The sequence below is a fragment of the Dromaius novaehollandiae genome, chromosome 2, assembly GCF_036370855.1.
Source record: "Dromaius novaehollandiae isolate bDroNov1 chromosome 2, bDroNov1.hap1, whole genome shotgun sequence".
NCBI lineage: Eukaryota > Metazoa > Chordata > Aves > Casuariiformes > Dromaiidae > Dromaius > Dromaius novaehollandiae.
The window spans coordinates 150,115,177-150,187,265 of record NC_088099.1 but is presented as its reverse complement, the minus strand read 5'-3'; the positions used below and the strand labels follow the sequence as shown (position 1 = coordinate 150,187,265).

The 72,089-nt window shown below is 40.5% G+C and overlaps 1 protein-coding gene and 1 long non-coding RNA gene across 2 annotated transcripts in view; one reads left to right on the top strand and one right to left on the bottom strand.

Moving 5' to 3' along the window:
• The first annotated feature begins 26,811 nt into the window (after positions 1-26,811).
• Positions 26,812-44,864, top strand: CA2 (carbonic anhydrase 2). Its single transcript, XM_026099783.2, has 7 exons — positions 26,812-26,968; positions 27,542-27,739; positions 38,014-38,132; positions 39,669-39,761; positions 40,530-40,592; positions 41,608-41,763; positions 44,010-44,864. Exons 1-7 carry the CDS (start codon positions 26,935-26,937, stop codon positions 44,127-44,129), a joined length of 783 nt encoding a protein of 260 aa, XP_025955568.1. The 5' UTR covers positions 26,812-26,934; the 3' UTR covers positions 44,130-44,864.
• Positions 44,865-63,911: 19,047 nt separating this feature from the next.
• Positions 63,912-72,089, bottom strand: part of LOC135327632 (uncharacterized) — a 20,674-nt gene continuing 12,496 nt past the window's right edge. Inside the window, exon 3 of the long non-coding RNA XR_010388038.1 lies at positions 63,912-67,562. This is a non-coding gene — a long non-coding RNA (uncharacterized LOC135327632). The remainder of the gene's footprint in view (positions 67,563-72,089) is intronic.

The window sequence follows — 72,089 nt, the reverse complement described above, 5'->3', positions numbered from 1 at the left end:
CTCACAATAGATGGTTATGAAATTTATGAGGTTAGGCTGTTTGCATTTCAAGTCCTCTGTCCATACATTAGAGAGGGAGAAGAGAGACGGATGTGCCTTGTTCACTTTTTTACTAGGACACCTGAAAGTGTGCCCAGCAGGGTAATGTTTCACTTCCATCAGTTTGATTCTGATCCTTCCTTTTTCCTTCTAAAAATTATGGCAGGATTTCAGAGAACCACAAAAGATAAAGCACAAATACAAGACCATGGTTATCTGTGGACTAGAGCCCTCACTTCATTCACAGGAAGTGGGCTGGAGCTGTGCTGCAGCAGAAGGGGTTTTACCTCTAGAGGACTGAACCTGTCCTAAAAGATGTGCTTAATATATATGGGATAAATCCACCCCTTATCACATGCTTGTCTTTCATTGCTAGCTATTGAACAAAACTAGATGAGTAATTTTGATTAGACACTGAATGTTTAGGCAGGTAGAGGTAGGGGACAGGAATCCTATCTTTTGCAACCCAGTTGCTGCCAAATGTCATTAACTCCCATCACTGCCCCATGCTCCATGCTTGAAGAACAGTGTCTGAGGACTGCTTGGGTACTATGCTGTACATATTGCATGTTGCAAATATATCTTGAATGAGTTGTTATCTTGCTTTCAGTTTTGCTTGTCTTTGAGGTCCAAGATTGCATGGTGAGTTTGAACCCCTCCTTTGCTCTGATGCTAACCCTTTAAACACACACACACACACACACACACACACTCACTCACTCACTCACTCACCCACCCACCCCTGAGTTCACTAGGGGCAAACTCTGCCCATGCTCCACAGCTCTAGGACACTCCAGATGCAACAGGAGGAACGACTTCTTGCATTGCACAAGGATGAGGAATGGAAGCGAATAATGGCAGGGAGCCAAGTCCTCTAGGCTTCACAGAACCCAACTGGTTTTGAAAGGGAAGGAGATGTTTCTCCAGCCGTTGGGAAGCTGATCAGAGCCTATGTACAATATGGCACTCCTGGCCTTGGAACGAATGGAATATCTGGTGGCAGTGGTATGTAGGTGCCAGTTCCAGTGCCAAATCTCTACAGAGAGGGGGAGAAGTGTTATGTGTGCTGCCCTGCTGCCAATTTTATGCTTGGCATCATGGCAGGTGCTGCAAAGCTGCAAGTCGACTGCAGCTTAGCCCTTCAACTTGGCTCTGGAGCATGCTCTGCATGGGCAGGAGCTGCAAAGTGGCTGCCCCTACTGAACTGTGATTTCCCCACATTGTTTTTGCAAACAGTTCAGTGCATGGCTGAAATGTGAAACAGAAATACTTAGCAGCTGCAGTTATAAAGTACTGAAAACCAGGATCTTAGTGTGGTCTGTTCTGGGTAGCCATAAGTGAAAGGTATTGCTGTTGGTTCCTCACGTTAGACATATGACTAGACCTTGAAAAAGGGTTGACATCTCTGTGGTTTAGCAGAGGAAGAAAGTCCAGCTGAGTGTCACTAATGCATTTGCAATATAGAATATCAGTGTCTTTCTACTTTTTTTTCCTGTATCTATGCCACTTAATTCCTGTGGACTGTTCTGCCCTCTAGTGACTGCCATGTTGTCTCAATGTGTGTCTCCCTCTCTCTCACTAAAATGATGCTGACTGTGGCTCTGAGCAGAGACAAGAAGCTGGAAACTTCAGAGACCTCACAGTAACGCCCTGGGCACAAAGCCCACCATCATGAAGCACTGCCTGCATGCCTGGGGATGGTGAGTGCCTGGAGACAGTGAGAAGAGCAGAAAAAGTAGATTCAGAGGAGCAGGCTGTGAAAAGTAGATTTGGAAGAGCGTGCGCTAGGTTTAGGGCTGAAAGAGGGACAAAGTGTAGAGCTGCCATTGGAGTAGGGCTCCAAAGCAGCTGCCAACAGAAGAGGTAGGCTGCAAAAAGATTTCTCCCTGGAGAACCTGTTCTTATGGCTATGGCTGGGATCTCGCTGTAAGGCTCAAAATCTTACAAGGCCGAGGCCTAGGGTTAGGGTTTCTTTCCTTACTTAGCAGCCTCTTTGCGGCCCCACTCCAACGGGAGCTTTGTGCTTCATCTCTCTCCCAGCCCTGACCCTAACTTGGCCATAGGCCTTAGCTTCAGCTTAGACTTTGGCCCCCACTGGTGTACAGGAACCTGGGAAGCAGTTCTTGGAGAAGAAATCTTTTGCAGTTTACAGCTTCCATTGGCAACTTCCTAAGTTTCCTGAGCAACTCCACTCCAACAGGAGCTTTAGACTTAGCCTATATTCTAAACCTATCCCCTGCCCTAACCCTAGATCTTGGCCATGGCTGAGCTTTGGCTCAGACTGCTGTACATGGCCGTGGGGAGAAAGCTCTCTGGGGAGAAATCTTTCTCTGACCTACCCTTTCCTGTTGCAGCCCACTGTGCAGCCCCACTTCAATGAAATAGGTTGCTACACAACCTATTTCCCAACACTAACCCTAACCCTAAACATAGTCTTTGGCCTGAGCTGAGCCTTAGACCAAGAGCCCAGAGGAAGAAAGTTTTCTGGGGAGAAAACGTTTTACTGCCTATCCATTCCACTGGCAGGAAGGTTAAGGTTAGGATTTGCATTGGGGTTAATTTCAGGTTTGACAGAGAGACAAAGACTATAGCTCCTACTGAAGTGGGAGCTCTCTGTTCATTGCTCTTTCTAATCACAGCTAAATTTGTCATCACCTATGAAAAATAATCTGCATCATTCCATTTGTCTGAAAAATTTTATAAGCATCATTTGTATATGTGTGGATATTTCTGAGTTTGTGTGCATGTATGTATATTCTTTCAGAGGCCCCTTCTGGCCTTGGACTTCATGTATCTGAGGAATGTGTCCTTTTTTTTTGTCCTAATAGGTATGGGTTACCTGGTTTTCTCTTGAGCTCTGTACTGAGATCATAACTAAGACCAAGATTTTCAGTCGAAGAACTTAGCATTTTGGCTTTGGGGGCTAGAAGAATTTTTTTTTAATTCAGGGCACAAATGACAAGGTGGTTCAGTGCCAGCAGGTCTAGGGACCAAATTGCAGTTCCAGTATCTCCCTCATGGGCTACAACTGAAGGCTTTGTAGAAAGCCTTCAGCCTCATCTCTCTACCCCTATGTAGAGGCGGTAGCAGCATCTCCCAGCTAGGTGTGAGAGGTCTTTAAGGGAACAGTCATTCTTTTTTCTCCAGAAAGAGGCAACAGATCAGGTGGATACATCCTGTAGACCAGATTAATTGGATCTCGCTGACTGGAGGTGGTATCTTTGCCTTTTTTTTTCCTCACATATCAAAAATTGGGCAAAGCTGGAGATGTGACAAGAGAGATACTGAGCCAGTGCTCTGGTGAGACACATGCAATTTCCAGTTTAGTCTCTTGATGACTTCAGCCCGAAGTATTTGGAATCTGTGTTCAATGTTAAGAACCCATGAAATACAGATAATTTAATGTTCCCTTAATCATTATAAAGCTGTAAAACTACAAGAACCAATATAACACCAAATTTTGTAATAAAAGGTTTTGGTGTTTTATAGCCAAGCAAATCTTAAGCATAGGTCACAAAGTCACAGGTACGCCTTTATTGCATCTGTTTGAAAACGACATGGGAGCTCATGAAGAGTGAGTAAACACATATGTGAAACAATGACTGATCACACAAATAATCTGTATTGTTGTTTGCACTTACTATCAACAGTCAAATTTATACCTAACTAGTCCTTTCTATCATTTTCTTGCATGTGATCGGTGGCAAAAATTTAATCCATTACCACAATATCAGGTACTCATTTCAATGGCAAGGAAGCATGGTATGATCCTTATTCCTGCTTTGGTTAATTATGATCCCAGTGCTGCTAAGGCCATATTGAACAAGGGAAGGCCTGCATAATTGTATTTGGTATCTCCTTTGACATTTTGAGTTACTTTTGTTTTATTTTTACTAACTAATTTTTATAATATCTTTGGGAGACAAAGTGCCCCCTAGACATTCATTATTACAACATGATCATGGTGAAACAAATGCTTATTCATTTCTAGATTTTAATTGTGCCTAACTTTTTTAAACTCTGCAGCTCCTTTTTCACATTGAAAGGAGCAGTGCAAAGACAACATTTTATATGTTGAAGAACCATGCTGCTTTAGTTTAATTTGTGGGCTACCACCTCAGTCTGTAGAGCTAGTACCTGCTGGAAGTTTTAACACCTATTTGCAAGGACAGGCATGGCTTTTCATGTCTATGTCTAACATACTTCTACCTCTGCCAAACACTCGGTGAGGAAATCTGCACAAAGGAATCTTGTCTTTGTTGTTTCACTTTGATTATTCCTGCTTTTGGAAAAACTTTCTTCTACCCTAAATATCTCTCCTCCAGATGCTCAGAGAGCAACATCATAATGGTAGGCCCATCCAGAAGTCTAGAAGCTATATTAGCTTTATTTTTGTTGGAGTTCCTTGCAGATCATGATACTGATCACATTGTGGCTGGACTGAACTACAGCAGAAGTATGGCTTGATTTTGCAAATTAACAGATGGTCCAAAGTGAAATTTCATTATTGTGCAATCAACAAAACTGCTAATCTCATTATACAACTATTTGTTTGTATCTCTGTTGGTCTATGTAAAGTTCTATGAATCTACATAACTTTTGGAACTTACTATCACAGGATTTTGTGGTAGGAGACAGTATCAGGAGGTTCAGATAGACAAATTCATGGACTGCAAGATCATAAACAGACAATAAAAGGACTAGGCAGGGATGTTTCCTGTAAAATTACTTATGCAATAATTTTGGATGCTAGGGAATATGAGGTCAACAGAAAATAGAAGGTGGCCAGGTCACATAAAATTCCCAAATAACATTTGCTTTGCCGTAGTCTGAGAAAAAAGGGTTTGTGAAGACAGGATGCTTTTAACTTGATATGATCACATACCATATTTTAGGGACAGGATGTGAGAGCAATGGTAAGGGAGAACCAAGGTTTGGAGGGTTAGGGATGAGCAAGGAGAGGGGCTAGAGCCTGGACTCCTGCTAGATCATCCCAGGGACAGTGGTGATGTTCTTTTGAGACTTAGGAACACACAAAGGCTTGGGTACAGTAGCGCTCACCATGCCCAGGAGGAGTAAGGGTTCAGAGTCTCATTTAAGTTTAGCATGGAAGGAAAGACAAAGGCTAGAGTGCAGGTTTTTATTGGACCATGGAGGGTTAGGAAAGGCAGGGTGAGGGATGCTTTACTTTGAGCTGAGCACTTTTACCATATCTCAGAGACCAAAGTTGTGGGCAAGTCAGGAGGCATCAGGAGTGGGGATCAGGATTAGGGTTAGGCAAGGGATTGGGTTGGATTTTTGCTCAGTCATCCACAGTAGGGGGAGCTGAGGAGATGGCTGAAGTTCCCCCTAAAAGATTCCATCCTAAATTCAATGCCCATTTTATTAGATAAAATACTATATATACATTTGAAAATCATCTTGAGCAAATTCTCACCAAAGCAGCGCTTCTGGGCAACTTCCACTCTGCCCGTCATGGCAGTCTTACAACAGAAACATGCCTTGTTAGTGTTTAAAAATTTCTACAATTGGTACACATACATGGAAAATTCATAAAACATAGCTTCAATCTAGAGAGCATTAACTGGACTGTCCTTTAGGATGATGCAGACCACTTTATGGTAAAGTTCTCTTCTGATTTACTCTGAAGGGATGCTGTCTCTCTCCACACACTATTAAAGGACTATAACCTACAGAGAATAGCGCGCCCCCCCTCCCCCCCAGTTGGCTAAAATCAGCCATTGTATCTTTCACTCACAGGGATAACTGCCTCATTTGCTATATCAGAATTTACAGCAGCAGGTCTAAGAAAAAAGAAAGCAAGAGATTAAATTCACAAAGGGAATATAAGCTCATTTTTGCTGAATTTAATGCCTACATTCAAGATGTCGTGCTTGTAGCTGAATTCATAACTCAGATTCCTGCATTCCTTCCTCTGCTGTCCTGGAGGGATTTAAACACTCCAGAGTGGTATTCACAATAGCCAGCCCATGAAAGAGGAGACACCTGAGCTGGCGATCAGAAAGTGCTGTGGGCCTTGATCCTGCCCCTGCTGATGAGTCAGGTGTTGTCTAACTGGCTGCTGGGAGACACCTTTCTCCACTCCAGATCTGCAAATTTGAACACTTCTGTTAGAACTAGGTATTTATCCATACCTTCTTGCAAAAAAAGGATGATCTATTCCACTAAGAAGGCAGAAAGGCAGTTGTGAGTGGGAGACCAGATTTGTCCAGTCTCTTCTTGTGCGAGGAACTAAAATTGCTCTTCTGACCTCCCATGAGAATGTCCTAAGCACCAAATTATATTGTGTCCTAGGGCTGGTCCCTACTACTCCTCTGGAGGGTGGTGTAGTGTATATAGCATTGATACATGTTTATTTTACTATAGAAAGAGTAAATGTACTCTAGAGTGATGTTTAGAATGTGAATCTGTTTTTTGAGAGATATGTGAATTGGTACCAAGGAGTGTTTACATATGTTATAAAAGTTGAACGGTTTCAATAGGAGAGAGTTGGAGCTCTTCATCATATAGTTTGTTGGTTCAAATACTCTGTTTGCAGATGGAGAATGTGGTTTCGAATGCTGAAATCCTCCTTGGAAAAAGTACTGTCTCTTTTACTTTCCAGAAGATGACTGAAATCCCGGACTACTGGATAAAAGTAAACACTTCTCTCCATTTAGTGTGGAGACAGACATTTTGAACAGACCTACCCCATAAGGCATCTACTTTGTGAATTTTATAGAGGCATGGGAATGCGCATAATCATAGCACCATGGAATAATTTCTATTGGAAGTGACCTGTGGAGGTCTCTAGTCACACTACCTGCTCAAAGCAGGGATAACTTCAAAGTTAGAGCATGCTAATAAGGTATAGCATAAAGGTATGCCTCTAACATACATATTCAGCCTCAAAAAAAAGTGTGATGTGGGATTTTTCTATGAAAAATGTAGACACCAAGAAACAAGAGATGCTTTGTGAACGCTAACAGAGTTTTAAGGTTGCATTTATTAACACAATAGTTGGACACCAAACTCCTGACTACTGATCAAGCCCACAATTCCTAATAACTAGGAAATTCATTTCCCATTACCATGATACTCTTTAGCATTGACCTGTTCCCATAGATGTTTCTAACTAACAGAAATAATATGCTGATTTAGCTTGAAAGGATGGATATTCCTAGTTGTGCTAGTATTATTCAATACTGATACCACTGTACCACTATAATTACTGATGGAATCAGTAATATCATGCTGGGATAATTGAGTGGAGGGTGAGTTTCTTTGTATTCATACAAAGAAAAGACAAAATCTCTAAATTCGCATTGTTAAAAATGTAAACTTTTTAGCAAACTTACCTGTGCAATGTTAGTTTGAAGACAGAAATCACATTTTGGTTAAAATAAGAGCAAAGAATCATGGAAAAAGGAGTCATCTTACAGTAAAAACTGACTTGGTCAGGTACTAGATCCAATGTCATTTATATGCTAGATGACATTAAATCACATGCACTTTTAGAAACTTGAGTTTTTCTTTATTTTTCTGAATCTATCAGGCTGCTTAATGGACAAATATTGCTAGTTTCCACAAAGTCCTTAAGCAATATATGAGTTATATAACCTCCTTTCTTTTTACTCATTTTCTCATATGTGTTAAGGCCAAATTCCATCCCTGTTCTCATGTGCAAATGATCCTTGTGTAAATGAGATTTGAGTACCGGTAGCCAAGACCAGAATTTGATTCTTTCTATGTAAAAAGAAATAGATGTGGAGGTTCTCTTCTCTTTTCATTAAACTTAGAGCAGCAACAGCAATAAACTATGACTTCATTTTGAGTAGCAGTAGTCCCATCTTAAAAGAGTAAATTCTAATAAATATAATTATGTAAGGCATTCTGTCTCACTTTACTTCCAGTGTTGCACATGCAAGATATAGTAAGACTCAAACCAACCGAAGGGCTTGTTAGCATCTTCCATATACCATGATCTCCTCCCATACAACTTGCTCGGAGATAGCTGAACATTACTGTACCAATCTAATGCAGCTATTATTTTCTATTGCAAGATAATGTCAAAATTACCATTATTCAGATGATCGGTGCCCCAGAGTTGGGGTGCAGCCACTCCTACACCTGTATCACAGCACCGTCATTTACTATCTTCATATCTAGTCTTAGTTAAGTGTCACTCCAGTGTTGCAAACCCTAACCCCAGATTTGTTTTGTTTAGCAAGTCATGAATTCCACTGGGGTATAATGTTCAACATGTTCACAGCTTTCCAATGTGGAAAATATCACACTGGCAGGAAAGAGCATTGGGGTATTCTGTTCTCAAGGTTATGGCAATCCTCAAGCTCAAACTATTAAAACACTTCCAGTGTGCAACATTTCGGTGTTAATTATATTTTTAGAACTTAAGCATTGGAATCATTAGGCAACCCTGCTATCTGATCAAGCAATAGTCATACCTGAGCCTGCTCATTTGCATTTCCAAAATAGAACTGGAAAGGCCACAATGGGAAAGTCAAATTCCGTTCTGACTGCTCAGGCCTCAAGGGATAAAGGCAAGCAGGAAGATCTCCAAGTTTGGATATTCTTAGGTAAATGCAACCTGATTTGGTAGAGCTATTTAGGAACTGGATTTTCAGCCAGGAGGCTGTGGGTGTTTAACATCCTGCCAGGTAGGCTATATAGGCTAAGAGGGACATCTGTAATATGGTCTAAGTCATACAGAGATATAGGCATGGCTTACTTTTCACATTTGCCCACCTTCATCTTTATTTTGCATATTTTTTATTGTATAAATAGATATATCTGTTTGCTTTTTTTTCCTGAACCTGCCTGGAATTAAGATGATGGCAAAGTAAGGGGTTAACATTGAGGTATTCTGTTCCCAAGGTTATGGAGATCCTCAACTCCAAACTATTAGACTACTCTTTCAGTGTGCAACATTTCAGTACTCTTCTTCAGATGACCCAGAAAGTTACAGTATGCTCCTTCAGTGCTTCACGGGCCACTTTGGGAGATGGTTTTATGTAGCAGTATCTTTTCATGACTTATTTTATTTTACTTCCCAGCCTTGGGAAAGAGCAGGGTGCTGAAAGAAAGCACCTGATCTCCAGAGATATCCAGTGTTGTTGCGATGTGAAAGAAACAGTATCTTAAGCATCCGTTCAGAGAAACTTGCCTCCTCACTGATGTCATTTGATGGCCTCTGTTTCTAAGAAAAATCTAAATCAGAATGTCATTTTCTCATAGCTTGTACATGCTTTTTGGTGCTTCCAGCCTTAATATATTCAGACATACACTGCTTGAATTTCTCTGAAACTGATCTGGTTCATCTCTAAGTTAAACATGAGCTTCATTTTTCATGAAAGACAGCACATACCACTAGTAGATTTACTTTCCCTATGCAGCTCACAGCACAATATCTTGATCTTTTTTCAGATTGGGAATACTGACTTTATTACTCTGAAGGCATGGAAACCTGTAATAAAAATGTTACTCTGACCACAGTTAATTCATGGTTTTGGGGGGGTAGTCTAAAGTCTTGCTTTACAATGTCTTACAAGTCTAGAGTATACCCTGCAATGATATGCATATAATAATTGGCTGTAAGATCCCTAATCATACAGCATGGAGAAGAACTCAGGAGTGCCAAGTGACATGCTAACACAGAAAGAAAAGACAGACCCTGCTCCAAACAGCCAATAATGAGATCTGTAAAGAAAATAAGCAGTTAACTCGATCATGTAACCATGGAAGTCTGTCTTTCTATTGATCTATTTCTCCAGGTTTATCTTCGGTTACTAAGATGTGAGCTCTAATTGGGTCATTAATACATCTCTTTTCCATGCATGTTCTCTAGGACCTCAAAAGGACTGACCTCACATTGTATTTTTTTCCCTTAGCTGTGGGACTAGTAAATACTCTCCTCTACCACAAACTATGAATTTCTTAGGTAGATGGGATTGGAATTGGTCCCCCGGGTCATACATTACTGGAGTGAAAAAGAGAGATGCACACACGAGGACTGATTGCATAAGTTTTCTACATGAAATGAAGAATTCACAGGCTTTCTTTCTGAATAAATCCAAGTGGAAACCAAAAAACTCATGGTAAGGTACCAAAATTTTATGAGGTAGTATTGGTTCAAATACCGTCCAAAGCAACAGACTTTGCACATCAGCTGTTTAACCACTGTCAAATTCTTTTTATGCACCATAGCAAAGCTGAAGTTTGTGAAGGGATCTGAAAAAGAGCAATGAAACTGCTTTGCAGAGGTTTTCATGGAACCCCTTCCAAATGTAGGACAAAATATATGAGAAAAGAGGGAAGTGTTTGTGTGTGAAAGTGATGCAGGCCTGTACTATAACCTGATGGCATGCAGGAGCTGATGCTAAATGATGGATATAAGATGACAAGAAGCCCAGGAGACAGATGTAATGGCTTTTGAATGTATAGACCAGTGGTTTATAGATGGTGAAATCGAATAAAGTGGATAAAAGTAGAAATGATGTTGTCAATGTGATTAAACCAGAAAAATGATCTTTGCAAGAGCATTCAGCATACAGATAAGTGTGGTCATGGTCAGAGACCTGTCCACTGGTATGGCAATCCTAATACTAAATATCACTTTTTAAAGAGACATAGCTTTCATTTTTTTCAGAAGAAAATATTTTATGAAGTGTGTCCAAGATTATGCATTTTTCAGAGTTTAACATCCTAGAGAAAAAACACAATCTTTTCCTTATACAGATCAGTAGAAGAGGATATCTTGCCTATGAACTGTCATGGGGATGAGTGCTGTATGGTTCATGGCAGCTCCTTCATCATATATCCAAAATGCCTGTATTGTCAGGATTGTCAGGACCTTTTTTAATCCCATGATTTCATCTGTCATATAAATGCCATTAGTCTTTGTCATTGATTAATAAATGGCCTGAAAGAACGGGAAAATAATTGCTCATTTTCAGTTGCATAGTGATTTTTTTTTAATTTTGATAAATGCAGCACAGTAATTTATTCTCATAAACTGGCATCTGTTCATAAACACACGTAACGGAAGCCCTTGAAACACACTGACCTGCAGGTATTTTCCCTGGCTTCTGGAAGAGATTATTCGCTAGCACATAAGATGCAGAATTAGATCCCTGAGCCCTACATTAGTGGACTGTGGCTTCATTTCTTGTGGCAAAATCGTGTTCCTTGCACTGAGGCCTTGTGTGCCGTGTTTGAGGTTAGACTGCATTTCCCAGGATGAGCTTCAAACTCCCAGCGCTGACGTGACCAAGTACTGTACTGCAGGTTGGAAAGAGAGGATTTATACATGAACATCCTCTTTCATGTATAATCTGATTCCAAGAAACAGCAACAGAGAGTCTCTTGGATCTAGCTGATGGAGTGATTTTGAAGAGGAGTTATTTTGATAAGTGTAGATATACTCCTTTGGTAACAGAGCCTGTTGCTTTTTCAAAAAAAAAAAAAAAAAAAAGTCCTCTCTGGCTGAAAATGGCTGCCTATCCCACACAGACAAATATGAGTTTTGATCGTGTTCTTTTATTCTTAACCAAGTTCACTCCAATCTTTTTCTATTGTTTATGTACCTACATTTTAAATTTCAGAAATATACAACTGCCTTGGTCTTTTTGAGGGCTAGAATTTGCTACAGATTCAGCCAGAAGCAAAGTTATAAATTACACTATTAAGAAAAGAGCTGGGGGGCCAGCAATTCCCACAGAAAGAGATAAATGTTGTATTTAAGAGAAGCCCCCGGTCACGCTCTGTTTCATGTTTGTGCTGTATGCACGCCAGAACAGGCTGTGAAAACCTCCCGGGAGCTGCCCTCAGGCCGCGACCGCCCGCAGGAGGCTGGGGGGCAGGAAACCTCCGGGGCACCGCCGGGCCCGGCGCTACCGGCCCGCGCCGCCCGCCAGGGGGCAGCAGCGCCCCAGGAGTCGTGCACCGCCCCAACGGCCGCCTCAACGGCCGCCTCAACGGCCGCCCCAACGGCCACCCCAACCGCCGCCCCAACGGCCGCGCACCGCCCCCGCCCGCCGCCGCGCGTCGCTTGTGCCGCCGAGGCGGGCTGTGAGGCCGACTTGACATCCCCCCTCACGCACACGCAGCAATAACTTCGGAACTACAGTAAAGCCATCAGTTAGTCTGCCTTGCCTGTGACAGCACTCTTGAAAATCTGTAAGCAGCAACACTTTTCCGTTATTACAGTGTTTTCTAGTTTTCCGTTATTATGGTATAATTTATATGGAGAAATGAATGCACCTGTTAGAAGAATCGTGTAGAAACACACTTCATATACCACATTTTTATCGATTTCTCTCGTATCCTGTGGGTTGCCTGATGGCAAATTGTGCAGTTTCGTATCAGCTGCAGCAGTGAACAAGCAGGCACGTCTAAATGCTGGCCTTTGCTGAGGTATGCGCTCTGCCATCTCACAGCCAGCCTGGGTGGAAGCCGGGGCTCAGCGTGAGCCCGTGGCAAACTGCACAGTGCCCGCTGGCTGCGCAATGTGGGACACGCGGAAATGTAAATTGCACTGTGAGCTGAAAGCAGATTAAGGGGGATTTGAAATCACTAACGAAGGGCAGGGGATGTGTACAGGCTTTTACAGTGTGTTTATGTTTGATACAATCTTTCCTCCTCCCTCTGTACACAGGTCGGTTTTAATTACACAAATGTACTCATTTGCCTTCTCCTGTCAGAGAAACTTCTCATAACTACACTGAGATTTCATCATTGCTACAGCTCCATACAGTCCAGGACTCAACATAAACCTCTTTTATATGGACCTCTGTACTGTAGTAACAGTGCAGCCAGTGCGCAGGCAAATGAGGCTGAGCTTCTGCCTTCTGAACATGCCGTGGTTTCAAGCTCTGTTGTTTTGGGGGTCTTTTTAGGATTGGCACTATTAGACATTTCCCTGTAGTCTTTCAGATGCACTCTGATAACCTGTGTGTATGCTGTGCACATGCCTCCAAGCAATTAAATTTATTTGGTGAAACAAGCCCACAAATGTTATACACTGTGTCAGAGGCAGGAGTGAGACTCGTTAGATGGCAGGGATTAAAATGTAAAGCCTTAGTCAGTAGAACCGCTGTCAAGTCTTTTCTAGTAAAGATTAAAGGACAAAAAGTCATGGACTTTCAGTGGTGCCTAAAATCAAACTGTACGTGTAGCAATGTCAGACATCCAGAGGTGGCTTTCTGGGATGATAGCATGTTCTGCTGTGTTTCAGATAGCATCCAACAGACAGCTGTATCTGTCAGATTGATCCCAATCTTTTCATTTGTGGGGGCCTAAAGAGGGAAAAAGGAATCAAGATGAGTCCCAAAATATTGGAGGCACTATTCTAAATCAGATTTTATATAGCCTCTGGAATAATTCCGACTCACCATCTACCTTGCATAATATTGATTGGTTTAAATTTGATCTAAATAGAAGAATGTCCCTGGTAAAGATATAAGAAGAGTTGTACTCCAGTTGCTCATTTGGGAGGCTCCAGCATCAGTAGCAGGGTCATTACAGAATCTGTCCTCATGTTGCCTTTATACAGCCAGTGGAGAAATGTTCAACTGTTACTTCATTTTATGAGGTCTCTAAGGCAGGCAGAGGAAAGAAGAGAGAGCTAGACTGCAGCCTGGGGCTGTTCGAGTGACTGTGTTTTTTTATATCATCAAGAGCAAACGTTAATATTCTATAAAATTTAAGAGTTGGGGCTGTATACACTTTTTCTAATGTTGTATTTAATGACCATTTTTTATATGACAATCACTGTTTTTCCTTTCCTTGCCTCTGAGCAGAGAAACTGCTATGTTATTTGGGGGGATCTGATCATGTAGGGTCTTTACGCCAATAGTTTTCCAGGATGTACCCATGATAGACCATAGCATATGCAAGTGCATATGTTTGTAGTGAATGTCTGATGCACTATTTTAGCTGTATGTTGCTTAATTTTCAAGTTATGTACGAAGCCTAGAAAATGGAATTGCTGTAGCCATGACTGGGTATTTCCATTTGTATGGCAAATGGCTTTCCTCTTTGTTTTATATATCTGTATATTGCTTTTTTCTTTTACAATCAATTTGTGTTAAATTCTCTTATGGACTTTGTGTAATGGAGGTACCTCTAAATTTATATTCCAAGGCATTGATGTTTCCTTAAATTTTCATGAAGGTCTTTTGCGTAAGTATGGATATTTATTTCTTTGTAAGCTCAAAACCATACAGGAGAGTAAAAAATATTAAATAAATATAGCAAAATTAACCAGTGGAATAATACAGGCAGATCTGAGCCTATTAGAAATTTCAGAATGTAATTTCAGATGGAAACAGTTAACCCTAAGCTCATGAAATGTGAGGTTCAACACAGAAAATAAACAAAACCTTGCAGGCAACCTGTCAAAAGGCAATTATGCAATAGAAATAATTTGATGTCTGTCTGCAAAGCCTCTGCTTTTTTGGCCCCTAGTATGGGTAGCACACCTTGTGTAGAGCAGTAGGGGATTGAGCACATGGACTCATTGTTTTGTCGTTTGCACCTTCCTTCCCCAAATTCCTGGAATTTGTGGTTACCCAAGCAACCCCAAGAGCTCCAAAATCCTGCCCTTTTCCATGTGTGATGATGTCTGCATGGTCTGGAGTCTGGAGTGGTCTTAGCCCTGAAGAGTCATGGTGCTTGGACCTGCAAAAAAGACAGAAAGACAGTAAGGACTGAAACTTGGGGACTTTAATACTAGGATTTCATGAAATCAGATCACAAGGAACATTTCAGCCATGGTAATTTATGGAGTACAAGTTTGGAACCACTTTAACAATGCTATCCTGCTTCTACTCATCCTGTACGCCTGAACGTTTTCTATTGAACTAAAGACTGTGTTGCCGGATAACTGTAGCACTAAAAACTGTGGCACATTAAACAGACCTACACATCTGAGGCTGAGCTTTTACACGAAGGTATAAATGAGCAGCTGCACCCACTTGCTCTCACCACTTTTAGAAAATGATCGTCTTTACTTGTGAGGTGCTTATTCTTGTAAAATTGTAACAGTGGTTGTATAATGCAGGAAGGGCTTGGTTGCTGAAATTTATTCTACTTTCTGGTAGGAATGCATGTAGCTTAGGGAGGATCAGCAGGGTAGGGAAAGGAAAACAAGCACAGGAAATCACTTACCTGTTTTCTTCTCTTAGCTAAGACTAACTGTACGATACAGAAAATAATATCCTTCATGAAAATATTGATTAACTCTCTCACCCCTTTTTGCATCAAAACTTTTTGTACAGAAATAACAAGCAGCTTATGTGAAAGCAGGAAACTTGACTCTATCATGTTGAAGGTACTTTCCCATTCCTATACTTCATCCTCCTCTGGGTCCAAGGAAATCCAAGGAAAAGCTATGGCCTAAAGGCAGATCCTTGAGCAGTTCTTTTAATCAGATTTTTTTCTTCTTTGTTGATCTTTTGCACTTAAAAGTAGTTATATTATTCAAGTCATGTAAGGCAAATCTTATATTTGAAATCCAAGAAGACGCTGATGCAGTCAAAGTGCAAGCCACTTTGTAGATTTCAGCAAAAATACCATCTGGACCATATGCTTTGCTGTTTTTCACAGTTGCTATTGCATCATCAGATATGGCTGAGAGTTCCTCCAAGGTAGCAGTAGTATCCTAGCGAGATTTAATCCAATATGTCTTTGTTGACAACTATGTTGACACTAATCAGATCTTGAAAGTGTGTGACCTAGTACAGGGAAGTTATGATTTCCCAGTCTCAGATACATTTCCACCTCTGCTTGTAACTGGTACTGTCATATCCTTTGTTGTCCTATAAACTGCCTTCAGAGAAGCCTAAAATAAGTGTGTGGTATTGGTACATATGAATGCAATGACACTGGTGCACTCCTCTAGATCTTTCATCTCATACAACTTCATCTGGATTCATTGGCAAATTGACTTTAATTCAGACTGTCATCAGGTAAGGCTAGCCAAGACAACACAGTCTGAGGAGTGCTCTTTTCCCCTTTGAGCAGAAGCCGACTGGCCTTACTACTGCTTCCAAATCATCCAGGATGCTTCCATTTCATACAGTAAAACCAACCCCAGTTAAATGACAATGCTCAGCTGAGCACCTTCTTCAAAGAAGGTACATCCTGCATGACTTGGCACAATCATCCTCACTAGCTAGCTTTATTCAGTGCAGCTATGGCAGTTCCCCTTCAGTGTTACTTTTCATTCTGAAAGGTTGTTTCCTAAATTTTTTCCTCTATGTATAGAAATTCCAAATGGTAACCATAATTGACTGCCATAATGCTGTTTTTTGACCGCATGAAGGAGGAGACACAGCATGTGGTGTGTTGTAGGAAAGCAATTTTTAATTCTTTCCCTTTTTGGAGGTTTGCTCAGTAGTCCTAAGTGACAATACTAAGTTTTTTGAAAGGTCACAAAACAGCTGCTGTCTTTCTGGTGAGTACCCTGTATTCTGGGCTGCCTGTATGCAGCTTTATCCTCCCCTTATCACCCTTCTCCCCCTCCACTCATCCATTTCTACAAGATTTCTCCCCAACATTGGCAATTGCAGCACATCAGTGCCACTGAAAGAATTATGATGGCATATGCAACACCGTCGTGGACCTTTTTGTGGGTCTGTACACCATTGTGCTAAGTGCCTCAGGTGCTGTGAACTTGCATAGATTTTTTCACCATTTTCATAATCAACAATTTGCCTGCTAAAGTCACACTTACTCAAAAATGTGTCAGCTGGGTGTTCTAATGAAGCCACCCACGTAGTTTAACTGGTCAGCCAAGTCTGTTTCCCAGGAAGTTGCTGACACACAAAATCATGACTATTAGAAGTCATGTACTAGATAGTGAAATGAAATGTGGAAATCAGCTTTGGTAAGCCACAAGACAAGGAAGATGAAACTGTTCTCAGTGCTGGTAATCTATTTCCCAGAAGCGTCCCTGATTTATTTCAGGTGACCAGGACTGTTTCTTCTCTGAATTCTGAGAATGGGGTGCAATTAAAAATCGTGTGGTCTGAACTCAATATGAGTTCCATTCTTTGAAGAATATTCATGTCAAAACAAAGGTGTGAAAGAGCTTATATCTTCCTGCCAGTCCAATATAGAAAGAGGCTTAGAATTTAAAGGCAAAGTAGCCTATGGGAAGTTTTGATATTAAATAGGCTGTAGATGCATATCATTTACTTGCAGTTGGCATCTGCAGACAATCTGCTGACAACAGCAGACAATTTTGTACACATTGTACTGTTATTTGTACATTTTGAAAGACTTTACAGTGAGCTGTGTTCTCAGACCAGTTCTGTGTAGTATATCAATGCTGGGAGAATACTAATCCGATCAGAATCTTTAAGAGGATTGAGTAATGCGAATGCCTACTGAATAGAAATTCTCAGAGCTGCATGTGTGAGAAATACCATAAAACACAAGGTGAAATATGAAAATAATAGATCCTTACTGAACTTTGATTTCTGAATTGAAAGGTCCATTTTGTGAGATATATATCTTAAAAATTCAAAATACAATTTCAGGCTGGAAACCAGAAGTAAATTCTATAGTCATTCTTCAGTTTCCTCCATTTTCTACTTCTTCTAAAAAAGTGTATGGCTTGTATAGATATGAAGAAGAATAAACGAAGTTATGGCAACATCACAGAAGCAGTTTACTCCCCCGACTTTGTAGAGGGTCTGAAACATAACTGACATTAAACTTTTCATTTTTTTTAATGCATATTTACTCGGATGCCCAAAGAGAACATTTTAAAATGCTAAAAACATGAAAAGCCAGGAGCAATGATCCTTTTCTGCATTTGCTTATTCTGATTGAAAATGTTGCCACCCCGCTGCTTGTACTTGGAGTTTATTAGCACTTTCTTCTGATGGCAGAAGCTAGCCCACTTCACTTTGCCTAAAGCTGTCTTTTCCACAGAAAAGGCTGTTGCAAAAGTAAGCTCTGTCACAGGTGTGTTTTCGTATTTTTCAGGGAGCGTGGTAGGATGACACTCTAATATCTTTAGTTAGCCTGGCTGTCTGCAACGCAACTGCAAACAAAGTAATATTCATCCTGAGTAAGTAGATGTGATATCACTGTGAAAATCTGCATCATTGATTTCCAGAATATAAGGGCATATAGAAGATTTTCATAGAAAGGAATAGAGTGGCGTGCAGACAGTATATATTTCAATACAAGGCCTTCCACATGGTAGGTTTAGCCAGCGATGTTCTTCACTCGGGGGACTGAGTTTTTCAATAACTTCCTGACAGCTGTTAGAGAAGTGACTGAGAAAAGTGGTCAGCCAGCTCTGAACTGCTTTCCCTTTGCACAGCACCTCAGCCCCAATCTGCTGAGGACCTTCTGCAGCATGCCTTGACCTGAGCAGGAGATGAAGCGCCACCCAAATTGAACTGTTTGAGAGATACCATACCTGAAGTAGTGATACTGGTAGCTTGTGTCAATGGGTGAGGCATTGCATCAGCAACTCCATGGATCAAAACATCAGAAAAGTGATATGAAAGCATCTTTGCTTTTCTTTTTCACAGTCCATACTGAAAACAGTTTGGCTAGATCTATAGGTCTGGTCTTACAGTTTACTTTGAGTCTATATGCCAGTGAAAAAGTTGAACTGCTCTGAACTTCATGGGATGGCTAGCAGCTGTTATTGCAAGCTATTTAAAAGCTTTTGCGCTCCTGACTGTAGTTAGTTAAGAGAACACCATCAGCAAAGAGAAACCACTAATTTAGACTTAAACATTGGCTGAGTAAATACAGTCTTAACCATACATGGTACCCATAAATGAGCTTTCCTTTTTGAATTTCAGTGAATGTAATTTATTTTTAAATCACCAATATTTCACTGCCAGGTTTTCCAATACCAGATTTTCCAATACCGGATTTTCCAATACTGGATTTTCCATTGCCAGTTAGTGAAGCATCTTACTAAGAAAAGAGAACTAAAGAATGAAGCAGGTGAGTTTATTTTCATTTTTCCATGAATGAAGTCACTGTTGACTACTGATGAATGCAACATGCCCCTTCCCTCCCTAAAACAGAGCAAAATAACATTGGATTCAAACAAACAACCTGAAAAGTTAAGTGTGTGTGTGTGTGCGTGCGCGCATGTGAGAGAGAACGCGCACGAGAGAGAGAGACCCTGTTATATGTTTCTGGGATAAGAAAAAGAAGAATGAAGTGGATGACAGGAAATGTAGATGAAACCAAACTATGATGACATTCTTATTTCCAATTGGTTTTTGCAGCCTTTAAAATCCAAAAATCAGTATGTAAATGGAAGAACAGGAAAAGCTCCAAAACATTCTCTCTGAAGTCAGTAACTTGTTTTCTTATACGTGAGTAAGACACCTAATACCATACTGACAAAAGTAAGGTAGCAATGTTAATACGTTACCCAAGAAGGAGAGAATGAGTGAGCAGATAATAGTGTAAGGACAGAAAGATTAGTTCTGAGACAGAGATTTGAGATCACTTTACTATTTATTGTTGTTTGTTGTCCAGACATATTTTACCCTTAAAAATCTGAAGGTCCGTTGCCCAGTAACTCAGCCTCTTGTCCCTTTCCTGGGAATGTGGAAGCTGTCATTTGGTGGCAGCTTGAAATAGAAATATATAACAAAATAGATTTCACACTTACTTACTATTAGTTACTCCTAGACATGAATTTAAACAAACCAATGAAAATTTTGTCAGAACAAAGCCTAATTATTTTCCCAGTACATTAAAAAAACTATTTTGAGGTTATTTCATTGATTTATGAAATATTTGCAAACCCTGACAGGTTTCAGTATTACTTTGAAACTACATCCAATTCTGCGAAAGGTTTACAGATCTGCTAGGATCACCCAGTCCAATTTGCAATTTTTCATGAGAATTAGAGAGAGGGCTCAGCTGTAAACTTTGGATCCGAGATTAGGGTTCATATACATCATTCTTGTTTACACCAATCAGTGGCAAAAATGACAGATTTGTGTAAATAGTTTTCTATAGCTTTAAGATAAAGCTAGATGAAGGTCCGTTGTTTTTAGGAAAAAGTTTTACTCTGCAATTTAATGCTTATTTGAATGTGAAAATTTAACAGGAGAATCTGACAAAATCAACTGAGTATTTATTACCTTGTGACATGGCACTTAGCAGGTCTGAACAGTCCAGTCATTTGTGTTCAGCCTCAGTCCATCTCTGTGCAGAACACGAGGTGTTTCTGGGTGGTGAACTATGGCTTTCAATCCTAGCTCTTGTCCTGTGGGCAGCCCACAGAGCTCCTGTGCTACCTCTCCTTGGTCACTGCTCAACATGTAGCAGTCCCTTTGCACGTCCTGAATTATTCTTCCGAATCCATGAACTTATTTGTGAAATCTTGTTTATAACTGCGGTAGACAGTTCTTCCACTGAGGAAAAGAGGAGCTGATCTCCTTCTTTGCTTACACTCCCTCTCCTGAGAAGCAACATTCATGTTAAAATACAGAGCTTAGTGTTGGCCTAATATAAAATAAAACTTAGAAAGTCCCTTACAGGATATCTGGTTGAACGTAATCTTCAGTTTCTTCACTTTATGCATTCAGCAAACAAAAATATGTCACTGTATGTAATAATAAAAACAAAATACCTCACATGGCATTTTTTTGGCTGGAAAGAAAGGCGGGGAGTTGCCACACTCTGTGTTACATTTTTACCTACAGTGAAAGTGAAAGGGATGTGCTTGGTTTTATTAAGTGCTAGTGATTTGGTTGATTTACATTTAGCATGCAGATGGCATCAATAAACTCTTCAGAGAACCCAGTGGAATTACTCACATACATAAAATATCTCAAGTGTATGAACATTTGCACGATTACAGTTAATACCATGGTATACACTACACTTTCTCACAAACCGTATTTTCTAAAATGTCGTTTGGCTGTGCTTAGAGCTAAGGCTGGATCCTCTTTTTTACCACAGTTATCACTTAACATTTGTTCTTAGGTACTCCTTTCTTTTTGTTACTGTTTCTCTACTCTGTAGTTCAATTTCATAGACTGATTTCCCACCTTTGTTGTTGGAAGTTTCTCTCTTTGAGAACTCTCTGCCTCTGAGAATTCTTTTCTAATTCATGCTGCACTTACTGTAGAGTTCCTATAGTAGAAGTACTTGGTCAGCCCAGATTATGTGTATTTATGTGCTGCTTGAAACATTGCTGACTAGAGGAAAGAGCCTACCTGTTTTCATCTGGACCAGCGCTTATTCAGTGTACCAATATGGTAAAAATGTGTTGTGTTCTAACAAGATGTAACTTTTAAATCCAGATATCCATTGAAAAATTCACAGCTTGCTTTGTTTTTTTTTTTTCATTTTTTATATAGGTGATGATCTGTTGACATTTTTACTGTGATATATATATTGTCTACCTAAATCCTCTCTTACATTTAGGATCTGATCTTTATTACATGCAGTGTAAGCATACTTTCCCAGTTCTGGGTAATGTATGTAATTTAGCTTTTGGCTACATGAACAGGTTTATATGAAGTTGGAAATGTTGCATTAAGTCTGGATATAACAGTTTGATGCAAGTGCATGCAAAAAGCCACTTGTTATTTCAACACAATTCATTATTTCCATATAATAGGTTTTGCTGTTTAATACCCAAACAACAGACATCTCACAGTCTTGTGTGGGGCAGTCTTATCCTAGAAACTGTGGGGCAATTGCCACACTGTGGTTGGTGTTTGGACTGGGAGGCATCTAATATTGCTCACATGTAGGACAGGCATTATCTGTTATATCACAGTTTAGGAACACAAGGAGTCTCTAAAAAGATGAGAGAAAAGAAGCCTAAGATGAACCTATCCAGAATATGATCCAAGAGATATTACTGCTGAGGCACCTTTACTTTGTAGATTACTATTTTGGCGCTGGAGAAAAGCTATGCAGGTCTGAGATTCCCACACTGCAGCAGTTACTGGCAAAACCCTCCCTTTCTCTGCCTGAACCAAGTCATGGCATCTCCTCTGTGTAAAAATCCCACCTGACCACGTGTCAGGTATCTTATCAGCTCTGCAGCTTGGGTATAGAGAATGACATGAAGCTAAAATTTTCAGGATCTGTTCTGCCAGAAAGCTAACTGATTGCTGCGTTCTGCACAGCTTCCTCAAGGCAGGGGCTGTGCATTGGGCCAAGTGAAGTCATCGAGGCAAACAACAGAATTTCTGTCTATTGCAAACTTCTTTAGAGGAGAAATCTCTACCCTTCTGACCATGGCTTCATGCAGATTATCTCCTGTATCTTCCAAAAAGTGCTGGTCTTTTGCTAAGATTTAGTCCCCAGAGGAATAGGAAGCAATTTGCCTAATGACCAACTCGTTAGTGACTTTGATTAGCTTACAAGCCACTTTTAAATCCTTTGCTTGGGCAGTGCTGTACTGAGCCATGCTGGTGACCAGCTGCCACTTCCTTGCAATATTCTTAAATACTTCTTGGTAATAAAGACTTGCAGTGAGATTTGATACAAGTTCACCACATTGTGCAATGTCAATTGCAGAAATCATGAGAAAGTAGTTTGTAAGACTGATGGAGAGTATTTGCAAAAAGGTACAAAGATGAGAAGTCAGGATGACAACACAGACTAGCACATAAGCAGGGAAATAACATCTGGAGCTGTGAAGACCAGACAAGTAAACAGAAGGTAATGGGGCCTTTAGAACATCATGGAGTACAGCTGGTGAGCCAGTACATTAGACTGGAATGAGAAGGCATGTACACAAATATTTCCCTAAAGTTGCTGGACTTAACTATGAGCAAAAATAAAATGCCCTTATTGACATCAGATTTCCATTGCGTGGCGCTTTAGCATGTGGATGTAATTTTTTTGAATCATGACAGATAGCTTTAATCTGGAAACTAAGCTTATTTATGTAGTCAAGCCCATTCATTTTTGCATAGCAGGTTACTTAAATACTGTGTATTTCAAAGTGTATCAAAATGTGTATTTCAGTGTCAGCAATAGCCAGAAATCAGCAGACATGCAGGCAGTCTTTTTCTACTGCACTGACAGGTCACGAAGTTTGCATTGTTGTTACTTGTATTATTCACTCATTAGAAATGAGTGGCAAATGATCAGTTCTGTAATACAATGAAGGGCTCTAGCCTCACCTCACTGAAGGACCAAGTGTTATTTTCATTTAACTTTCACAGAATAGCTGAAGTGAATCAGAATGACGCGCAGTTCTTCTGGGTCTTGTTCAGTACTGAGTGGGGACAGAAACAAGTATGTCAAAAATGACTGCAAGTAGATTTTCAGACAGAGCTGAAAATCTGACATCAAAATTAAAAGGTTGATTTACAAGATAATCATTGTATCTACTTCTGATGTAACCATTCTATCTCGGTTGGTGAATGTCTTTCATGCACTACTTCTTCAGCCAGAATATTAATAGAATTTGGCAATTAACTACAAAGGAGAAGAAAGTCTTGATAGGGAAGGATATGTGCCATTTTTCCTTCTGTGTTGACATTTGTGGTGCTTCAGTAATAATAATAATAATAATAATAATAAATTTGAGCAAACATCATAAGCCATAGACAAACAGGATGCATTTCTTCCTGTGCACAGAGTCAACAGTGTGCTGTGACACATAAGCTTTCAAAGCAGGATTCAGACGTGTGATATATAGGCTTTGCACTGTCCTTTGCCCAGGAATGAGTATCAAAAACTGTGTAGAGATACCTGAATGAACGGTTTACACTTATTGAAATTACTGACTGTTCTTTTTTCAGCTTGCATTTGTGTTTACTAATATGATTCAAAAGTACCATCAAATCTAGAAACACATATTTGTCTGCCATATTCAGGTATATTCAAACAAAAGAAACAGAGGACAGCTGAATAAAAAATTTTTTTTTTAGTTTCTAAAAGCCTTCCCAGGAATATGTGGGGATTGCTTTAATCAGAAGAACAGATACACTCAATAATTGTTGACAATGGTACCAGTAATGACAGAAATGGGAGACAAGATTATACTGACGTCTTTTCTACCCTATATGTTAATGTCAGAGTCATGAGTAATCAAATGGCTACATTAACTATCTAATCTGTTCCCTGTATTTGTATTGCCTGAAATGTATTTATAATGCCTCAATTGCCACAGGATCTGTGAACATTTGCTTTAGGAACTGCTCCTACACATTCTGTATGTGCAAGCAGGCCTTACTGGTATGCGTCACTCCACTGATTTCAGCAGAACTGTAGCAGAGAGGGGCAGGTTTATGCAGCAGTGTGACTCTGTGTGAGATGTTGGAGCTTGTCCAGGGACTGAGTGTATACTATGCCTTTTACTGTTGCTAGTATACCTCACTTTTTTGGACTGCTAAGTAGCCTCAGCAGTGTGCAGTATTATCTTGACTATGTATTTCCAGTGTCCAGCTTCTTCACTCAAAGCCAGCCTATGGCTTTCTTCAAGGCATTCCATTATGTCACGAAGCCATATTCACGGAGAGGAATCTGAGCTTGATGCAGGCAGGAGACAGAAGAAAAAGAGGATGGGATCTACCAGCCCAAGTCAATGCCAAGCTCTCAAGAGCAGCTTCTTGGCATGGTCTCAATCCTGCAAGTGCTAGCTGTGCTGAAGGATCCAAGAAAATGGATATTTAAAAACTGTGGACCTTCTATTTGTGGCTGAATGTCTGTGTGTGCTCATGCAGGTACTGCAGGCACAGTGATAGAAGTAATGTGATAAAAGGAAGAATCAGATAGTTAAAATCCCAGTCCCTTGGTGTGCTGCTGACTGACTTCATTTCCCTGGTGAGAACCCCAAGCAGATCTTTGAGGAAGCCTACCACGCCAAACATTGTGTTGCGTTTCATCTTGTACTTGTTCTTTATGTGGTGCTCCCTTTGACGTCAGTGGAAACTTGACATACGAGAGTACAGAGGAATTGGGCTCAATTGATTTTTTTATAACAGGATTAAATGGAAGGAAGCCTTCTGAAGGGTACAGAAATCTTATTCCTTCCTCTCACAGGGAATGACAACATAAATGGATACTTTCTGATTTATTCCTCAAGGATGCCTAAATATATGGATTCTTACTTGTTTTTGTTTATGAGAGATTGTCAATACACTTGGAAAGCACAATGAGAAGGTACAAAATGATAGGCAAAAAGGGTCTGTAATGAGCAAACAAGGAATTCCTGATGAATTTCTAACATGTTTCCAGTCGCTGTTCTATGTCACATACACAAGAGCCACTTCTAAATAACTTCTATGTGTACGGTTTTGCTTTCACATTTCCATTTCATGGTTGCTAAATCAGTTTGAATAGAAGCATGTAAATGTGAGAGGACACACACTGTGTTAATCAGTAATAAGCTTTAAATATATTCTGCTTATACTTGAGGAAGTCTGAGAAATACCTTCAATTTTTATATGCAGTTTCTCAGATGGTTCCTTTTGCTGTTAGCAATAGTAACCACATTGTATGAATAGCCTTTTTTCCTCTTAACAAGTAAAAACAGATGACATACATTTCACAATGCTGAATGTAAATGATGGAGTCATTCTGGTGGTGTTATTCTAGATTTACAGTGACCTCACTGACAACAGAATTTGGACCCATGTGGTTTATTCTGAAAAGAATAAAATTGGAACCATGTTTGGATAAACTGTCCCAACAAGAAAATGGGATAAAATAATATTATATTTACAATGCCATTCCCTTGAGAAATTGCCCAGAGCAAGAGGACACAGAAAAGCATTCATGAAGGATGATAAAGGGTTCCTGCAAAGCCACTCGCGTACGAGTTGCCTCCCGCGTGCGCCCAGACTCACTGCAGTGCAGGAGCAGTGAGACTCAGCGTATGTCTATTCAGTCACTTGTGAACGGGTTGTCAGGGTCTGATCCTTCCTGTCCTGCAGTAAAAAAATCCTTCCTGTCCTGAAGTAAAAAAAAGTAAAGGAGTGTTGAGCAATATAAAAATATTTAAAATACGTATTGCTCAATTTTATTCTCACAAGTCCATCCTTAGGGTGGTAGTTTAATCACTCTCAAGGAATGTGTTTCGTAAACGCCAGAAAGTGAATATAAGCATAGCTCGGGCTGTTTCCTTCTCCGAGTGTGATCAGAAAAATACAGGGGGAAGTAATAATAATGTCCTCTTTCCTCCTAAACCTGGCCACAGATCCCCTCCGTGCAGTGGGCTGATCCCCGCCTCCAAATCCCCGTTAATCCCTGTCAAGGGGCGGCCCCTCTCCGGAACGGGAGGCACGGCCGGCCCAGCGGGCGCCCCCTCCCCCGCGCGGCGCCGTCCCTCTCCGCCGGGACCTGCCCTGGCTGCGGACCCTTCCCCGCGCCGCCCGGCAGGGAGCAGCAGGGCACCGCGCCGCACCGCTGCCGCACGCACACGGACGCGCGCACCCCGCAGCGCCGCCAGACACCGGCTCCGGGCCGCGGGCAGCCGCGCTCCCCCCGCTCCCTCCCGCCTCGTCCCCAAGGTCGCGGCGCTACGCGGGCAGCCGCGTAACAAGCGGGCGCGCCGCAGGTGCCAGCGGCGCGGGGCGCAATGCGGGCACCGCCGACGCCGCCGCCGCCGCCGCTCGGGCCCGCCGGCTCCCGCGCGCCCCGGACCGGCCGCTCCGCAGCTCCGCGGCCGCGGAGGAGCGCTGGCGCCGCCAGGATGGCGCGTTATAAGGGGACCGCTCTCTCCGCCCCCGAGCGGAGTCTCCCTCCTCCCCCGGCCGCGCTCCCACCCCTTTCCTCCGGCCGCGGAGAAGGGCATGGAGTTGGCGGGAGCCTATAAAAGCCCCTGAGCGCCGGCCGCGGCCACGACGCTGCGGCAGCCAGCCAGAGACTCCCGGGCGCCCGGTGCCGCCGCCGGGGCAGAAGACCATGTCCCATCACTGGGGCTATGACAGCCACAATGGTGAGTGCCGCGGCGGCCCCCGGCGGGCAGCCCCCGGGTCGCGGCTGCTCCGGGCGGGCGCCGGGCTCCCCGGACGTGCCGCGGCGCGGGGCGTGCGGCGCCGCGCACAGCCCTTCCCCGGCTGAGAGCTGGCTCCGGGGCTGCTTGTTTTTTTTTTAACCTTGAGCTGGCACCTGCGTTCAAGCACCGAAGCAAGCACGCCGCACAATCTGCCTGAAGCATCTCCTGCTGTCATTCCTTTACTTCTGTAACAACACGGGGACGAGGGGAGGACAGGGCTCTACTCCGGCAGGATGGCATGGGCTGTAGAAGGATGCCCCGGCAGTTCACCAGCCTGAACCCCGAATGCCCCGGGCCTCGTGGGTGCCTGCCTTAGCCCCTGAGCAGGATTTCCCCTCATCTGTGTTGCCTGCTCTGAGAGCCCGTACAGACAGTGTGTTATCAAACACGGATGCTAGTGTTAAATCTTCACTCATGCTTTTAAAGCGTTAAGGTTTCTAGAGTGAGGGCTATCATTTATATCCCCTAAGCTTTGCATCTTTTCCTACTGAGCTGCTCTGTGCTGCCTTGCAGGACCTGCTCACTGGCACGAGAACTTCCCCATCGCCAATGGAGAGCGCCAGTCCCCCATTGATATTAAGAGCAAGTCGGCCAAGTACGACTCCTCTCTGAAGCCTCTCAGCTTCAGTTACGATCCCTCCACAGCTAGAAGCATTGTCAACAATGGGCACTCATTCAACGTGGAGTTTGACGATTCTTCCGACAAGTCAGGTGAGACCTCGTCTTTGTGTCTTCCCTTTGGTGCTAGATTTCACATTGCAGGGTAGGGGCGGGAAAAACTGCTACTAGTATACTAATGCTGCTACTAATATACTGTACAAAATATCTAGTGAAGCTTTTGGACTTTATTGAAGATAGTGGTGTTTTGGCTTCAGTAAGGTTAGGCAGGATTCAGCCCCTGGGGAATCAGGATCACACACTGCTCCTGCTCAGAAAACCGAGCTTCTCTTAGAAGAAAACAGCCAATCTGGACAGTTTTGAGCTACCCAGCTCCAAAAGCCAGAGAAGCAAATTGGTTTCTTTTGGTTTAAATCAGAGGGATTTGGATCAGTGCTCAGATGTGCAGGAAAAAACGTAACATAATTTGATGAGAATGGCTTTAGGCATTGTAAAATATTCTAACTCACCGTAAGCTATATGCCAAATGGTTAAAATTAGAGACAAAATACATTATAGGAATTGGCCTTAGAACAGCAAAGGATTAAACTTAACTTGAAATGGAAATAGTTTGGAAATAGTTTCTTTGGTTATCAAAAATTATTTCATATTTCTGATGCCCACAAGGCTCAAAATGTGACATGTTTCCAGCTTTAGTACAGGAAAAGAGGGATGATTGGAAAATACTACTTTGCTCTTAGGTAACTTAAAGAAGCATAATCCCTGACATTTCTTGACTCTGAGCTTTCTCGATAAAGAGAGGACTGTACCTGACACATTCCAACAAAGTTTGCTAATAGACATCCATTCTACAGTGTCTTACTGTTGATTGTACTCTACAGTCAAATTCAGTAGCAAATGCTGCAAAGCTCTTAATAAACCTTACTGAGGGGAATGGTTGCACTAATGGGACAAATGATGTGAGTCAAGGCCACAGTCAGAACAAGGGTTTTGTAGGCTCAGTCTTTAATTGTAGTTTCTCAGCTGGCTAAATTTGCAAAAATCATCGCCCTGCTACAATGAATGTGCCTCTATTTTTAATTTAGAAAGCAAAAACAATCCCATTGTAGAGACAGTCGCTGCCTTCTCTAGACACGGCCTGATTTAACTTGCTTGAGCAAGTGCCCTATTTTTCCTGAGCTTTTCCTTGGCAATGTCATTTAAGGGATGGTGCTGAAAGCAAATTAACCATGCCTACAAAAATCTTGTTCTTTTTGAAAATACAAATAATATAACAGCAGCATATTCAGCATCACAGTAAGAATTTGATATTGTATTTTAGTGATGACCTTTATTGACAATGACCTTATGACTGAACAGTATTAAATGGTCAGCTAAGTGGTTCACAGTTATATAGATGCACATAGGTCTGTACATACAATTTACAGAGAGCATCCACATAACTAGCTGTATAGATAGAAAAAAAGGTAAAAGGTATTCTTATTTCATAGTGTTTATTTATCTGAAGCACTGAGGAGCTGAAGTTAAAGTATGTGAATTTTAATAGTGTCATGAGGAATAAGGTAAATGATTCGAAGTACAGAAGAAATGATTTGTTTTCACGGGATATATGCTAATCAGCTCTCACTGAACCCAAAGGAAACAGGTTCAGGTCCTTACAGTATAACAAAACTATTGCAGGCTCTGGTCCTTGGTCTTGATTTGTAATGGTGTTACGTACAATTTTTGTTTTCATGGCAGCAAAGCTGTTCAGCCCATATGAAAATCAGGACCCACTTTATACATGCATATGTTTGGAAAGACGTATCTGGTAACTTGGGAGGAAAAAAACCCTGCAGTAACATATAATAATCTAAAGAAATGTCTGGAGGAAGAATGCTCCTTATGAGAAAAGTCAGTGCAGAACTAGAACATCTGTGACAGGGATCCTCTGACAGCTACACAGAGACACAGCTCTCAGAGTGGGAGGATAGGCGATGCAAGTAGAAACATTCACAGTAGCTCTATTAGTGCATCAGAAACAGTTGAGTATTAAATGAAAAAAAAAAAGAATTAGAGATCTCTGAGTACACCTAAGGATGGGTTCTTCAGTATATTACTCCCTATTGAAAATCACAGTGCATAAAATCTACCTGGCAGCACACTTAATAGCTTCATTTGTCTGCATTTAACTAGGTAACCTACTTTCATTGCATGAAATAAAGCTGTCCTTGACGTGACTGTGCTTGATTCACTTCCTATTTACAGAATTGTGATACTAACAATATAATGTATCTACCAAAGTCTTGGTTAGACATCATGCAGCAGTCACAGGGAGAAACTATATGAATTTATGTGATAATATGTATTACAGAAAACAAACAAAATCCAGTAAATACTTCCCTCAGGCAAGCACAATACTTGCTCCTATGAGCTGTCCCATATACAGAAATGAATTATCTGTGGTAGTAGGCACAAAATGAAGTAATAAGATCATTGTTCGTGAATAATCTTGAACACATGAGTAATTCTACACGAAGGAGTAGATCCATTCATTAAGAATCTTCAGGCACATGTGTAATGACCCTGAAGTCGATTGGACTACAGCTCTGAGTATTAATGTCTGTTTGAAGACTCCTGCTCTTAGCAGGTTATAAAATGAGTTCTTGTAATAAAAATTACAGGTAGTAATAGTATAGTAAAAATAAATACAAAAGCTAAAATACATGATTGGATAAAACTCTCTGAAAGTCATTGTTGCTTATTTCTTTGATTCAGAAAATAATGTGAATACCATTGATCAAAAGTAACAATAAGTGGATATCAGAATATTCAGAATTTTGAGATAAAATATTTCCCCTCCCAAATTAAGGAGTATGTATTATATTATGTGTGTGTGCACAAGAATATGTGGTCTTTAACTTCTGCTTGTATCAGTGAGAAACTTTTAATAATAGTGAAAATGTAAGTATTTATAAACATTAGTGTTTAAAAAGTCTATATTTTTTAATAAGGACAAAAAGTCTGTATGATAGAAGTGTCACTCAGAATAAAACTACAAATGCGAGTTTATCCGTTCTTGTATCCTGAGACCTGACTCTTCCACGTGTGAGTGAAGCAAATGGTGCATTCAGAAATAACCACAGAACTATGATAAATGCACCTTATTTTAGCAACTTTATAGTAAAGGAGAGAGTTGTACCTATCTCATTAAGGGTAAATACTTAGTCATGTTAGACATTTTATATTGAAGTCTGCCACAAGGAAGTATTCATACTTTCACTCACTTTAAAAGATAGAAGTAAACAGCAACTTATCAGAGCTGCAAAACCACAGGAAGTGACTTAGCTCAGGAAAGCCTAAACTGCACAAAAGAAGATTGTAATGTGTATGGTTTGTTCTCTATGCAAGTTCCCCAGAAAACTTTTCATGATTAGCATAAAACCTGAAATTCAACTGGGAAGTGCTCACAGCAGTAAGCACTGTATTCTGTGTTTTCTGATCATGTATTTACTGAGCTTATAAAAAGAAAAAGTAAATCAGCAATTCATTTTAAAACAAGAATATTAAAATATCATATTTTAGCTGTAGACTAACAAGTGAATTGCAACTTATGATGTAAGCCTCTGAAGCTGTCACTAAATAAATATACTAGTAATTCCTCCTCGTGGCTGAGTCTCTTAATTGTTTCCTTTTCCTCCATGCTGCTGAGCTAGAGGTAATATTGAAATCCAAGCTAGAGTTTAAAGTAAATCTGACATTAGTGGAACATTAAAATTATGAGTAGACATTGGAAAATCAAAATACTGGATTGGCACTAGCACGAGTTAGGAGACTTTCAGTAATTGTAATCAAACATTTTTTTCACCTGATTCTTCCTGCAATGGTAAATATTAATGGAAGGACACTATTCAAACATCCTTCTTTAAGTATGACTCACTGTAAACACATCAATGTATTTTGTTATATTGGTTATCCAACAGTTAGTGCGTTAGCACTGCTTGGTTTGCAGTGAGTTGCAGTGACATTTGTGCTGCTGTTGCTCTACTACAGTTCCACCGCAGTGGTTCAACTGAGGAAGAAACATGCAGATCTGCTGTCTTTAAGGCAGAACTTTTAATCAAAGTCACTGCCACAGGAGGTCTATTTTTAGGCTTCCCAGCTTTCAAAATGTAACATTAGCTATGCCAGAGTAATACTGTGCTTTGGTAAGAGCTTGAAGCTCCACAGTACTGTATGGCCTAAGCAATGTTCTAACCCTTCTGAACTATAAATCAGGGAACTGTTTATAGCTTTAGGGGACTTCATTCAGTCACCTGCTTATATATCACAAGTACTTTTCTCCACTGATTGACTAGAAAGTCAGAGGTCCCAGAAAGTGTGTGATCACATTCAGTCATTTCTTTGTTGAGCTAATATCACTAGAAACTGCAAAGCCTAAGTGGGTAGGGGACTTTAGTGTAGCTCTAGTGCTTCAAAGAACTGAGAAGGAAGACAGCAGAGCTTGAGATTAGTCCTGCATGATTCAGGTCTTCATTTCTTCACATAGCTCAAAGGACACAACCTTCACTTTCAGCAGCAGCTTTTTTTTTTTCCCCCCAACATATGATTTCCAAGCAGATATTTGACTTGGACTGTGCATACAGAAAGCATGTCGACTTCTAGCCTTTCATTCAAGTTCCTATTCTAGGGACACTAGTACAAAACCAGGAGAAAGTAGTCAACAGTTATCAGCTAAGTTAAGGGCCATTTAAGTTCAGGAAAAGTTTATTTTTAAAATGTAATGAAGTTATGTGCCAGGCATCACCGTGACTACTCTGTTTGACATTTTTTCCTAACTGATACATTTTTTCATTTACAAGCATGAGGGACTCATGTACTTAAAGGTATTTCCCATACCTTACTTGAGTTTGCACATCCTCTATTAGATCTCAAAGTAATATGAACACCATGTCCACTACAATTTCCAATGCTCTGAGCAGTCATTGCGATTAACACCACTGAGAGTGAAGCCAATGACATATTGCTACAATTAAAAGAATTGTAATGCTTCCAGCTTGGTACTTACCAAGTCATTGATGGCTCATATAGGGTGAAACGTGTCAGGATTGAAGGCTGATCAGGGACTCCTACAGCATCTTATAACCCAGAGAAATCTCCCGTTAAGAGACTACATGAGAATAAAATTGCGCTGGTATCAGGGAGTAATGGATTTCATTGTGGTTGATTGAAATGAACACTGAATAGTTCCCTTTCTGTATTAGAAGAAATACTTCCCAGCCTACATCATTGTATGAACAAACTGCTTATAACTTAATGTGTTTGTCATGTTTGTTTAATATTAATAAGCTGCATCTGTAAATAGTTTAAGAATAAAAGGCACTCTGCTCTTCATATGCAAAGAGCAACTTCACTTGCCATTACTTCTTAATACACTGTAAGTGGTCAGTGGATGCTTACATTCATACAAGTACATACACACAAACATTTAGATGCCTACAAACACACATTTACACTCAGATGTGCCACAAACATTCCCACACGTATACCTGTGTGAATCACAGGTGTACAGTGGACTTTACATATGCTGTGAAGGACTGAGGAGGAAGGTCAAGAACCTAAATAATTTTGTGTCCTTAAGCAAGTCAGTCTCTCTGGCTGGTACCCAGTCTGTATCAAATAGTTCAGGTGCGGTAAGCCAGAATCACAGACCAGCTGCCAAAGCACACGTATGCGGGCCTGGTACCTTTTGACAGATGTTTCATTCTGGTCTATCTCTCTGGAACATCCTTGGTGCCTTATCAGGCTAACCCTCTAGCAAGGTCAGAGTAGGTTTTTTTCTTAAGAGATACCAATTATGTAGTTTTTCTCTTGGTGAACCCCGTCACAGATGTTTTCTACAAGTATGATCCCTACAGTCAGACGCTTAGGTCCTGTCTTACTCTCCTGCTTATCATGATACAGTGTCCTCAGAGGAATGTTTGAAAGAGATAACATAAGGAAGGAAACATCTCCCAAAACATGACGTTCTCTTCTCTATGCTTCACAGAAATGACAGCTCACCCTGGCTGAACTCTCCAATCTGTCAGATGGGGAAACCTGTCCTTGCATAAGAACACAAGGCTAATTCCTGAGCATCCCCATAAGAGCCCTTCCTGTGCCATTAATAGTGCATGGTGCTCAAGATATTTTTTTTTCAAGTAATGCTTATTTACTTTATCTCCTCAAAGCCTGTTTTCTGTCATGTAAATGTCTGTATAAGCAGATGCCTGCACAACATTAAGACTAATGTATGTACTGTGCATATATATGCATAAGCAGAGTGTGTGCAAAAGGACTGTCCTCAACGGTAGACACCAGAATTGTTCTGCTGTTAGCTTTTGTTTAGAGGTCTCTGAATTAGAACTAATTTCGTAATTTTTGAACTATGGACATTTGTCATGCTGTAGTGGATGCCTTGTTTCACCTATTAGAAGGAGCTCTATTGTCAATGATTTCCATTTGAAGAACATTTTCTCAATCTGTATTTTCTCAGAATGACAGACATTATCATTTTTCTTATCACACTAGTTTTTATTACGGGGAGTAATTCATTCTAACTCGTGAAACAATCTTGTAGTTTAGCCATGTGGATTATTCCTTGGACAAGTTTATTGCCTTGATGAATACATTAGTCTCCTGCTTTGTACAGAGGGAACATCCCATAAGAGGTACCTATAATAATAGTAATTCCACAGTATTCCTGCAAAACTTCACACATGCAGATGCTGCCACCTGCTAAAAATAATACAAAGTGATCAACAGTATCTTTTTCAAAGCTGTTTCTGTTCTACAAGGGAAAGGTAACTGCGCAGTGACTTGCCTTTTAATAGAACAGTGAAGTGGTGTGCCTCAGTAAACAGCTATCCCGATGCAACAAAATGTCCTTTTGATTTCTGTCCATTGCCAAATATGCTAAGAAAGCGTAATGGAGACAAATATAGTTCACCTTCTTTATCCAAGAAATCCCACAGACATTAATGGAACAGTTCATGTGATCATTTGACTTTCCAAGTTAGCTCTGCTAATACCGATGTTCACCTAATTTAGAAAATGTTTTGAGATCATAACAGTGCAATATAATTGCTGGATGTTAGTAATATAATTACTTCAGTAAATGATAGAAGACTGAAAACCCAGTGGCCATCTTTAAATGTAAGCAAAGTAGCCCCAAATTTATCTCATTGTAACATTGCACATAACTATCAAATAGAAGGAAGGTTGCATTTTTGAACTGTCACCGCTTGGACTGTTACACCCCTATGAAGATCAGGTTGCTGATACAGGTTTTTGTTGAAAAAAGAGGAATCTGTTGAAGAGGAAGAATCATAAAAAAATAATGTGTTTTCCACATTGGCTGGTGCTGTCTTTGCTCTGCACGCAGCTAGCTGCGGTAGATGAGCTCGTGCTGTGGTGCCGTGGGGGCTGCAGGCTCCTGTGCGATGGGGAGGCAGTGCCCCTGTGCAAAACTGCCTTGCCGTCTCAGGAGGCTTTCTGCAACTGTTCTAAGTAACAGGAGGAAGCACAGCTACTAGTGCATTTCCAAGGTGGTTTTTAGTAATACTAGTTCCAAAAGGAAGGGAGCCAATTCTGAAATGCTCAAATATGGATCAGAATTTCCTCATCCCTCCAAAACGGGATGGAAAGGCTAGACTTTCATCTTGAATGGAGGCTGAATTGATGTGCAGGTGACATGGATGGGGATAGGGAGGTCCCCAGTGTGAATGTTGCTCTGATTCTCAAGTACTTGTTACTTTCCAAAAGCTCGTGACATTTATTCATGGTTAAAATAACTTGCTCTGGGAAAACTGAGGCTCCAATGTTTCTGCTTTGCCTTTTAAGTTTAATTTTATACTTTACTTCTTTGGAAAAGCTGAGAAGTATAACAAAAAATAATAACTGCTTAATGTCGGCTAGCACAAGAAGGGCTGTTGTGTAATTAAGCCTGCTGAATTTGTATTCATTCGCACTAATCTAATTATTACTTTCTTTGAATGCTCTGCTGTGAGTCAAAATAAAATAGTGCTGGATTTGAGAACCACAGAATGAGAAAAGTAAGCAAAAACTGCAAAGAGACTTCTGTGCATTTTTTGAATTTTATAAAAGTATAGCAAACTTTGTGTAGAGATAACACTGCAAATGGATTTAAGAAGATTGCATGGTTCTGCTTTTCAGCATGCTTTCCATTGATTAATAAGGGCAGATTAACATGTGCTACGCTAGTGCCTTCTGAGGTTCGGGGATGGTAAAACCTCAGTCCTTTAATATCTGCAACAAACAGCTAGTCCATTAGCCAAAGGAACTGAAATGATGACATTAAAACTCTATGGCATCATTTTAAAATGAAACATGATATTGTGTAGACTATTTTGCATCTGTAAAGATATAGCAACCAGTTACTTCATTTTACAAAGAAACCAATACACATTCCCAGTAGCCATTATGAAAAAAAAAAACCCCTCATTTGTAGTGCTGTGCTTGAAACAGCTCCACTTCTTGGGCATATGCTACATGTAGAAATACAAAAGTACAGTAAAATATGTGCCTATCTAATCACTTTAAACAGCCATTCCTCTTCACATTACATAGCTTGGCAATAGGTAGGGTAAGTCTTGGTCTGTTCGGTGTTGGCTACAGTGTCTGAAATTGCAGAGACTGTAGTATAACATACATTCACATTTTTCAAAGAGAAATGCATGTTGGGAGGTCTCTAATTTTAGTTTTATTTGCCAAAGAAGGACACCCAGGCAAACACTAAATTTGTCCGCCAAACCCAAATTTTGCATGTATAAAGCACAACAGTGGAAACTAATGTGTTTTATATATCTTGCATTTAATTTTCTTATATTTCAATTTTTTAGTCAAATCCTTCTAGCTACTTTGAGTTCCTTCCATTTCCAAGTATCCGTGGCTATCGTTGTACATGCTTGCATATAATCAGAGTTATTCAAACCTGAACAGACAGTGAGCTTTTCCTATCTGCGTTTGATTAACATTTTCACACATGCACGTACTGTGATAGTTATGTGTCTACAGTATTTGCAGACTGGGAGGAAAGCATCTTTACTCCACAGAAACATTTTGTTTGTGGCACTTACCCAGGGCACACTTACATGTAATATCTGCTGTCAATACTCTTCTGTCACTTTAATACATATATATATATATATATTTATATATATTTAGGGGGAGAGAGAGAGAAAGAGATTGGTCTTTAAGATATGTAACACTCCAAATTACATTTTAAAAATATCTTTGTTTTTCAAATATTAATACCCTAAACAAAGACTTAAGTATGAATTTGACATGCTCAACCAAAACAACAGGAAAAAAACAGTGTGTAACCTTGCTCTAATAATTTAGATAGAGTTCTTTTTAGCAGGACTACTTGTCATTGTTCCGTGCTTTATGCTGCACTGGAGAAGACATTGTCTGTGCCCTGAGCATTTTGCAGTATTAGGTCTTGATCCTGCATATCATAATGGTGATTGGTCTCAGTTTAAGTACAAGATTAAAACTAGCAAGTGGAATAACGGAGCTCAGGGGAGCTCACTCCCGTATAATTGAAAGTGTGGCTGGGCACTCCAATTACATCAGTCACATTGCAGGAATAATGTCAAATAGCAGAGAGCATAAGCAAGCACCTCATTTCCAAACCAGATTGTTTTCAGAAATCTGTCTCTGTAGATGTTACCACTCTCACCACCATTTTTTAAACCGCTCATTCTCGAGGAGTAAAAGATGCAACAAACAAGAGATTTTAAATTCATGTCTCTTCAGTACCTAGTGCTGTGCCTAGCATTTTGCCTTACAGGAACCCATGGATAGCAGGTGCTTAGGTTTAATCTGGAGCCAAAAGCTTTTTACTCAGTCCAGTCCACTATACGATTTGCAGGATTAAGGCCTAAATGGATAAAGTGCCTAAAATGAGGGGACAGAGTACATAAGTAAGTGAAAGATGACTTGGTCTTCGAGTATACTTTCATAGAGTAACTCTATCTAGGCCTCTCACAATGGCTATTCTTTTTCTTGGCTTTTCTTATTTATTTGGTGACAGAAAAGTTACGTCCCCAGCTCTTCCTAACACCCTTGTCACCTTGTAATATTAGCATGCCTATTAAACTGCTGATGAGACACCCACTGTAAAGGCACTTACATTTTTATATGTCTGTTATTGATTTTGGCTTATTGCAGCAATGTACCATTGAAGATGAACTGGAGTAGCATGGCAGCATGCAGAGTAATAAACTGTAATTCACTTGGAAGACTTGAGATGGGCATTCTGGTTGGAAGTGAGACTTGATAGCAATGGCTGTGGGAGGTGCTAATGCAGGGTCTTTGCTTTGCAGTGCTGCAAGGTGGAGCGCTGGATGGAGTCTATAGGTTGGTGCAGTTTCACATTCACTGGGGATCCTGTGAGGGCCAAGGGTCTGAGCACACTGTGGATGGTGTGAAGTATGATGCAGAGGTAGGACATGCTTTGCCTCCTTCACTCTTCTGTGTAGTATTAATATTTTATTTCTTTCAATCTTCCACCATGGTTGCAGCAGCCCTAGAAATCTTACTTAGGGCCAGAGACTGGGGGTGAGGATGAAGGAGTTACCATAGAAGACTTTGGTAAAATGCTACCTCAGGAGCTACCTCTTCAACGAGCAGAGATTACAAATGTCGGACTGCTTGTAATTTTTTTCAGCCACTTCACATCAAAGAAATTACAGAAGCAGAAAAGCCCACACTAATTATCCCTGTTTTTCCCCTGCTTTCTTGATGATTCCTGAAAATTAAGAAGAAATAGAATTGCAGCACCTCTGTACATACACACCCACTTTTTCTGGCTTTGATTTTTGATATCAGAGACTTTTATATAAAAATACAAATATTTTGCAGTAGATCCTTTCATCTTTTGATGGCAAAGAAGCAAGGGAAAAGGCAGGTAGCCAAGTGATAGCATGGAGGCACTTTGGCTGACCCCTTTGAATAGCCTTATGACTCTGGATACCCCTTGGACTCCTTAAGACTGTATTACAGTCTTAGTACAAAAATGGAGTGACTTTAGTGACTTGCATCCCACCCTTCCTTGTCCCCTTTTTAGAAATCTAGCACTGGATGCAGTGACAGACTTTTTAAACTGTTGCAGTAAATGCGCACATTGACTGAACATAGCTGTGATTTGCATTGACAGATAGAAGAAATGGCCCTACGAATTCACTTGCTCTGCTGATTTTTCATGAGATAAGGATATCTTTTATCCAAGAAACTTGCCATCACCTTATATCTGCTCACAGTACCATAATTACTTGCTCAACTTGACTTGAAAATACTTATGATGGTACAAATTGTTTTTATTTCAAAAGAGGGGAATAGCAAGAGCAGATGAACTTTCAGAGGAGGAAAAAAGTCCTGTTTTCATTGTAATTAGAAATAATTGGGGAACCAAGAAGAAAGGAACATCCTGGCTAATGTGACCTGGAGATTCATTTCATACTCTTTTCAAAGCTTTTTCAGGAAAGGACAGGACTCTTTTTTAAAACCTCTCTAGATTGCAGGTCAGACCTGTAGAGGCTGGCGTTGATGTCTGACATTATTTCCCTGACACTGGGCAAACATGCCTTTCAATATTGACAAGAACTCTAGAATACATAGCATTAAAGTACTATATCAAAATCCTGCAGGCTGTGTGCAGGGAATCCTCATACTGAAGATAACAGGAGTTTCACCAGACTAAAAGCAGGAGGATAAAGCCCACAGTTTGCATTTAAAACTCATCTGGGAATAAGAGCGAGAAGTAAAATATAATACATGACAGATCCTTCTTGCATAAATGAAACCTGAAAGTACATGAATGGTTCAACAAATTCTTAACTGTACACAAATCTTTTTAAATCCCAGCAGTAAAACATCAGCTGCTGTTAATGTTTAATAAATGACTTTCCTGCAATCTCATTTGTAAAATATTATGGATGGAATATATTCTTCATAATGCTTCTTGTTTCCTTGCTCCTAGCTCCATATTGTTCACTGGAACACAAAATATGGTAAATTTGCTGAAGCTGTGAAGCATCCTGATGGTTTGGCTGTGATAGGCATTTTCATGAAGGTTAGTTAAACCCTTTTTTGTATTATTTGGATTAGTCCAGTATGCTCACTGTGTTGCAAGGGGACCTTAGAGCCTAAAATATAGAAAAAGTCAGCATTATGCTGTACTGTATAAATCCAGAGCAAACTAGATGATCCTCCAAATTCTTGACTTTCTCTCTGTACAAAAATTGTACGTTTTCATATTGCCAGTGGTGTATGACTGCCTTCCATCAGTGTGGCTGCCCTACTGGCTGCCCGGTATATTTGCCTCCACCGTGACGGTGGTACTGCCGTAACTCTTCCAGTAAAAGATGATGTGCATAACTACACAGTTATATATGTATATGAATATGCAGGTAGGCCTAAATAACCTCTATTTCCCTCTCCTGTCATTGTTAAATGTCGAAAGTATTTTGTCTTGGTTGAATAATCTTCACAGCTAATTGAAGAAGATGACTGTGCCCCAGCACTGTGCACTCTGTTCTGGCCTCACCACATTTTGTTAGGAGGATGACTTCTACGAAAAAAAGAACAGCTCAAGTCCAAAAATAAATCCACATACTGTAAATGAAAATAACTTTATTCTGTCCACTGTCCTTGGCTGACCCATTTGTGCTGTCTGTCAGCTGGCATGTTTTTAAAGGGCCAGTTCCAGTCCCTTCACCGTAGTAATCCTGTTACATAAGGATTGGGTGCTGTAAAAATGTACTGTAAAATGTTTCCTCAAGAACTGTAACATATTATGAGAGTGCATGATTACTTTCTTTTCCTGTGGTTTATATTACAGGTAGGGCATACCAAGCCTGAAATACAGAAAGTTGTTGATGCTCTGAACTCCATTCAAACCAAGGTAATATATGCTGTCTGTTTCGATTGCCACCAATTACAACGGTGTTCTGTCATCTCCAGAAAGTGGATCATTTATTTCTTCCCAGTCTGTTACATCTACGAGAGTAAAACAAACCTTGCTGCCATCAGCACTGATGCCGTTGTACTCCTAAATGCAAAAGTGATTCAGATGAAGTTATGGTAGATGGCAGGGAGTACTCAGAAACTGTGATCATTTTATATCTCTATGACTACATTTATCCATCTTTCAGCTGCATTTAAACCTATAGAGGAGGATGATTTGAACTACTGTTCTACACACTCTTTCTAGTCAGTGACAAGAGAGAGGCAAAATGCATCTGTAGGATAAATTTCCTTCTGGACATGCCTCTCTTTTGGCTGTTCTACTGAGAGAGTCCACATGAGAAGTTTGAATAGGATATGTAACTTTTAGAAAAAAAAAGCCTCTCTGTATCTTAAATATTGTGTGCAATGTATATGTGATCTTAATGAGTTGAGTAATAAGCAGTTAAAAATACTCACTGAGTAATTAAGTACCCTCAAAGTGAGTAAAGGCCCATGCCAATGAGAAATGCAGATAAGATCAGTGAAGAATGAGACTACGCTGCCATCTTTGTCATCAGGCTTCATTTTGAGGTTGATGGCTGTTGTCATTTACTTCAGTGGACCCTCCCACAGATCTCCCAGTTTCTGTATTTCCCCTGTGATCAGTGTACAGGGCATCTGAAATCGATCACATTGTTTCTATAGAAAAGGTCAAGTCATATCTCTAAGGGAGGAGGATGTGAATTCAACATTTGAAATCAGAAATAAGGTCTTGAAAGTCCTATAAAATAAGAAGTGAGGTGCCGAAAGTCTTTAACCCCAAATGTATTTGTGGGAGGCACCCAACACTGTGTGCCGAAATCCATTTTCCTCTTTCTCCAAACACAGAACATCTCGTAAGAGACTACTACTACAAGCCAAGTGTGTGTATGCCAGCTGGGACCTTAACTCAACTCCTTTCTTTATTATAGGGGAAACAAGCTTCCTTCACAAACTATGACCCTACTGGACTGCTTCCTGTATCTAGAGAGTACTGGACATACCCGGGCTCACTGACCACTCCTCCTCTGCTTGAGTGCGTGGTCTGGCATGTTCTGAAGGAGCCCATCACTGTCAGTCCAGAGCAGGTAGGTCTCCAATAGTTAGTGCCAATAGATTTGTGTTGGAATCACATTGATTGCTTTGGCTTAGCCCTCAGGGTGATCTTTCTCTGAAATGGCAGCTTATGTTACTGCAGAGCTACACAGAGTAGTAGCTAGTGTCGCATGTCAAAAATATATATCTGAAGTGGTTATCTTCTTTTGACAGGACTTGTGCTTCTGTGTGTGGAAGTAGAGTTTGCTGTAATATATAAGGCTGCTGTAATATGTAAAGCTGCTCTCTGTTTGAACTATTGTCCAGGAAAAATTTTAGGATTTTTAAAAATTTAATCAGGAATTCCAGATACACGGCTCCTTGGCTGGAGCTGCCATGTAGTAAAAATACAGGAAATTTGTAGAGTGCATGAAAAGACCATTTGTGTGGCACATGCACAGTAAGTCTAACATGTATTTTAAGCATCAGCAGGTTTGCTCTACACACACAAATCACCTATCTGGATATACTTATCCTGAAAATACTGGATTTACCAAGCATCTGAAGAGCATTTATTCTGCATCTGCAGCACATACACTGTAGATCTGTAGATGTTTGGTAGATCTACCAGATCTTCCAGCATTTCCAGGGCACACAGAGCTTGTTGTACAAAGACTATTCAGCCCAGAAGAACAGACTGGGAAATCCCACACAGTATTGTGACAACCCTAACAAAACTCTGTTGTTGGAAGAGAGAAACCCTGCAGATTCCAGGAGTCTGTCTGCTATCTAAAAACCCTTCTCTTTCCATTGTGCAGCTTGCAGAGGATAGGAACTTCCTAGTAGGACAGAGCTCCTGCAGATTAAATCACTTCCAGTCCCAGCTCTGTGCCCATCCATTAGTGAAATTATATAGAGGCAAGATTCCATCCTTGGGTCTGCATCTGTGTGCTTGGAAGTTATAAATAGAATATAAAGCTTATAAATATAAACTCGCCCTAAAGGCATTTCGTTTACCCTTCAAACTCCTAAATCTCTTTTATCAATGGCAATGGTATTAACACAATTCTAGGGGGCTTATTCAGCTGATATGAAAAAAATACAACTGATCTGTTCTGGAACATAATGTAATAAAAGGTAGACTAAATGAAGAGGAAGAACTACTGGAAATAATCATAATTTATAGAAATGATTGCCATTAATAAACTGCAACTTTTAAGGGAGCCATAAAGTTGATACCATTTATTTATTTATTTTATACTATTGGTATTGTTATTGACAATCCAAGATATGCAAATATAGTTTTATGATAGGGCAGGAGCATATTCACCAAAGTAGGATTGTTTTTCCTACTACACTTACTTTCACCACCTACAAGTGGTAGAAGGCACTAGTTGTTTCTCCCACACAAACCCCTCCATATTACAATCGACGTTTCAAAGATGAATTTGAGATAAAAACAGTGCGTGTGGCAGCTTGCCTTTTCACTCCAAAACTGATCAAAACAAGAAGCCGTAATGCAGAGTATTGCCACTGGATTTAAGTTGAATTGGTTTTCTAAAGACAGATAAAAGCTGGATATTACAGCAGGGTGTAGCAAGCCCATTATGGTGTGCTATACCGACACAGCAGTTGTCGGAAGAGGTCGAGCTCTGAACTTTGTTCCAGTTGTTTCACGAAGGTTAGGCCTCTCCTGAGCTGGCCTGTGGCCATCCTCCCTGGATAAAGGAGGCTGTCTTGCACCCTGACGGTTACAGAAGCTTGTTTCCCTCCTACATATTTCTGTCAGCAAGTTCAGTTGGCTATGTGAGATCACATTTGGAGCAGATTATTATTTTGGCACAGTCATTTTTTTTATTAGTTTCGCAGCTGCCCCCTTAGACATCATGATGGTTTTATTATATTAGACTCGGTAAACGCCAGTTTTACTTTAGGAACAAGCACTTGAACCGTACGGCACCCTCCTATAGACATTGAAGAGTTTCCCCTGTCACACTATTTGAAAATCAAGATCTCTAGAATGAATTTGCCAGTTTTAATTTGTACCCAAGGATCAGGTCAATTTTATTTTAAAATACCAAGTGCCCAAAAAAGTCCAGCCTTCGAAAGGGCCAAAACAGTACATGTGGATGAAGTCTGTTGTGGACGGTGCATCACATGGCTGGTGATGCAGCCTCTAGCCTGTTAGCGCTAGCAAAACTTTAAGATGAACCTCTGGCTCCAGCCCCAGGTGAATAATTCAAATAGTCCCATTAAAACAGGAGGATGCAGTTGAGGGTGTTTGTGCTTTCTTCCACAGATGTGCAAACTCCGTGGCCTTTGCTTCAGTGCTGAGAGCGAGCCTGTGTGCCACATGGTGGACAACTGGCGCCCGTGTCAGCCTCTGAAGAGCAGAGAAGTTAGAGCTTCATTCCAGTAACCTCAGTGCTGAGTGTGTTAGAAACTGAGTGTGTTTGTGAGGAGCCTCTTTTGCTAAGCACAATTCAAACCTTTGCCATGTGTGCCCTGGCAACATCTTGTCTCCCAGGTCCATTATTTTCTTCTGCTCTGCGTCTAAAATGCCAGCTAATGAAACGTGAAAGGCTCTCAGCCAGACAGGAAAGGGGTTTTATCGTGGGGGTTGGGAGAGGTGGGGGTGGGGGGAGGCTGTGTGTTTTTTGATGGCTGTTACCACGACTGACACTAGTGTAACAGTATTTTGGCTATTTGGGAGATGATATGGTGATAGCAAAATAAGCCATTTTAAGAAACCTCATCCACATACATAGTATACATAACTGACTTGAAGCTTGATAACAAAAGCACAGGAATACAGAATATAGGTATGACTTAGGAAAAAAAGTGTACCGAGATTAAAAAAAAGGAAAGTGAATATTGAGAATTAGACTTCTTAGATTTTAAGAAACTGACATGTAAATATTTTTAAGATTGTTTTACATTTTTACCCATGCTATCAACAACCTCAATTATGTCTTAATGGTAGTGTGTTGGATTTTTTAATTGAAAAAGTCCTAAATTAAATATTATCTTTAAAAATTGTTATTACCATAGAAATAATACAGAGTATCTTTTCATTGAAATAATATATGCTCTAATTTAAAATGGAAAATAATATTGTATTTTAGATAAATTCTCTAATAAAACTATACTTATACTTTTGCTTCCAAGCTCTTACTTTAATTCAGGAAAGGAGTCATTGATCTGTTCATATCCTTCTATATTAAACATAATTAGTAAACATACAGTATACAGGGAAGCAATTTCAATGATACTGAAGATGAATGCAAACCTATAGGGCATGTTAGGGAATTTTCTGTAAGTATCTCTCCGATGGACAACAGAAGGAAGTATTGGTTTTGAGCAACCACTACAAATTATTGTCAAAGTTGACTGTATAATAAAAAAATCCATTCACAAGAATGTTGAACGAAATCATACTGAAGAATGAGCTTCTTTAAAATGGTTGCTTGAACACTGCCCTTCTGTGACAGCCCAAAAGCGAAGTGCCCCCGGTTTATGCAGAACATCTACCTAAACCATTTCTTCAACATGATCAACTCTTTTAAGACTGTGTATCCAAAGTTTGTTTTTTGCCCTCACGGTAAGGCATCTCTGTGAATGACTTCAACAGAAAATTTTTCAACAGAGAAATTGCTTCCAATAACTTCCATTGCTGGATCTATATCAGCTGGTTTCTTGTGCTCTCCTCAGTGCAATAGGTATGCAATAGGTATCTAAATATATATGTGATCTAAATACACAGGATCCAAGCAAACCCATAAGGGGCTGCCTTCCTTCCCAGACCCCTGGTTGTTGTGAGAAAAGTCATCTTTAAATCTCTCTTCTGATTGGATTCTGATATGAGATTAAGATTTTGGTCCTAAATTTTAAGGCATTTAATTGCTGATACATGAATGTGATCCTGCCACATCAAGGCTCACTTTGTAGTCTATAAGAGATCAGTTGGGCAGGCTATGTCCTGAAGCTCTTGGGATCGTGAAATGTGTGAGATGGGAATGAAGCACTGTCAGCCTGAGGATGACCTTTGCATCCAAAAATCTGTAGAAAATTCTGCCAGATCTGCCCCTTTGAAAAGCTTTCCACTGGTTTAAAAAACAAAACAAAAAACAAAATTTTCTTTCACCAAAGATTTGTTCAGCTTCCCTGAATTCACCTTTGGAGGTGCTTATTTCTTTCCACAACATCTTCACTGGCTAATTTAGGTTCTTGATGTTGTATAGCTTGAATACCTTTCTGACTCTTAGGTGTCATCCACAGGCCTGAGTTGTGCACTTATGTCCTCTAAACAATGAAGGAGAGGTTGCACCTCTAAGAGTGGGAATCATAGATCCAATCCACTGTGGCTCAAGCTGCTGAAGCAAGCCAAAAGGAAACACTGTACTTAAGGACTTGTGACCCACTTATTTCAGCAGGTAGCATCCTGGTGCTGAAACTGCAGGGAGTGCTTGTTTCCAGTCACAGACACGAAGCTGTTTCCTGGAATTGTGCATGTATGCGCAATCTCAAAGGCTGCAGCTCTGGTCTCTTCTTAAAGACTACAAGTTATGGAAGTGTTAAAAAATGTTAGAGCACTAGGTTTTCAAATCCCCCCTCTGCCTAAGGGATTTGAACCTATATCTTGGCAGATATTATATCCTGATTACTAGATAGTAGGGCTTCCTGAGTGATGGTATTCTCAGTGGTACCTGTGCTGCTTAAATAGTATCCAGGTTACTATATGATAGAGAATGTGAACTTCTGCCAAAAGACTACGGTAAAAACCTGGGAATGCCTGTGAAGTTCTAACCACTGCTGCAATAAAAAGTTTCATATTTAATACTCAAATATTAATTGAAGCCTTGGCCTGAGCCATGCCCAGGTCACCAGTGGAATTCCACTATGAAAGCTTGGGTGTCTTGTAAATGTTATGGTAAGCACGATCTGCCTCTAACCTAGGTGTTAAGGTGAAAATTGGAAATTTATGTCTCCATTCATTGACTAGTTCACTCTTTTATATTACACATTCTTTGTAGCATGGACTGGTATTCCAGTCTCCCCAGAAAGCTACTCCAATATGGCAGGCAAAACACTAACAGCAACAATGATTTTATTTAAAAATCATCCTGGAGTGGGCCTTCCCACAGACTCGCATGCAACTACCCCAAAGAGGTGATGAGGAACAGAGGAGACTGCAGCTCGGGCGCAGATGTACAAAGACAACTGTGGAATGCGCCCTTGGGACAAATCAGCCAGGTTACATGACTGAGTTCAATACGGGTGACGTAACAGGGAACAGCTGTTGCACAGAGCTGCTGCTTACACGGGTGGTAATGTAGCTTCTCCAGGTCAAGGTGGCGAATCATACACTCAGAATGAGGGCACCATAGTTAGTCATTTTTGACTAACATTTTTTCCCACAGAGTGTGTAGGAAAGTAAATCATGCCTCTAATGGAAGAATGGACAACTCAATTTCTGTAACCATCCATCATCATAGTGGACTGTATCTATTGTGTCCGTCCTGTGCACCATATCAAAAATCAGCTCACTAGGGCAGGAATCCTAAGTATAATTTCTGAAGGTAACTGGGGATGAGAGGTGGGTCTAGCTTGCACAGAAACCACGAAATAGTTTTGAAAATTTGGCTCCATGTTTTTCTACATGCTCTGATGAACTCCCATCACACTTCTAGGTTGCTCCATAAATAATAAGTAGCAGTTAACAATGGCAACCAACATCAGCCATGTATTTATCATCTTGTTTGCATGAGCCTGTTTACCTGGAATGTTGCCAATAGCATATGTTTGCCAAATATAAGGTACTTTTATATTCAGCCTGACAATGTGCAAGCTGGTGTTTATGTCATATACATGGCGTGCATGAAGAGCTGACTGAATTTCTTACCTGTGTGTTCTACCAGGGAACTTTACTGTTTGTTTTTCTTTTTTCCTTTCTTTTTTAAGTGAAGAAGCTTTGAGAACATCCCCCCCCCAAATCCTCTCAAAAACCCTTTACAGCGTAAAACAACATATAGGCTGTTCACAAACTCACACTTTGCAGCTGGCCTCTTGCACAATGTGCAGCCTTTTCAAGGAAGATTTATTTGCTAAGGCTACCTCAGAGATAGAAGAAATAATTTTCCTGGCATTCATGTCATTTCCTGAATGACAAGTTTAATCAAGATAAAGGTGAATGTAACCATCCAGCTCTTCTTCCTGACCTCTATTCTCTTTCATTATTTGCATATACGAAGAGGTTATAATTATGTCTTGCAATTCTTTCATAGCAGACTTTAAATCACCACCCATTTTAATATCACAGTTTCACCTATTTCAACTGCAGAATTGTTTTTGAATTCATGATGAAAAAAAGACCACCTGGATCACAAACTAGAAGCTGGTGTTTCAGGCACTGTAGGTAATTGTATTATTGTGAAGTAGGCAGCTCTGATTAAAGACCAGTTTATTTAGATAAGAAAAAGAAAGAAGGCCAGTGTGCTAATGCAAAGTCATGCTAAGATACTTGGCTACCACTCTGATCGGGGAGAGAAGCTTGTTCACTTGCAAACTGTTTATTTTGCACAGTTTGTGATCTTGTCTCGCACTTGTCTGCCAGCTCCATGTGTTAGAACATTTTATGATTTCTCCACTGCTGTTTCTAAGGATGGGATGTGTCCTAGATTGACATGGGCGAGTAGACTGTGATTAGAGATGCTCCTAGAGGGACTAGATAATAATGCCCTGCATGGAGTCAGCAATGTTTGTAGAAGTCAGGACAGTTTGTAGAAGAGTATCACTCACTAGATGACAGCTTTAGGATTTTCTAACCCTTCAAAGAAAAGCCCTGGTGAGCAACAGCTGTTTCAAATCTAATATTGTAGAAGCAGGCACTGATAAAAGTACAGGCAATGGATTTACTGAAAGATTCCCATGGACCCTCTAACATCAGCCACTTCCTCTTCCAAACCAGTGTCACATACAGTCACATAGCACCTGGTGATAGTTGCTTACTGTGAGTGTTTGATGTATTTTTAATCTATTTGGCAACCAGATGCTCCAATGCCGCCCCCCTTCCTCTTTCAATATGACAGGGATGGGTTGAAGAGCAGTTCTGCTGCCTTGACTCTACAGATGGTTCCCACAGGCTGGGAAACTGTCCAGCCACTAGCTCCATAAAAGTATGAGGGCAATGGATGCATTTTCAAAGTCATCACAACTCTGTTTCAAGCAGTCAATGGTACAGTGATGAAGCTTTTCAGAAGTCCCTGCCTAATTTTGGACTAACAGATGCACTAATTTTTTTCTCCAAGACATGAACCAAAGCCAGTTAAGGCATGTCCACATCCCAGAGTGGTTTACAGTGCAGTTTTGCCCAAGCTGTCATGTTCACCTAGCAAAGAGCTTTTTTGTACAGTCACTTCAGATCCCAAAGCAACATAGCTATGCTATCTGAGTGGGTAGACCCAGATTCTCAGCAGGGCTCCGTGCTAACATGGTGTAGCTGTATTGCTCCTAATCCCAGAATACAGTCAATTTTGTTCTGCTAGGCTATTATTGCACTGCACCATATTACACAATGCCAAGATATCCTTAGGACATTTTGAAAAAGGCAATATCTAAGCACTATTTTTATAATGTTGCATTGTGTGAGGCATTGTATATGTGTATGGCAAGAGGCAGCCACTGTTTTTTTAGGCTCACTCTCTCAAACAGAGAAGAAATACATAAAGAGGATATGCAAGAAACAAGTAGTTAGAGCAGACAGGAGGATATTAAATACATATTTTTCTTAAGGGGTGGGTTTTAATGGGTCTTGTAACATCATTCAGTATTCAAAGACATGGAAAATTTGCTGCATAGTGGCCTCCTCCTATCAGTGAAGCCCCAAGATCACCCCCCACCCAAGGGGAAGGAGTTCCTGTGGGACTTGGTGCTAAGAGATCCCATGGATCAGGGTATAATGCAGACAGAAACCTTTCTGTCTGCAGTGCTCCCACGAAAGTACAGAGCCCCACAAATGGTGCCTCTGAGATGCATGACAAGCATGTTGAGGCTGACTGTTTCACAGAGCGCAGAGCTAGACTCTCTTTTCTGGACACTGATCTCCTAGCCCATAACCAGCTAAACATCGGGTCCAAAGGACCAGCTCACTCCAGAAAACAAAGTAGCAGTAATCTACCACCTTCTCAGTAACATGGGAGGACTCCATCTGCGTGGTTCATCAGTGTAAGAACACTGCCCTTGCAAACCCCAGGCTTGGCCTACCCAATGAAGGATGCTTAGCTGACCATGCGCCACCAAATACATGAAGATAAAGGCAGGCTAGCCTAAGGACTCATGGGATCTTCTGTCCCACAGCTAGCCTCCTCCAGTGCACTTGGAGGAGGCAAGAACAGTGGAAGCGGACTGCCCTTTCCAAAAAAAGGAGGAAGGATAGCCAGAAACCCTGTTTTTGCCAAACTGTGTGGCTGCGGATTATTTTCTGTAGTTACTCCAAGGTCAGGGAAGAACTTCATCATTACTCTGATAAATGCCTCTTCGGCAAGCTGACTTGGACTTGATGCCAGAAGAACATTAGACTATTTAATGAGACAATACATCAGGTGATGCTATGATAAATATTGCAATTTTGATGATGCATCTCTTCACACTTTATTAATTGTATTTCTTCAAAAAGTCACTATAAATAATCTGCCTGATTACATTATGCTCAAATGCCAGTATTAAAAAATATATTCCTTGAATCAAAAACAGAACTGAAAGGCCTCTAAATACTTGCACTAAAAGTGTCTTTTGGTTGATTTTAGGGCCATTAGTAACCATGCCCAGAGAAGGAAGATGGCAATAATAAAGAAAACAAGAGCAGTATTTTGCAGACAAAAGAGAAAAATGAGGCTTGAGTGAACAACTGTAAATAACATCTCACTCAGAATGCATTCCTGGGAGAGATTTGAAAGGACAGCATTTTGCAGATCAACTTAAAAGAAGAAACATGATTTCCTCCTACTCTCTTTAGAAGTGCATCAGAATCTCTTAAATACTTTTTTACTAGTAATGGAAATCACAGCCAAACAGCATTTTTAAATTGATGTATTTTAAATGATTTTAGAGACATAGAAAAACACTCAGTGAATGATAAAACCTACAGTAATCCCAGAATGAATACAACTGCCCCTGCTGTGACTTCTTCAATATCATGCTCTGCTCTCTGCATTTCCCAATGCTCTCTGTCTCTGGAGAATAACTCATCACTTTGTCACGGACATGGGGGAAGGCATATACAAAATTAGGGCCTAATCATGAGAATGCTGATGTATCTGAGTAATCACCAACATGAGTAATCCCATCCATTAACTGAAGTTCAACTGGCTTCTCACACTCCAGCACAGGAAGGTCAATCTCCTTCCAAGAGGAGTGGAGTTAGGAGACTGACCACCTGAAAGGTCAGCTGTGCTGTTCCTTTGGATTTCAGTTTAGGGATTTATCCTGAGGAATAGATTGGAAGGGGACAGGATGGAGGAATTGTGTATAGAGGTAATGGCTAGAGGAAATGTTCTTTATTGCTGTTCTTCCTACTTCTCAGAGGGTCCCTAAAGATAAGAATATGCAACTAGGATGGCACGACTCCCATTACCAAAGAGAGCTATATTCAAGCCTCGTACTAAGTGCCAGTTTTAAGTTTATAACCACTGCAGTGGCTAAGGGACAAGAAAATGATAAATGATGCAGACTCCTGCTTTTCAAGGCTGCAAGAGTGCTCTAGAGAGTCAAGAGAGAGATTGCCAAGGCAGCGGTGTGTAACAAGATCTCCACACGGCCTCAGCCTCCGTACAAAACCTTGACTTTCCAAGTATCTCCCAAGCTTATGGCATAACAGGCAGTAGGGTAAACTACTCTCACCCCAGTCTCTTTCTGTCTCTGCAGACACTGCTGCTGTCTGAACGGGAGCAAGAGGGGCCAGTGGGTCTGCTCCTGTGAAGGAAGCTAATCATGCTGCTATGTGACTTGTGGGAGCCAGCCTTAATATTTGTTGAGGAAAGCTCTATTTCCATCTAGCTATCTAAACCTTGAAAAATGCCCAGGTAAATGGAAATGACAGTTCATTCTCACATGAAAATCCATTCCCATTTCTTGGAGGATTTCACAAGCACTGACCAGCTACCTAGGCTAAAGAAAGAGATGTGACTATGAAAAAATCTTTGCCTTTCGAAAAGAAAAACAGCACACAGGAAAAAACTCTAAGCCTCTGGAATACCGAGAGGATTTTTGTACTGAGGAATAATTATCTTAGTGTAATAAGGACCTGGTCTGTCACACAACCACCGTACTGTATTTAATAAAGTTATATGATAATAAAATAATATATTAATAACGTTTTATTGGAACCTGGGCCTCATATCTATCTTCTGCAATATATCTGGCTGTATGATAAACGTCTATCCCAATTCATGAGAAAGAGAGGCCTTTCGTCCTTCAGTGTGTTATGCTTTCAGTAATATAAACCTTTAGAAAAGTGTTTATTTTTGTCATTCTAAGCCCACTTGACTTAGAGAGGATGTAAAATAGAAAACCAATATACCGATTACTACCCACAACAAATAATCCACATCAAGCTGAGAAAAATATTTTGGTTTTGGTCAGTAGTTGCTTTAGCTTTCTGTCTTGAATCCTTTGCGCTTCGATCAAAATGATACCCTCCAAAGTGTTCAATGCTAATAACTGAAATGGAAAAAACATAAAACTGGGTCATATGTCTGCGTGCTCCAGCAAAAAATACTGTGCATTTCAAAAACCATACCCTTGCCTGTGGTTGCCTACAGGAACTAGATATTCCCCCTAGGGTTCAAAAAAGCTTTATTAAAAGGTGTCTTAAGGACTCAAATGAAGCTAATTGCCCAAGAGGCATATGGTGCCAAGTAAAAAGCAGGCCTGTCATAGACAGCCATCACTCCTAGTCTTTGCATTCCCAGTGACTAAAGAGCTAATGACACCAGACTCTTAGGAAACTCACAGACTGCAAACTTGATTAGGTAAGACAGGAAGTCTAATCTGTATTTACTGAATGATGCAGGAAGAACTCTGAGAGCTTAACTTAAAGGAGCAGGGTATGGACAGAAATAGGTACGTGCTCTATGCACGTTTTGTGACTTAGCTAATCATGGGAATCTGCAAAAGTTGTCGCACTTCTTCCATCCAGTTTCAAAATCTGCTTGTTTCCTCAGCTAAGAAAATTTAGCATTTTGTTAAAGTTTATGCTATTGTGTAAGCAGAGGCTACAAAATAATTAGGAAAGAAGTAGAACCGGCTAAAGCCGTTATTTCTACAGTGCAGTGTAGGCAGAAAAATATTTATGCCTCTGTGGAGCCCCGGTGGTATCAGTGGGTATTCACAGGGACTTCAATAATGGGTTTTGATCTACATTGGTATGAACAACCCAAGTAAAAGGCTGCTAAAGAAATACAAATAAATGCAAAGAATGAAAACTAATTAAATATAAAGAGAAGTATAGGATGTTTTCAGTCTAATTCCAATAATATTTTCTCCTAACATGGGAAAAATAATTTCCTTTTAAGAGATGGTTGTCTTAGATAAGTTTAAAAACCCTCCAGCACCTTCCTTTTCATTCAGGAGGGAAATTGCTGAAACTTATTTAATGATGACTATATGTCCAGGTGCCAGTAGGGCAGAGAAGTGTTCATGAGACAGATGATTGTCATCCACAGTTTTCAGGTCTCTCTCAATACCTTGGTCTTTAATCCCTCTGTCGTTGAAGTTTATGTGCAAAATTCATACAACAGATACCACTGACGCTGTCCTCCTTGTACTTTTCTTCTGGTCTCGTACGACAACCCTCACTTTCCCACTCCCGCAGCCTCCTACCACTCACCTCCATCCTCAGTTAGGATCCCAGTTCAGTGATCTAGATGCACTCAATATAGATCCTCATCTCTGCAGCCCAATGTTCATGTTCCCTCTCTCAAAAATACGGAACGTGGGATTGACTGGGACACTGGGGAGCAGCCGTCACACTGTGTGCGGCAGCACAAGAGCTGCTGCCAAAGCAACGTGGAAACAACCTACAAGAGAGCAGCCGATGGATGGTAACTTACTCCTGTGTCATAGCTATGATTCCCCTGCATTTCCTGGTCTGTTTTGCTGCATTGTTCTGTTTTCCTGTCTAAATGAGTTTCTTTAGTGCTCTAGACAGTAGTGTAGATGAAATAAAAATATCTGGAATAGATACCTATTATGTACATTTTACAAAGGAGGAAATTAAAGCAAACACAGAAATAAAAGTGACTTTCCAAAGTCACATGCTGCACAGTCAGAAATAAAACCCAGGTGTTATACATTAACTACAAGGCTGTACTTATTTCCCAGCATTCAGAAATGAGTTACTGATTGCAAGAATAATAGCGACATGCCTGAGAAAATGAGAGCTCGCAGCCCTTTGAAAGAGTCACGGGAATCTGGGTTAGAGCCAGACAGTAGCACAGCTCGTGCAGCCTCCGCTTAAACAGTCAGCTTTGCAGCACAGAGCTTTTCTCCCGCATACTGCTGCATGTACCACCAAGCTCATGAAGACTATGATTCAAGATTTCTGCACACTTGTAAGGGTGAAAATATCCTCAACAGCTTCAGCTATTGCAAGACATTTAAGATGCAAGTGAAACCTGATGCAACAAGCCCAGTCTGGATATGCAGAGCTGACAGGAGTGGCACACTCTACAGTATTTCTATTATAAAGCCTCAGTTCCAAGGGATTGAAATTCAGCTGTAATTAATCACTCCAGGATGAAGCTAGGCAAGAGAGCATTCCAGACAATACGTGTTCTTTTTCTTTTAGCAAATCTGAAAATATGACACATTTTTATGTGAAACACTGGACAGATTATTCCAGGGCCTTGAGATTATTTCATTTTCCATGTTAATAAAAGTAGATTTAACAGCAAAAACTGGCACCCAATGGGGATTTGTAGCAATGGAATGTCGGCAAATAAAGAATCCTATGGCTAAATCACAGCCACAGGCAAGCGACTTTAGATAAGAAAGAAATTCCCCTGAAAATAATGAGACAACTGACAGGCAAACAATTAACTATCAGTGTCCCTGTCTGCAATATTAGGGCCTATGCATACATTTTAAAGAGGATCTTTTTCAGAGAGAGATCTATGAGTACAGCTGCTCTCTGACGTGATTTAGCCTTTCCTCTGAGCACCTGGGTCCAGAGACACCGTGGTGCTGTAAGGCTGACAGGACTTTCTTCTGGAATTTCTGGTTAATAGATAAGTGAGGAGTTATTATTCCAAGTTATTATTTGGAACATCCTAGTGTACTGAGTCACAATCTTAACTTTTATCATGAGCCCGAGAAACTCTGCCTACCTCTATTCCCATGTGTCTCTCAAAGGTCCTTTATTTAGTCCTTCTGCCAGTTATGAGCGATGAGGAGAGGGGGTTGCATACAAATTCTAGGCCTTTTCCCATGACCATAAACCACAGAAGAAAATTCCACAAAATTCCTTCACAGAGAGCCATTTGTAGTACTCCTGAATGAGGGCTTTAAAACATAGTCAGGGAAAAATATACATCTTAAAGGCCATCATATGATAGTAGCTTTGTGCCTGCTCTAGCTCCTGTTGGTCTTCTGGTAGGAGCTGTGCTGTCATGAACGTCTGCCAATATTTTTTTGAGTGTTTTTTTCCACGGATCCACACTGGTCACCTGTCAGTCCTGCATTCAACCCACCTAGTTAAGGCTCTTTCTAGAGTGAGTCCAATACCTACAGCATCAAGAAAAAAAATTTACACTGCAGCAACTTCAAACCTCTTTCTCAAGGGGTCAATAAAAGAATAAAGTATGCTATAAAGAGAAAAGCAGAAATCTTTAAGTGCATTGTTTATACAATAAAAGCTTTTGAATGTAGCACGTCAAGCACCAAGGAACCAACTAAAGAAGAAGAAATGGCAATAACTGCATTACTTTCTCAACATACCTGACAGGAGAATATCTACCCTGAGATTATTCTTTTTTGGCCATGAATATAAAATATTATCAGAGTGCTGAAAAAACTCGAGACTAACTTTCAACAGTTCATCAGTACCAGCTGGCATTAATCCCAGAAGTCAAGAATAAAACTATGAAGGACCTTATCGTACTACCTGTTTTTTAAGAGTTTCCCATTGACTTCAGTGGGAAATCTGTTTTAAAAACAGATATTATATTGCCCTATGTGTTAAGCTGATAACAAAATAGGTAATCTACCAATATGGACATATTTTGTCCATATTACTTGCCCTTTTGAAAAATGCATGGACTGGAGTAACTGCTGTACTGGCATTTAGTAATGAGCAATACAGTCTTGTAGCCCCTACTGAAAATTACCAATTTAAATACAATCTAGGTTGGCAATCAACAATTTTTTTCTCATCTTACAGGTTTTCAGGCCGTCCTTCACCACTTAGCCTAATTTCCATAATCCTATTCAACATTAATTCACATCTATGATGACAATTCCTGAGGTGGGACAAGGACTGAGATTCTAATTCAAAAATCCATTAAAGTAAGTAGACTTGTGCCCTCACCCTGAATGAAAATGGAGGTTGGGTCATGACCTGTTTTCCTGCGGGAAACATGAAATCAATTGCTAACAACACACTTTCCCCCCGAGAATCCTATTCACACTTCATGGCTGGTGAAGCTTTCCAAGATTAGGTCTAGTATCTTCCACTAGTACTACACTGACTTAATGCTAGTTTTCAAGTTTTCATTTAAATGTAGCAAAAAGTTGTGGTGGGAGTAAATTATTCTCTGTAAAATTAAACATGATGAGGCATGAGAGAGCTTTTAAAAGGGCTTTGAATCATCTTAGTCATCTTCACACTTTCCCCACTGTTTGGCAAATGGTACAAGACGTCTCTCGTTTTTAAAGGTCTGTTACAAGCTGCCTGATACTGCTTGTGATTCAGCCTCCTTTTTGCAGAGTGAGGTTTTTTTGCAACCTACACACCAGGGAGGCTGTGAAACAATTTCAGTTCACTCTGTTTCTGAGTCCTGCAGTTGAATGGCAATTTTCAGAAATGTATCAATGCAGAAATCATTAAAAATCTCTGGTGCGTTTCAAGAACTTGCTTAATTTTGCTGAGGAAGAAGAGGCAAGCAGTACAAGGTCAATCAGCCAATTCTGTTTATCAGTCAAATGCAACTGTGATGAGAACAGCTCTTAGAACCGGTAGCTCAAGAAAACACAACCACCAGGCTAAGACCTGACCAGCAGTCTCAGAGTATTTTAAGTAACATAGCAAACTACATTTAAAGGTTATATTTTCTCTGCAAGTAAACTCTAAAGCATAAACGAGGACCTAGGGCCTAAACATATGTCTTTTTAATCAGTCCAGGCGATCAGCTTTGTAACGGTCATAATGCTTACAGCTGTTTTCAGGGCAAGAAAGAAAGCGTGGTTTTTGGTTGCTTCATACAAACTTGATATTCTGATTATGGGAGAAATGAAGGAATATGAGATATTTGGACCCATTTTGGTCCAAGTATAACCAAAAGTATCACTCAGTGACTTCAGTAAGTTTATTGAGGTACATTTATCCATGATAATGTTCTGGAAGTACTTATTAGTCGGCTCAAGTTAATATTCCATTTTATTTTTTGCCAGATAAATGCTAAGACTTGCCAATATTTTCTGAAGCTACCAGGAATACGGCAGAATGGGACTCAAGACACTAAATGCATGGATCATTGCAACTGAAAACTTCTGCCAGCCACTGAAGTGAGATAGAGCTATGGTGTTTTAAAGGCAGAAATTATACACAAGCTCAGAATGAGACAGAGCTGCTACTGCAATTTTTCAAGAGAAAAACACAGTATTATATCAGTTTATGAAAACTGCCAATTACTGGATACCTACATTTCACGTTACTGTCAATGGAACTTTTCCTCCTTGGACTTAGCACATAATACGAAGTTATTCACGCTCATCCTGCCTACAATACCTTGCCATATAATTGCAAGTCTTTAGTAAATCAGCACAAAATGTTTGCTTCTAGAAATGGAATAAAAGTGAAATGAAAGGAACGACATTTTCAGCTTGAACAAACAGACAGGGCATGAAATTACTGCAAGTCTTTGCAGTGCTGCTCATTACATTTGTTTTCAAATTCCTAATATATTGGGCATTCTTATAAACATGCTTCAGATATTTTGAAATCTTGTCATCTGTCTTCTTTACACCATGTGTTACACTTTTAGAGTCTCTCTACTCCAGTCTGAAGCTTTAATTAACCCTCTTATTGACCTGCTTTAGGTATTCTCTCTACAAAGGTCAACTTCAAACTCAATCAAATTAGCACCTTTTGTCCTGTTTTGAAATTCAGAACAAGTATATCCTAAAGATAGCTATATCATCTAGCCTGGTGTAATTTGCCAGTGGACAGACCCTCTACCTCCATTATTTTTGGAGGATGGAGAGGGAAGAAATGGAAACTTACTTGTATTTTGGAACATTTCATCTTGCTGATTCTCTGCCCAGTATGGGCCATCTCTCGCCACCGATTATCAAGCAGAACAGACAACATATACCAGAAAGCCCTGTTTCTGAACAGATAGCACAATAGAAATCAAACTAATCTCTAATCCTTGTCCTGGATCAGGACTGTATTTTGACATGGTCAAAACTCACTGACATTGCTCTGGTGTATTAGCCTGGACAAAGTGTACTAGAGGAGAGAGGGGAAAAAAATACCAGACAACTGTACACTGCCATTTCATACCGTTGACAAATGGTTTGAATCAACACCGAAATTCAAGCAGACCTAAACTGCTTCAGCTTTTATCACCCAATAACGGCTCCCTCTGGGAAACACGATGACCAAAGACCTGTAATTACGTATGGCAAGACTACAGTCACAATAACCCCTCAGGCATGGCCATAGTGGCTCCTACCCAGAGAGCTGGGCAGGAGAGACTTCATGGCAGACAGATGATTTTGGCATGTCTCTGCTAACAATTAATTCCCACAAGGCAAGGGAATTCTCAGATAACTGATTGCACACTTTTGGGGCCCTTGAGGACAGAAATGGCATGACATAACCATGGACATATCTGCTCAGGGATTTTTATTGGGGAATGGTTTGCTACTCTGCAAGTAGCAGGTCTGCAGGTATTACCTATTAATGAGATGAACATTAATATGAGCCAGTGATCAGCCACGCAACATCTTATGCAGAAAATGAAGTGGAAAATCTTGCCTCTGCAGAGAAGCAGGAATGTTTCTATCAGAGTAAAATTACTTTATGAATCAGGAGCCACAAACTGTATGAATAAAAACATAGTCATTATATGAAGGTCTGCCAGTGTTGCACTCAAGTAGCACGTGGATTCAAGACAGTTGCCTTTCAACATATCTTATGGGCTGTGAAAAAATCAGTGCTAGCATAAAACCTTCTGTAAGAACAAAGAAAGCTACTTCTCATCTCTTTGGGGACATCAAATATTTATAGAAATCTTCATTTATTTAGCTCTTCTTATTGTGCCACCCACAGAGAACCACACAGAGGAGATCTGGGTTGACCTTGACTATTTAATGAGGTATATAATGATGCCATTGCAGCAAACGGGGCTGGCTAAACAAATGCGATCAGCTACTGCACTAAGATCACTTACTTGTCTTCTACAAAAGCAGCAGTAGGAAAAAAGGTAATATTAGATGAAGGAAAAGTCTCACCATGTGGGATCAACATATGGTGGCACCATACACCAGATGCCAAAAGAACTAATGCTATTTGGTGGCCTATATTCCATCATAATTCTCTCTGCAGTGTAAGACTGCTCTGCAACACAGAGAACTTGCACGCTGTATGGCAGCCGATAGCTGCAAATTTGGTATTACACAAAATAAAAGGTATTGGAGTAGGTTCCTTCTTCATCTTGCACCTTTGTCACTATTTACACCTGTGTAAAAGTGAGTGTAATGCACTCACAAAATATAACAATTCCGAGATGCATTTTTTTAGCAGATGTAAATGTTTATCTAAGGGTCACAGCAGTGAAGGGAAAAAAAGCCCTTTTAAAAGGCTTTCCAAAAGCACCAGGTAGTGTCAGATGTCTATTATGCTTGATACCCCTAAAAGTGCAAGATGTGCCTCATGCCCTGAAGAAAGGATTATACTGTGTCCATAGCTCTCATTGTGGGGAGACTGTAAGAAAACTCCACATAATTATGGCTTCTTGGGTTTCTTTATTGCACCAAGGGATAAAGCTTACAGTACACATATAGACGGGGAGTGGGATACTTTGCCTTTTTTCTTTTTTTAGGTTACTTCTCTAGGAGGAATATTTGTCGGTCTTGCATGTGTCTTCAAGGCAAAGTCTCTACCTGACTAGAGCTGAGGATGGCTGCCTTTTTTCCCAGTTCCCTGCATGCCCACACTTGGCCTAGTCATCCCTAAAAGAACAAGCAGAGAGATGCCAAAACCCAGCAGTGTCGTATTTTATACATTATAAAACACATTTCAGACCTTGAGGGCTTTTAAAACATAGACTTAACTATCTACGAACTATGCCTAACTGCTCTTTGTACTCGCACATAAAGCTGGCCTCTGTCATGTAGATGTCGGGGAGAATTGCATATGAATGAAGGATGTGGAGGTGGGAAGGTCAACTGCTTTATGGCTCAGGTCAAAGAGGCATTTTTTTTATAAAGGGGAATGGCTGGGTTAAAAAAAGTTCAGAGTCTGGTGTGGGGGAATGGGATCATTGACCCTGAGAGAAGTACATACGTTTGAAGAGAATCAGCTAAATAATAGACATTAATAATAAAGATTCCCAAGACAAAAACAAAGCTTCATTTTTCAGAAGACAACCAAGTAAACTCGGATTTAAAAACCAATCTGCCTCGATTACCACTTTGATTGAGGAGCACCTCTAATCCAGAGGTGGTTTGCTGAGCAGTGCCCAGGAGGTGAATTCACAAGGGCTATCTGGCCCCTGCACCGTGTGACAACCTCAAGGCGTAGTGTCATGAGTCCAAAATCATTGAACTCTCTCACACAGCCTCTGGGCACGGAGGCAGGCACGCTCTAATAAAAATCATGCTTTTACTGCCCACTAAGCACAGATAGTTTGACTTCAAAGCAGAGCAGTAAGCCAACCTGTAGGCTACGCCTAGCCTGGAGGAAGCTGGAGGGCTTCCCAGCAGGATAAATAACCAAGAGCACCGGGTGCAGTCTAAGAACATCCACCCTGGGAATTAATCCACCCTCTCGCTTCTCTGTGCAGACCTGTCTTCCTCCCGTCCGCTGGCGCAGCTTCCCTCTGAACAGGCCCCTTCTCTACCACTCTCACAGCAAACCCTGCTGTTCGGCCCGTTCGGTACCGCAGCGCCAGGTTACAGCGACCTTCTCATGAACTCTGTCACTCCCTAACCCAAATGGATCCAGGCCCTGCTATATTCTTCTCTCAGGGAGCGGCAGGTAGCTTACGAACACAGTTACAGACGAGAGTTTATCCAAAGCCTAATATGACTGAAACACCTGAGAGGAGAGCTTTTCTCCAGGCCTGCTCCTACCCAGGTAGAGTAGCCGCTTTAGCCCGGCACTGGAGATGTTGGCAGGGCTGCAGTCAAGGGTCTACCATCCTTTTGCTCCATTCAAGCAGGACTGGAGATATAACGTTTCTAAGAAGCCCCTGTCCTGTGTGGGCTGTAATCTCTGATATACAGGGGCAGTACAGAGGGGTAAAAACATGCCTTACACATTCTCCTTCCTTCCACAGCTCTGCAAGCCAAGCCACACAGATTTTTCTCTTCTTGGCCAGCGTAGTTGCACAGCAACAACTTTTTCAACAAGCTTTACAAGGGATTTCTTTTGCAGTAGAAATTGAAAGAGATTTCCACTGTAAAAGAGAATTTTAGTCATAATTTTTCCCTGAAATCCACTTAGCACCCTGAGTTGATTCTCTCACCATTGTGATCTTGTCTTGATGTACTATTTCAATATTATGTCCTGGAAAAAGGTATCAATTCATTTTCACTGTGTATATCTCTGTGCACATTTTACATATCAAAACTACTCTAATCATATCTGTCCCATTCAGTGAAGCTTAGAAGTGCACTTAAGAAACAGGGTTAGAAAATTACTAATGTAAATTGTACCTTTACTTTCCTCCCACTACCCCTCCGCCCCCCCCCCCTCCCCAAAAAAAAAAAAAACCCTAGGAAAATGGTGGTTTAAAATGGGGTAAAATACATACTGGAGTACTAACATAAACAGCATGAAGGAGTTCTTAAGGAGAGTTAGTGAGACCTATTGTAACACAACTGCCGGGAGCTAATGGTGCAAGAATACCGAAATCAGTTTCCTTGGATTAAGGTGTGCTCTTTGCGGTCTTGATAAATTCTAGTCTGAATGTTACTTGCAGCATGGAGATATTCTGCTGGATTAGATAGTCCCTTATGAGAATTTTATATAACCTTCCCCAGGAAAATTTCTCTTGCTGAAATTTTTTGCTTGTCAGTCCAACCATGACAGAGATCCTCCAGCATTTAAGAGTCTATCGATAATCACACTGAGGAGCTGCACAGTGTATGATCTATTGTATAACCACCTGGTAGACTCAAACGATAGTCAAAGAATGGCATATCTCTTAAAAATGTTTAAATTAGGCCACTTAAATCTTGGTGCTTCAATAAATAAGTGCTTGACTTTGGAAGATTTATTTCCCTCAAAATGTAGAAACAGTAAATTGGTAGACACTTTTGAAAACACTGACAATTTTTAAGCAGTGAAATGGTGTAAAGGTGAAAATATATCATTGCTAAAGCTTGGTGAAAAGGCTGGCTTCCTGTCTCTAGGCATTCATAAGGACAAGAAAAGGCTCCATGACTTGGGCTTTCCTCTTTACAGTTCACAGAGATAAAGAAAAAATGCTGTTGACATTGCAGTGGGAAATGATAATACTACAGACCTTACCATCTGGCTCTTTTGGGGCAGAACATCCCTAAAGTTTGAATTTTGGGGAAGAATGGCATGCTGTCAGGAACACACAAGAGCCAGAGTTGTTTTCCGCTCTTGCATGTGAAGGCACAGGAGGTTAATTAAACGCATGCGTTTCCGGGAATGCAAAGCCCCGTGGAGCCTGGTCCTCATGGGAGAGGATACGCATATACTCACACATGCTGCTGTGCCGTAGTGGCCCCTTTTCCCTTCTGTTCTGACAAAAAGCCCGTGAGTTTCAGGAAAGGCACAAACCTTTTTATTTCAAGAGCCTAAGCAATACATGTACCCCCCAAAGAGAGGAACAAGACCAAGAAGACTGTGGCTGCTAAGGGTGCTTTTCTCGAGAAGCTTCTATGAAGAAGCTGGATTTCTTTCAGGGCAGTGACTACCAGAAAATTACAAGTTTTGGCCATCACGGTGGCACCCACTCAGCGATGTATAACTTACAATACTTCTTTCCTCATCCCTGAATTTGACCCAAATTGTCCACACCCTTTGCATGTATTTCAATTGACTTCTTAGAGCCTCCCACAAAACAGAGGAAGAGAGGATTATAGGGCTGGCTTTTCCACAGAAATACTGAGTATCACATGACTTAGCAAACCGTAAGAACATGTAAGGACCTATCTCATAAGTGAATACTTGAATATTACCATGAGAAGTCTCACTCCAGCTAATCCAGAATCCCTCCTTTGGGGAGGATTAAGTATCTCAGTCCTATACAGAATGAAAGAAAATGACCACTAGGGCAAAGCAGTAAATAAATCAGCACCTTTTGGTTAAACTACAGCTAGCAGTAAATTTCATTTGGAGAAGAAATTAAGGAAAACTTGAATCTTCTTTTCCAAAAAGTATCTGACCAAAGTAAAACTTCTGTCTTCTTTGGTCCTTCAGTTTTTGATTTAAAAAATTCCATAAAAATGTGAGATCTTTCATAGCTAACAGTTCCCTGAAACCTGCTGCTCTGGTTCCCAGGGTAGTTTCAGTACCGGGTGAAACAGAAAGATAGCTTAGAGCCAACACTGCTTTGCACAGTGAGTAACAAATCAGAATAGATAAACAGAGCTCAGCAGTATTTTCTTGATGTTAAACAGGAACCGACTCTGATTTTTTTAATCACACTGCTGCTGAAAAAAAATCCTTGTGCACCATTATTAACAGTTTTCATCTTCTTGCATATTTCCCTCAATGGATCTACAATCAGTAATCACTGAATAAGTGAAGCTGGGGAAGCAAATGCATATTTGAGGGAATCAAGGACATTTAGAACATTTCAAAGTGACTTCCCCTTAGAAAATAAACTGAATCCAGATAACAGAAATTTCAGATACTTTTAGATAGAGTTGGCAGTCAAAGTCCAGTGCGTTCTGTTATAGGCGATAACATGGGGAAAGGCACCGGTCAAGGACAGAACAGACTGATTCATTGAGACAGCATCAGAAGCAACAGGATTAATGTCATTCCATCTCTCCAGTTCAGGTAGTCTCAGATAGTCCCAGAAGAGTGACTAGAGATGTGCTTTCACTAGCTTTTTATTAGGGCTTTTAAAGGGAAGTAGTAGCTCAAAATTACCTATCAGAACAATTAAAACAACTCTGTTTCTTAGGATGCATGAGGCAGAACTTTTGGATTAAAACACTGCAGAAACACCCAATACACTTTGTAGAGTAGCTCTGAACACATAGCAACGTAACAGGACACATTAAAAATGTCATCCTTTCAGGTAACATGCTCCCATATATCATTAAATTCTTAATCCATCTATTTTAAATCTACCAGCTCACTGCTGCTCTACAACACTTCTTCAAACAGCTTTCAATTCATAGGACTATGTCCTGAGAGCTGACATCAATGGAGAGTACATCAATGGAGAGTACATGCATTCAGATTCTCTCCAGATTTAACTGTACACTGCTCAGTCTCTTAGAAAATACGACAGTTTTTCCACTACAGTTACTTCACATAGTAACATAGAAACACATTGTGCGTTTCATGCCGTAATATTCCTACAGAGTCGATTTCTAGTCCCGGGATAGATTCAATAGCCTTAAAGAAGCAATGAAAGGATAGTGGTTCTGCAAAAAACTGTGGAGCGGAAAATGAAAGCTGGATTGTATGTGAAAAGTGCGTAAATTGCTCGAATTAGAAGTGAGGAACAAACTCTGCTAGTCTGGATTAGCTGTTGACTTTACCTTTGATTCCAAATATAGAAAGCCTTATGTGTTTGCTGCAAGGACTACAGCAAGTTTCCACATAAATTCCTCTGCTGACCACACTTCTACCCCACATTCTTGAACACCCTTCCAATATCTTAAAAGATTCTTCTCAGATACCCTCATTGTCCAAAATGTCCCACATCCCATCCCCAGAAGACTTTTTATATTCATCTACTCTTATTTTGTCAGAAAGCAGAATAAATGCACATTGCAAATGTGGTTTCCTTATTTTAGCTAAGGCCTCCGGTAGGGATAAATGTACAGACGGGAATGGAGTCCCAGGAGATAGCTGTTTGCAGTTTGCCAAACAGGGCTATAAGCAGCATGAATGATTCACTCTGTTGACGCTGACTATTTCTCAAACTCTGAGAAGAGTCAGAAATGGCATGATGGAATAGCAATTAAAATTAATATTTTTCTCTTTGATACAAAATTTTCATACTGAACTGAATCACTCAGTTTCACATAGTTTCAAATAGTTGAAAATCTTTGCTCAAGCTCATTTTCTAAAAGAAAGACAGTTTTTTCTCTAACAGACATTTTGCTTCCAACATTTACTTCATTTTGACAAGGACCCATTTGTCTCCTCTTCCTCTGGAAAGCTATTTAAACATTGAAAATGCCTAGCTCCTTGCTTGAATACCCAAAGAGTTATGGCTAAGAAAGTCTTCCTTTGATGGATATGACTGTAGACACTTCTCTCCGATGTTGACTTATCCATTTTTGTAAGTTTTGGGCCTGTTGAGAAAAATCTTTAAACCTAACTCTGAAACCACGGATTTTTATTGTCTATTCTTTGCCTCAGACTATATAGCCCATTCAGTTGGAAATACTGTTTAGTGAGAGAGCTCACTCCAGAGCTTAGCTGGTACTTAAATCTTTAACTATATGCATGAGCTCACATTCAAGATTTTAGCTCCCTGGAATCAAGTTACCTGAAGGGAAAAGTAAGTCTAAGCATAATCTCTCATGACAGCGACATCCATTGTGATTCATGGTGTCATTATTTCAAGAGCAAAGCCTGCATGTGCAAGAAGCAGAGTTTTCTTGGCAACTGACCCACTAAACTAACACTCACCTCTGGAAGATGTCCAGAAACCTCTGCATTTTAGCAACAATATAAAATAGCAACAATTCTTTTGGTTTTCCTTCCTGAAATACAGCCTTCTACAGTAGAGACTGAACATGTGAAATCCAGAGCTAGGCTCACAAAGAAATTTTAACTGGTTATTAAAGAATCCAACTTTTGGAGTACCTCAGCCCTGTGTTACACGCTTAGGCTTCCCATGCAATGCACAGGAAGAGGCAGGCTCTAGGCGTATGATTTCCCAAAAGCAGGCTGATCGGGTGGCCCAACATTAGCCATCAGAAACTGATGAGAAGATTCCCCTGTGCCCATAGAGATTTCAAACTGCCCAACCTCTCCTTGATGTTAGGCCCCTCTGCCAGTCCTCCTCACAGCCTTAGCAGTGGTTCTTGCCATAAGTGGACATAGCTGAGTATTTATGCAAAAAGAGACAACTTGATTCAATTCATTCCTGTGGTATAGGGCATTTGAACCTACATTTTCCATAAGAGATCCCAAATCAGTGGACCAGAAGATAATCTGGTATGAAAAAGAGAAAGCTGTTCTCAGTTTCTCTTGTAGAAGCTGTTTCCCTTCTCATGGGCTCATTAAATACTCATTGAGCCCTAGGAAAAAAAAAAAAAGAAAAAAAAAGAGTCAGCATGTCACTATAGTTCAGTGCTTACTTATGATTCTCATCTGGGAGAAGGGAGATCTCACGTTCCTCTTTCCTCTAATCCAACATTTAAATATTTGAAAAGAAGTACTCCTGTTCAGCAGGAAACCTAGGCCTTTTTTCTTCTACCTGAAAGCCTTAGCCACTTAGAGTTAATCGCATCTTGTTCCTCTTTCCTGCCTCTGACCTAATGAATACTTAATTATTCCCTGAATAGTGGAAGTTAAGAGACCTCTGCTCCAGCCTGTTATTAGGTACTCTCTTAGAAAATTAGAGTTGTGGATTCAAATCCTCATAGACAAAGAAATTAAATGAGTCTGGGCTTTGCTCTTCCTTCTCTGAAGGCTCAAGTTGTTGAAGGTCATTAGAGGTGTGAGGCGCTGCAACAACCACCACTATTTTGTGCCGGGCCTTATCTAATAGATGTGCTCTGAAAATCAGCTGGGCAAGGGAGATGGAGAGGATCTCATTAGCAAAGCTCAAAGGTGTTATGCATGAATGGGTTCCTGAGAATTAGATATTGTTGAAATTGAGGCATTTCTGGATGTGCTCAAAGGTAAAACTTTATGTACCTAGGGAACTTTGCTAATGAGCATGTAAGTGACTGTGGATTTGGATGACTCTAAAATAAGGTAGAGTGAAATGTTGCATTTTGGTGTCTAAGGTGGCAAAGAGAAATCCAAGTCGCAGTTAATTTCTTTTGCACTTTGAAGACTGAGTGTCTTGAGTCCTTATTCAGGGAAGAGAGTTCCTCTGTGATGATCATAGCCTTCTTACGCTCAGTGTTGCAGGGATGTACCAGAAAGAGCAGAAGGCTTCAGATGGCCAGGGAGACTTTCCTAGATGTCAGCTCTCCATAGGCTCACCATAGATCGCTTCGTCATCGCCTGTGCCTGCAATGTACAAAATGTGTTATGAGACAGGGAGGCCACGTCGGGCTGTCTCCACCACACTGTGTGACACAGCCTGATAGACCAGGTCACAGAGGGCCTGCAGGCACCAGTCAGGCTGCAGTGAATTATACTTGGAGGAGCCACTGTAGCATGGTAACACATCTAAAGAAACACCGACACCTCCAAGAACCTTTTCCCAAATGCCTTGAGGAGCTTAACTAGGAATTTCATCATGTCATGATTATGTTACAGGAGAAGCTCCCAAAATAGCACATCATTTTTGATCCTGCAGCCAAAGAGATGGGCTATCTGGCAGCAGAGAGTTGCTGGCACAAAGCAGTGGGAGCACAGCCAGTAGGGAGGCAAGAGTCAGCACTTGGACTGGACATCAGGGCTCTAAGTTGCTGCTTACTTTGACTTAATCTTAGCCCAGATGTTCAAGAATGAAACCTTATTTTTCAATCAGTCTTCTGTTTGCAACCACAAAATCTACAAGATACCATTTTCCAGGTGTTTAGGTCAGTTAGAGGATTATTTCTCATCCCTTTCAGCCTTACGTTTTCCATGGAAAACCTATACGATGTGTGAATGAGTACACGCAATTAGAGAGGGGCACTAAAAATCTGTCCCCAGAAACGCAACAGTGGGAAAACTACTTGTTTAACAGGAAGTTCATTAAATCCCTCTACACTCACAGTATTATAAACATGAAATCTGTAGAGTAAGAAAGAAGTTTATTCAACAAGAAGTGTAACAAGAAGAGATACCTCTGGTTACAAATTCAGTCAGATATTTTAGATTTATAGAAGAGCAAAAATACAGGACCTCAGAAGATCATCTAGTCCAGTCCTTTGAATTAAGTCTGGATCAGTGGCCTACACTAGGCTCACTCCTGACAGATGTTTGTCTAAGCTGTTCTAAAACCTTAACTGAAGGAGTTTTCCTAGGGAAGCCGCGAAATCACTTCCAGTGCTTTAACTGCCAAACAGGAGGCTTTTCTTATAGTCAGTGAGATCACCTTTGGTGAAGTTTAAATTGATTTATTTTTGTTCTTACCCCATTGGCCTTGCAGACCCCATTGGCCTTGCAGAACAATTTATAATCCTCTTCTTTGTAATAACATTCTATAGTAATGGAAGGGAGAAAAATGTGCGCCACCTCATTGAGCTCAAGCAGGAGGAATAATTACCTCCCACATCTTTTTTGTGAAGCTCTTGTGAATGCATCCCAGAGTAAGATTTGCCTGCTTGGCTACAGCGTCAGGTTTTTACTCATATTTAGTCCGTGATCGACTGCATCTCCATTTTTTTTTCTGTTGTACTACAGCTGAAGAAAAACACCAAAATCTGGCCTTCCTCTGGAACAATTCTTGTATTCTGGCTGCATGTTTTAATTAATTAATCAAATTAATCAGTAAATAAAATGATAATCATTTAACTTTTTTCATCTAAGGAAGAAATAGGAACTGTTTTAACTACGCAGCATATGCATATATCCTTAATTTTTCTCTCTAAAACAGACAGTCTGGTACAAATTACTAAAGCCTTGCTGTGATAGCAAGGATGTGTGAGGGATCTTCCTGACTATTGCTCCGTGCGGGCCCTATGCCAAGTCTTCAGGTTTGTGCTGGGTCCACCCTGACTGGGGTGGGGGCATCACTCCTGGTCTTCTCAGCGCCCTTCCCATTTGAGTAAGGGGCCACGTTAGTTTTCTGTGAGTGACCAAATGTCAGAAAAGGGGTTGTGTGAATGTCTGATACACCTGAAGTCCTAGAAAGATGCACGTGGGAGTGGGTGGAGGAGGTGCCTGTGCAGAGCCGAGGAACCGGGCTTCGCTGTAACGCTGGGAGGTGTGGATGAGGGCTGGGGAGCAGGGGAGACCGGCTGCCGGTGGTGGCAACACAGCTTCCCCGCTATGCCGACTTCCTTCTGCGTGCAGACGTGGCCATCCTCACATCTCGGCTCTGTGGAGGCTTTGCAAACGTTTCTTTTCTGTGCCACGCAGCACGCGTGTTAATGGAGATCTGCTGCTATGCCCTGTGCTGGGGTGGTGTGCGAGCAGGAGTTTCACAACAAGCTGCGAGTTGGGGAAATGAAGCAATATCTCCCTTGTTAAAAATAACGAGAAAAATATGGTAGTAGCAATATCTACATTCATTTGCTTAAGAACTGTGACTACAACCTCGGCTAGCCTAGCATAAAACAAATTCATTAATTTCAGACTCCTAGTTGTTTTACATCAGAAGAGAATCTGGACCCATGGCTCCTTACTGTAAAACACCCAATATTTTAATAAAATAAAAAGGCCTTTAAATTTCACTTTCTTTATAGATACAGAGGAATAAGTTTCATCTTTATCATTTCACTACCCCCACTGGGAGGCCATAGTTCTGACTGATGATAACTTAGGTAGAGTATAATAATATCTCTGCAAATAATTTACGATAATATACCGATACTGAGCAGAACAGGGAGAAACTGCATTAGACACACGCATCTGAAGTAGTCAAAGACTCTCAAGTCTTATAATCACAAATTAAGGGGCCACACGAGACAGTGTGGACCATAAAGATTTTGCTAATAAAATATGAAAATAACTCTCATTCCTATTTCTTTCTTTGGGAGCCTGATTTGATATTTTTATTCTTTAATCCAAAATAAACATGAACTTTTCTAATTATCTGGAAGTTTAGTTCCATTCAAGCCCTCACAGCTGAGGTTTGTTAAATATACACAAAGTGAGTCTGGCTGAAGATTGTACCATGGTGCTGTGTCAATGTTGGTTAAGGCCCAAAGAGAAGGAGAGTGAAACAAATACTACATCTACGCCACAGTTTTGAATTCAACAAATGTGACAGATAGACATTTATATCTGTATCCAGATGACAGAGTTTATGATACATGGGCACCAGGAAGGTACGATAAGAATACAAGAGCGGATGGCAGATGTGATCCTAAAATGTCAGAAGGATGTTTGGGTCTCAGGCTAAGAATAGGAAAGGTTCACTGCTCTGGAAAGAGAAATGAACCCAGTGAGACTCAGTTGGAGACTGGGCTGTGTTGTCCAAAAGGCACTTGCGATATCTGATAGCTGAAATAATTTATGGAAGCACATTATATATTATTATTTACAGTGCAATAGCTTTGTACCCTTGTATAATTGCCTAATTCCCTAGCTGCTATAACGGCAAAACGCTCATCCATGCAAGTAAAAATGTTACAAATCCTGAAGAGCATTAGGACTGGTATTCAATGCACAGAATACTGAACTTTAAGCAGTTCTCCTGGGATCAGTACTTAATGATATGAACTTTCAGAGGAGTTGATGTGGTTGACTAACGAAGATCCTTGTTTGGGCATTTCCACAGTCCAAAAAGTGATTGGACCTTATTGCAAATCCCAGTTTGTGCCTACGCAATATTTCTGAAAGACTGCATTTCTTTGATTCTGCTCAGCTCACAGGGAAACTCTGAAACAAAGTAGTATGACACATCCGCTTTATTCGGATTTCAGTAAGAAATCTGCCTTTTGCTCATTTTAAATATATTATTTAAGGATTTCATTGCTGATTTTGAAAATCAAAGGTGACAAAGGAGAAAATTAGGGAAAGGTTTAGAAATTAAAGCAAAGCAATTCAGTTTAAAGCTGCCGCTCTACTTTGCAATTTCCTATTTAAACCTGTTATTGCTGGTAAGAACTTCAGTTTTACAGGAAATTGTTCATTTGTGCCGGACTCTAGTTTTCCAAAATTTTTTTGATCAAGAGCTTTAACTATCTAGGAAATCTGCTGCTGTTTCTGCTACCTAAACAGCATTATTAGAATTAGTTTCTTTGAAAGCTGTTGTTCCCAGTGACACTGGTATAATATATGGTTCTCATTTAATACTTGGCCTGCATGTGCCATATTCCTGTGGCATAGTCCAAATCAAGAGAGAGACTAACACAGCATGTAGTAGAAGAAAGAGTTGTGTGGCACTAGAAAGGAAAGCACTTCTCAGAAAATTTCTGAGGAATCCTCTATTGCTTCATAGAAACCTTGAACAGATGCATACACACAGATGCATTTCTCCTCAAAATCTGAAAGTCTGCTTTTTTTACAGAAGAAACTTTTGCAAACCACATTAAAACCAATTTTAGAAGGAATGGGAAGTAAGTGCAAGCTAATCTGTAGAGTGTGAGAACACACTATTTGTAAGACTTCAGCATTTTACATGATGGAGTCTTGTAAATGTTAGATCAAAAGTGAAGTGGTAGACAGAAAATGAAATAGCTCTCTGACTGATTCCTAGTGGCTGTTCACAAGACTAATAAAGTCAACCCCATATAATATATACAGAGGCAGCTTTCCATTGTAATTTAACCCGTATCTGGGTATAGCTAACCAGAAGAGCTACTGACTGCATACCTAATTTTGTGACAGATAGAATGCCTCAATGCAGCCTTGCAGCAAGGATGCAAACACAAGGAATTTGAGATACGTCTCCTGCTGGAGTTGTAACTAGTCATCACTAAAAGTAATCAGACAGCA

Bases quoted from the DNA above. Each gene is read 5' to 3' on its own strand.
- CA2 (XM_026099783.2), top strand. From the start codon at position 26,935: ATGTCCCATCACTGGGGCTATGACAGCCACAATG. The intron at 27,740-38,013 runs GTGAGACCTCGT...TTTGCTTTGCAG, and splicing joins CGATTCTTCCGACAAGTCAG to TGCTGCAAGGTGGAGCGCTG. The intron at 40,593-41,607 runs GTAATATATGCT...TCTTTATTATAG, and splicing joins TGAACTCCATTCAAACCAAG to GGGAAACAAGCTTCCTTCAC.